At 46.5% G+C, this 68658-nt stretch overlaps 3 protein-coding genes across 3 annotated transcripts in view; 1 reads left to right on the top strand and 2 right to left on the bottom strand.

Moving 5' to 3' along the window:
- Window positions 1–3605, bottom strand: part of RAC3 (Rac family small GTPase 3) — a 21255-nt gene extending 17650 nt beyond the window's left edge. The window contains exon 1 of the mRNA XM_082272039.1: window positions 3465–3605. Within this exon, the coding sequence (XP_082128165.1) occupies window positions 3465–3499 (35 nt within the window). The 5' untranslated portion in view covers window positions 3500–3605. The remainder of the gene's footprint in view (window positions 1–3464) is intronic.
- A 7205-nt stretch (window positions 3606–10810) lies between these two features.
- LRRC45 (leucine rich repeat containing 45) lies at window positions 10811–46937 on the bottom strand. The gene is made up of 18 exons (XM_082271192.1): window positions 46850–46937; window positions 42928–43228; window positions 41634–41695; window positions 40367–40437; window positions 37274–37452; window positions 34722–34850; window positions 32884–32996; window positions 32751–32809; window positions 32581–32658; window positions 30126–30261; window positions 25784–25861; window positions 24226–24337; window positions 22896–22966; window positions 22721–22813; window positions 17441–17533; window positions 13868–14041; window positions 12376–12523; window positions 10811–11187 (listed from the first exon to the last, which is right to left on the bottom strand). Exons 2-18 carry the CDS (start codon window positions 43157–43159, stop codon window positions 10994–10996), a joined length of 2022 nt encoding a protein of 673 aa, XP_082127318.1. The 5' UTR covers window positions 43160–43228; window positions 46850–46937; the 3' UTR covers window positions 10811–10993.
- A 230-nt stretch (window positions 46938–47167) lies between these two features.
- Window positions 47168–60727, top strand: CENPX (centromere protein X). Its single transcript, XM_082273027.1, has 5 exons — window positions 47168–47243; window positions 50968–51019; window positions 58985–59038; window positions 60520–60608; window positions 60686–60727. Exons 1-5 carry the CDS (start codon window positions 47226–47228, stop codon window positions 60698–60700), a joined length of 228 nt encoding a protein of 75 aa, XP_082129153.1. The 5' UTR covers window positions 47168–47225; the 3' UTR covers window positions 60701–60727.
- The last annotated feature ends 7931 nt before the right edge of the window (window positions 60728–68658 follow it).

The raw sequence follows: 68658 nt of genomic DNA, 5'->3' as shown, positions 1-68658 counted from the left end.
ATCTGTGGATGAGCCCTTAAAGGGAGCTTTTCACTAATTCTACTAATTCAAACTGGAAGCAGCCTGCTAATGAAGATTAATACTTACTTTATATTATGCCATCCGATGACTCAAAGTGTGTCAGCTAGTGCGCCCCATATTGGGCGCTGTGGCTTCCCCCTGCCAAACCATGTGTGTTACGCAGCATGTCCCCTATTGGACGCTGTGGTTCTTGCCGCAAATTCCTATGTGTTGGAATTTTGAGTCCCATATTAGGTGCTGTGGTTCCTCCCACCAATCCCTATGTGTTGAACCGTGAGTCCCGTATTAGGTGCTGTGGTTCCTCCTGAAAATCCCTATGTGTTGAACAGCGTGTCCCCTATTAGGTGCTTTGGTTTCTCCCGCTCATCCCTATATGTTGAACAGGGTATCCCTTATCAGGTACTTTGGTTCCTCCCACTGACCCCTGTGTGTTGGACTGTGTATCACCCTATTGGATGCCGTGGTTCTTTCCGCAAATTCCTATGTGTTGGAATTTTGAGTCCCATATTAGGTGCTGTGGTTCCTCCCACCAATCCCTATGTGTTGAACCGTGAGTCCCGTATTAGGTGCTGTGTTTCCTCCTGAAAATCCCTATGTGTTGAACAGCGTGTCCCCTATTAGGTGCTTTGGTTTCTCCCGCTCATCCCTATATGTTGAACGGGGTATCCCCTATCAGGTGCTTTGGTTTCTCCCACTGACCCCTGTGTGTTGAACAGTGTGTGTCCCCTATTGGGTGGTTTGGTTCCTCCCGCCAACCCTGTGGGTTGGACTGTGTATCCCCCTATTGGGTGCTGTGGTTACCCTCCCTGACGGCGGTGTGTTGAACAGTGTGCCCCCTATTGGGCACTGCGGTTCTTCCTGCCAGCCCCTATGTGTTAAACAGTGTTCCCTATTAGATGCTTTGGTTCCTCCCGCCAACCCTGTATGTTGAACAGTGTGTTCCCTATCAGGTGCTTTGGTTCTTTCCACTAACCCCATATGTTGAACAGTGTGCCCGCTATTGGGCACTGTGGTTCTTCCTGCCAGCCCCTATGTGTCAAACAGTGTTCCCTATTAGATGCTTTGGTTCCTCCCGCCAACCCTGTGGGTTGGACTGTGTATCCCCCTATTGGGTGCTGTGGTTACCCTCCCTGACGGCAGTGTGTTGAACAGTGTGCCCCCTATTGGGCACTGTGGTTCTTCCTGCCAGCCCCTATGTGTTAAACAGTGTTCCCTATTAGATGCTTTGGTTCCTCCTGCCAACCCCGTGTGTTGAACAGTGTGTCCCCTATCAGGTGCTTTGGATCTTTCCAATAACCCCATGTGTTGAACAGTGTGCCCCCTATTGGGCGCTGTGGTTCCGCTCACTGACCCCCGTGCAATGATTGTGCCCTCTGGTGCAGAATGTCAGCAGAAAGAACCACAATGCCCAGCAGGGAGGACACACCTGGATTTATCTGGACATGGGCAGCACTTCCCTCGCTCTCCTCTGGAAAAGTCATATTCATCTTCTTCTTTTGCAGGTTGATTCCAGTATTATTTATAGTTAGCAACAAATTGGAGCATTAAGACTGAGACTCCCACTGAAAAAATAAAAAGGTAATGGAACTAGCCAATGGCGTGGGGGCATCTAGAATGGTCCCATTTCATCATTAATGTCCCCAATGTGGGATCCTGTCACCGAAATCTCCAAGCGGGCACTCCAAAATCACCAACTAAACTCAAATATGAACACCAGGAAGGGTCCCCTTTAATAAAGGTGAATGGCAGATGAGGAGATGCATACAATGGGTGTAGCGGTGTACACATCTATGGAGTAATGCATAAAATGGGCGTAGCTCACAGCACATCCATACAGTAATGCAAAAGATGGGTGCAATAGTAAAGCGGTGTGCAGCCATGCACGCAGCGGGCGTAGCGGTCTACAGCCATGCACGCAGCGGCCGTATCAGTGTACAGGGATGCTGCAGTGTAGAGTGATGCACACAGCGGGCGTAGTGGTGTACAGGGATGCACGCAGTGGTATGTAGGGATGCACGCAACGGGCATAGTGGTATGAAGGGATGGGCGCAGCGGTGTAGAGTGATGCACACAGCTGGCATAGTGGTGTACAGTGATGCATGCAGCAGGTGTAGCGGTGTACAGGGATGCATGCAGCATGTGTAGCGGTGTAAAGGGATGCATGCAGCGGTGTACAGATTTGCATGCAGCGGGTGTAGTGGTGTACAGAGATGCATGTAGCGGGTGTAGCAGTGTACAGGGATGTATGCAGCGGGTGTAGCGGTGTACGGGGATGCATGCAGTGGGTGTAGCGGTGTACGGGGATGCATGCAGCGGGTGTAGCTGTGTACAGGGATGCATGCAGCGGGTGTAGCGGTGTACAGGGATGCATGCAGCGGGTGTAGCGGTGTACAGGGATGCATGCAGCTGGTGTAGCAGTGTACGGGGATGCATGCAGCTGGTGTAGCGGTGATGCATGCAGCGGGTGTAGCGGTGTACGGGGATGCTTGCAGCGGGTGTAGCGGTGTACGGGGATGCATGCAGTGGGTGTAGCGGTGTACAAGGATGCATGCAGTGGGTGTAGCCGTGTACGGGGATGCATGCAGCGGGTGTAGCGGTGTAAGGGGATGCATGCAGTGGGTGTAGCGGTGTACGGGGACGCATGCAGTGGGTGTAGCGGTGTACGGGGATGCATGCAGTGGGTGTAGCGGTGTACGGGGATGCATGCAGCGGGTGTAGCGGTGTACAGGGGATGCATGCAGCGGGTGTAGCGGTGTACAGGGGATGCATGCAGCGGGTGTAGCGGTGTACAGGGGATGCATGCAGCTGGTGTAGCGGTGTACAGGGATGCATGCAGCGGGTGTAGTGGTGTACAGGGATGCATGCAGCGGGTGTAGCGGTGTACGGGGCTGCATGCAGTGGGTGTAGCGGTGTACAAGGATGCATGCAGCGGGTGTAGCGGTGTACAGAGATGCATGCAGTGGGTGTAGCGGTGTACAAGGATGCATGCAGCGGGTGTAGCGGTGTACAGAGATGCATGCAGCGGGTGTAGCGGTGTACAGAGATGCATGCAGCGGGTGTACAAGGATGCATGCAGCGGGTGTAGCGGTGTACAGAGATGCATGCAGCGGGTGTAGCGGTGTACGGGGCTGCATGCAGTGGGTGTAGCGGTGTACAAGGATGCATGCAGCGGGTGTAGCGGTGTACAGAGATGCATGCAGTGGGTGTAGCGGTGTACAGGGATGCAGATGCAGTCTATGGGGTAATGTACATGTGCAGTGTGGGGATGATGTCATGGATGGATGGATGGGAGGGAGGATGCTGATCACACATGATGGCACGGACATCAACGTACGAAGACAGCACCGAACGATACAGCCTCATCACCCCCCCCGGGCTCCGCCTCTGCATCACCATGGACCCCCCCAGGGCCCCCACGCCCGGCTCCATCCCGGCCCACTCACCCATCTCCCACCACCACACATTTGATGGCCTGCATGGCACAGACGGGACCGGAGGCGGCGGACAGCGGAGAGACCGGACTCAGCCGGGAGAGCAGACAGGAGGAGGGGAGAGGACTGACACTGCGGAGGGGGCGGGGACAGGGGAGGGGCCGAGAGATGGAGGGCACGTGATGGCCGGGTCACATGGCAGGGTGGAGAAATACATCACATCTGTACGAGAGGGGTGCATTCTCTATGTTCTCCCGGAGCTCTCCGTGCATCCCTCTCCCGGCACTCTCCGTGCACCCCTCTCCCGGCACTCTCCGTGCACCCCTCTCCCGGCACTCTCCGTGCACCCCTCTCCCGGCGCTCTCCATGCACCCCTCTCCCGGCGCTCTCCGTGCACCCCCCCTCTCCCGGCGCTCTCCGTGCACCCCTCTCCCGGCACTCTCCCTGCACCCCTCTCCCGGCGCTCTCCGTGCACCCCTCTCCCGGCGCTCTCCGTGCACCCCTCTCCCGGAGCTCTCCGTGCACCCCCCCTCTCCCGGAGCTCTCCGTGCACCCCTCTCCTGGCACTCTCCGTGCACCCCTCTCCCGGAGCTCTCCGTGCACCCCCCCTCTCCCGGCACTCTCCGTGCACCCCCCCTCTCCCGGCAATCTCCCTGCACCCCTCTCCCGGCACTCTCCGTGCACCCCTCTCCCGGCACTCTCCGTGCACCCCTCTCCCGGCAATCTCCGTGCACCCCTCTCCCGGCGCTCTCCATGCACCCCTCTCCCGGAGCTCTCCGTGCACCCCCCCTCTCCCGGAGCTCTCCGTGCACCCCTCTCCCGGCGCTCTCCGTGCACCCCTCTCCCGGAGCTCTCCGTGCACCCCTCTCCCGGCACTCTCCCTGCACCCCTCTCCCGGCACTCTCCCTGCACCCCTCTCCCGGCAATCTCCGTGCACCCCTCTCCCGGCGCTCTCCGTGCACCCCCCCTCTCCTGGAGCTCTCCGTGCACCCCTCTCCCGGAGCTCTCCGTGCACCCCTCTCCCGGCACTCTCCCTGCACCCCTCTCCCGGCACTCTCCGTGCACCCCCCCTCTCCCGGCAATCTCCCTGCACCCCTCTCCCGGCGCTCTCCGTGCACCCCTCTCCCGGCGCTCTCCGTGCACCCCCCCCCTCTCCCGGCGCTCTCCGTGCACCCCTCTCCCGGAGCTCTCCGTGCACCCCCCCTCTCCCGGAGCTCTCCGTGCACCCCTCTCCTGGCACTCTCCGTGCACCCCTCTCCCGGAGCTCTCCGTGCACCCCCCCTCTCCCGGCACTCTCCGTGCACCCCCCCTCTCCCGGCAATCTCCCTGCACCCCTCTCCCGGCACTCTCCGTGCACCCCTCTCCCGGCACTCTCCGTGCACCCCTCTCCCGGCAATCTCCGTGCACCCCTCTCCCGGCGCTCTCCATGCACCCCTCTCCCGGAGCTCTCCGTGCACCCCCCCTCTCCCGGAGCTCTCCGTGCACCCCTCTCCCGGCGCTCTCCGTGCACCCCTCTCCCGGAGCTCTCCGTGCACCCCTCTCCCGGCACTCTCCCTGCACCCCTCTCCCGGCACTCTCCCTGCACCCCTCTCCCGGCAATCTCCGTGCACCCCTCTCCCGGCGCTCTCCGTGCACCCCCCCTCTCCTGGAGCTCTCCGTGCACCCCTCTCCCGGAGCTCTCCGTGCACCCCTCTCCCGGCACTCTCCCTGCACCCCTCTCCCGGCGCTCTCCGTGCACCCCCCCCCTCTCCCGGCGCTCTCCGTGCACCCCCCCTCTCCCGGCTCTCTCCGTGCACCCCTCTCCCGGCACTCTCCGTGCACCCCCCTCTCCCGGCACTCTCCGTGCACCCCCCTCTCCCGGCACTCTCCGTGCACCCCTCTCCTGGAACTCATCCGTGCACCCCTCTCCTGGAACTCTCCATGCACCCCTCTCCCGGCACTCTCTATGCTGCGAGATGGATACATAGAGAGTACTAGGAGAGGGGGAAAAAGAGTGCTGGGAGACTTTAACATGCCTCCGGACCCTGGGGTGGACAGCCTGTCTTTTGACAGGGGTCCCCCTTCTGAGTTGGTGTCTTGTGATGAGACCTACAGTCCTATTGATGTCTGGAGGTGAAAAATCTGACCTCTAGAGAATACACTTTGCCACCTCCAAGACTTTTTCTCGCATAGATTTGGCCTATGCGGGGGTCCTCTCCAGGGTCCAAAGAGCTAAGATTCTGCCTAGAGGGATCTCAGTTCAAGCCCTGGTTTTGGTGCAGATTTCCCTTTCTCAGAACATGCATGACCAGCTCTGATGATATTCTAGATTTTGGATCGCAGATCCTGAGGTAGATAGTAGGGATGCACCGAATAATCGGCGGCCGAACATTATTCGGCCGAAAATAGAAAAAATAGCACTTTCGGTGTTCGGCCGAATAAGTCAAAAGGCCGAATAATTTTGTGCCGAATAATAGGGCTGAACGATAGTCGATATGATATTGACTATCGTTCTGTGGCCGTAGGCGATATTCATATCGCCGAGGTCACGATATTTACAGGGGGAAGGGACTCGGAGGAGGACAGGAGGACTCACAGACTTCCGTGTTAGGCAGGGGAAGCCGGGACACTTCAGCGGTGAGCATACATTACATTACTCACTCGTGCACGGCAGCCCGCCCCACACATTCAGTGAGTCTTACTCTCCTCCCTAGTTTTTTCAATGGCACATTCAGGAAGCCAATCACGCCGTGATTAGCTGCACAGCGAACCAATCACGCGTGCCTGCACACCTGATTGGTTCCGCTGTGCCGCTACTCACGGCGTGATTGGCTTCCTGAATGTGCCATTGAAAAAACTAGGGAGGAGAGTAAGACTCACTGAATGTGTGGGGCGGGCTGCAGTGCACGAGTGAGTAATGTATGTATGCGGCTGTGCTCCTTTCCAGGCTCCTACTAGTCCACCTCCAGCCTCCTACTACCACCACTATGAGAGACTGTCTGTCACTGTATAATCTGATCGAGTCCACACTGACACTGACTGACTGTCACTGAGTAATTGATGTTACCACATTAACCCTGACCTGCCCAGTGCCCTGTATCTGCAATTAAAATTTACAAGGCTGCCTGCATGCTTCCTGATTTCCATTCCCAGCATCCTTCCCAATCCCTACAGTGTCACTAACATTAACCCTATGGTACAAGGCTGCAGTGTGCACTGAATCCCATTCCCTACAGTAACATTTAGGGAGAGAGAGAGACATGAGAGGACAAGAGAGAGACATGAGAGGACGAGAGAGAGTGAGAGGACAAGGGAGAGGACAAAAAATTGGCAAAATAAATGGAAAAAATGCAAAACACCGCGTTCGGCCTTCGGCCAAACATTTTATTATTCGGCTTCGGCCAAGAATTTAATTTCGGTGCATCCCTAGTAGATAGTGCTTTTCAACTACAGCTGCTCACGTATTGGGGTAATAACCCTGGCATGGCTACAGAAGCAATCGTATGGGATGCCTTTAAGGCATTGAGTAGAGGTCAGTACCAAGCTTTAATCGGCCAAATTCATTGAAAATTGAAAGCTGACCTAAGTATGGCCGAGGGGGAGGCTTCTAGTTTGGAGCAGCAATGTTTATGAAGCGGGACACATCAAGAGTTAGCTACACCCTGAACAAACTATCCATGTACCTTGCAAAAGTTGTGCCAGTGTTGACGAACGAATATAGAGCCAGAGTAGACTCCCCTATAACCCTAAAAGAGGTCCAAATGGCTATCTCTTCTCTTCAAACTGGGAAAACCGCAGGACCAGACGGCTTTCCCGTGGAGTTCCATAAGAACTATGCGGACGATCTAGCACCCCGCTTTCACACTATGCTTGTGAACTCATTGCGGGAGGGGACTCTCCCTCCGACAATGTCTGAGGCAGTGATAGTTGTTGTGCCCAAAGTGGGAGATGCCCACTTTCCTCTGGATAGTTTGCCTTGGCTATTGAAACCTTGGTGATTCTCTTGTGCTATGACCCTAGGGTGAATGGAATCCCAGTAGGGCCTCTGCATTATAAACTCTCTCTTTATGCTCTCTTTATACCTCTATCCTTCAGCACTTGGCTTTCAACTGCCAAGCCGTCAAAGCCAGCAACTGTAAAGCAGGATGGAATATTGGCTCTTGGGACAGCAGATCCTCCCAGAGAAGTAGTCTCTAAGGGGCATCGGCGACCAGCCGCACCAGGTCAGCATACCAAGACTGGCAAGGCCAATCCGGGGCCACTAGAATGACCAGAATTTCTTCTGCCTAGCTCCTGTGCAAGAGTCTCGGCAGAAGCTTGGAGGGAAGGCATAAGTCAGACGATACTGACCCCAGGGGGCCACCAACGCGTCTGTGGCATCTGCAAGTGGATTCCTTGACTGTGCGACAAACCTGTGCACCTTCCTGTTGAGCTGAGATGCCACCTCAGGGATGCCCCACCGGAGACACAGCTGATGAAACACCTATGGATGAAGGGGCCACTCCCCTTGGTCCAACGCCTGCCGACTGAGATAATCCGCCTGCCAATTTTCCACCCCTGGAATGTGTACAGCGGAGAGGACCGGAACAAAATGTTCTGCTCGCCGAAGAATTCCGGCTACCTCCAGAGCTTCCAATACACTTCTTGTTCCACCCTAGGGATTGACATAAGCCACGGCCGTGGCGTCGTCCAAGTGGCTTCGCACCGGACACCCTTGAAGGCGATCAGTCCAGTGATTCAGGCACAGCCTGATCACTCGAAATGCCAGGACATTGATCAGGAGTCTGGACTCTTCCACTGTCCAAACTCCCTGAGCGGAGTTCCGACCCCGGACACCTCCCCACCCAGACAGACTGGCATTCATGATGACCACTGTCCAATACAGGGGGGGGAGATTTAGCCTGGCGAAGAGCTGGAGAGCGAAGACACCAGATCAGAGACCTTTTTATTTTTCCTTTTTTTTACCTTTTTGTTTTTCGACCTTTTTACTACCCCGCCACCCAAAAGCCACCTCCAACCGGGACACAAAGGACTCCGGAACCACCGTCAGTGCATCAATGGATGGTTGGGCCCCGCTGGCTCCGAGAGGGGGGGTCAGGTGGGGAAATGTGCCCCAAAGACTCCATGAGGAATAAGGGTAACCCACAAAAGTGCAAGAAACACTGCTAAGGGACAACTCCACCATGCTGGTAACACCACCCAGTTGTCAGCCACAGAGCAACCCCCCCCCCCCCCCCGATCCTGCAGCAGAGAGAGGGAGAGGACTGCACCTGACTCACCACCCCACCAAGCAGTTACCAGCAGCACCAGGATCAAAGCACTCCATGTGCAGCATCCAGGAAGGAAAGAGGCCCATGAGTCAGCACCAGTGAATAAGGAGGGGCTCCCACAGCTAAAATGGATGCCCACAAGGCTCCTCGGTAATGCCCGCCATTCAATTTAATGCCAGACTAATGCAAAATGACTGCCACAGCTACACAAACCTGGCCGCCATCATATATAGAAAATAGGCTACAACAAAATAGGGGCACCACGAGGCTCCCAGGGACTCAGGTAAGACACAGTAAGAAGGCGGGGGACCGTGGCAGAAGCCCTCACCAGGTACAGCCCCCACAGCCGATCGTCTGGTTGCCAGCAGCGTACCCCCCTCGCCCCCATCGGCAGTACAACATCCTGCCCCAGGAGGTAGCCAGACCACCTTACAATCCCAGTATAGGAAGGGGGGGGATAGATCACCCACAGGATCATCAGACTCCAGGGGGGGGGGGGGGCTAATGGGAAGGAGGGGAACCCGGGGGTCCAACTGTCCCAGGGAGGGGTCCATGTCCACCCCAAAACCCTCCAGAGGGAGAGGGGGCATAGCTACTCACCATACTAGGAACCAGGCGGGCACCGTTCCAGACAGAACCTCCTCGCCATCTAAATGGGGGAGGGGGGGGGGGCTGTCAGCCAGGAAAAACGCTGCGACACAGGCCGAGACCCAGACGTATGGAACCTCACAAGGAGTTTAACTCACGTGGCCAGCCCCCGTCCAGTGGGACTATGGTGCAGTCTGCGCGCTTGCTGGCCAGACTGGGGTTTCCACTGGATCTAGATTATCCAGCCCATTGCCCAGTCCGGCAGTCGATTGTAGATCTCACAGGAAAAAACCAGGAGACAAAAATAAAATCTATCTAAAAAGAAAAGATTGCCAGGACTAGAGATATCAGCAAGGAACTAGGTCCTTACTTCTGACTAGGCAGCAAAAAAACTCAGTACCTATAGCAGAGAGGGGGAGTGTACCTCCTGGGACTGCCCATAGGCGTAGTCAAGTTCTTTTTCTGCCTAGTGTCCTTCTCCTGTAGGGGGCAGTATAACCCAATGGTCAAGAAGATCAGGAGCTGTGTCCGTCAATGAACGAAAGAGAAATTGACATTTTGGAACTTACCCCGAGGACTGCGTGGGCTCTTATATTACAAATATGATTTCAGCTAGAGACGGTTTCATCCAGTTGAAGTTCCTTCACAGGGTCTACTATAACCCCTCAGCGGTTAGTGGCTATTTACCCTCAGGTTAGTTCCATCAGCACCCGTTGTCTCTCCTCTACTGGAACCTTCTTTCTAATGGTGTGGCAGTGCCCAGCTATCTGTTCGTACTGGGAATTGGTGATTGATGCTTTGAATGAGCTTTGTAACTGGTCTCTGCAGCTTGATCCACGCATGGTGTTACTGGGCATTCTGGAAGACTTTGAAGCCTCTAGATATATGAAGTTATTCCTATGTTTTGCACTTTAACACAGGGAGCTTCTTCTCAGATGGAAGCAGCCCACTTCGCCTATGCTGGGCGGTAAACGCAGTCTTGCTATTTTACAAATTAACCTATGAAAGTAGACATTGTCCCAAGAAGTCTGACAAAGTATGGCCCACCTGGATTGATGCTCATGGTCCAGCTGAACCTACTGATGGGTAAACTCTTCTTTGAGGATAGGGCTTAGAAATGGCTTGAGTTCTTTCTCCTTCCACCATTTTTTCTTCTCTACTCGTTCATCCCGCTCTCTCTCTCCCCCTTTAACCTGTTCTTTTCTCTCCCCCTCCCCCCGCATGTTTATGCTTTATCCTAGGGTGGTTGGGTGATCTTTAAGTCTATGGAGAAGAAATTGTGTGATTAGGTACAACCGTTATCCTTCTCAATGCCTTCTGGGAATGTTACTATGATTTATTGTGTACTTTACTCTTAACTCTTATGTGTTAGATCTGGATTGTGCAAACCTTTATGTGATCCTGTATTTGATGTGTGAGTCAATTTATAAACCTTTATCAGTTAAACAAATCAACCCCTACATCCTATTGAAAACCATATACAAATAACATTTTATTTAAAATTACTGTGCTGTAAAAAATATACATATAAAACACATACAAATAATTACAAAGTCATTAAAAACATATAAAAAACACAGAATAAAAAATAAATTACTATGAAAATGACTTATTGAAAATGGCATAATATTATTGCCTTAAAGGACAGGATTGTCTGCGCCCAGGGCTGGCACTGGATAGCTGTAGAAAGATGGAGGATTAGGTTCATGTTCTTCCACCAGGTGAGCCAAGCGGAGTACTGATGTAGTTCAGGACTGCACTTTGTAGGAGGCTCGCTCTCTGTGCCTCTTGATCTCTCATCCTCAGGATCTCAGCATCTTTCAGCCTCAGCTTCTCCATCAGAGAGGAGATCTCACTTTCTTTATCCAGTAATGTCTCGCGGTGGGTATTGGCCTGTGCTGGAAAGGAGTGACAAAGCCAGACTCAGCATAAGCTGTTCATTCCTATGTCAAACTACATTGCTTAAAAAAATTAAAGGAACACCTTTTAATCTGAGTATAGCATCAAGTTGAGTAAACTCCTGGGATATTGATATGGTCAGTTAAGTAACAGAGGGGGTGGATAATCAGTTTCAGCTGCTTTGGTATTAATAAAATTAATAACAGGTGCACTAGATGGGCAACAATGAGACGACCTCGAAAACAGGAATGGTTTTACAGGTGGAGGCCACTCACTTTTTTTTTCCCTACTCATCTTTTCTGACTGTTTTATACTAGTTTTTCATTTGGCTAGGGTCAGTGTCCTTACTGGTAGCATGAGACGATACCTGGACCCTATAGAGGTTGCACAGGTAGTCCAACTCCTCCAGGATGGCACATCAATACGTGCCATTGCCAGAAGGTTTTCTGTGTCTCCCCGCTCTCAAGAACATGGAGGAGATTCCAGGAGACAGGCAGTTACCCTAGGATAGCTGGACAGGGCCGTAGAAGATCCTTAACCCATCAGCAGGACCGGTATCTGCTCCTTTGTGCAAGGAGGAACAGGATGAGCACTGCCAGAGCCCTACAAAATGACCTCCAGCAGGACACTGGTGTGAATGTCTCTGACCAAACAATCAGAATCAGATTTCATGAGGGTAGGGGTAAACTACCATATACTCATTCACATAGGGGGTGGCCAGGATCTGGAGGTCCCATGCCTGCAGACCCCCACAACCACTGTCCAGGGTTGTCCGGAAGAGGCCCTTGTCTCCATCAACATGGGGACAATGTGCTTTGGGCCTTAGTTTGAGGCTGGTGGGCTGAGTTGGCCTCTGGTTTTTTGGTAAATCCTGGATGTCTCAAAAGATCTTCCTGTGACTATTCACCATCTCTGTTCTTGTTCTCCTGGAGGTTTCGGGTGTGCCTACCCTTGTGTGTTTCAGCTCCTGTCACTTTCTCCATAATGCAAAAAATCCATCAGGAATAGTGAGAATCCCTAACAATGGGTGTGCAGATGGGGGAGCCTAGTATAGAGATCCCAACAGAGTTCCCAAAAGACAGGCAAGACTGTCAGGGGGTTTATCTCTTTAGGTTCTACCAAGCACCAAAATACCAATTTCGGGTAAACTGACCCTTTAATCTGCCTTTATATATACACAGTAGTACCTTTCTGTTGTCTCTCCATTGCAGATATCTTTTCTTTAAGACCTTCCTGGGTGGCAAGCTCAGCCTCCAGGTGTCCAATCTGTTCCTGTAACTCCACTCGAACCTTTGTGACTTCGGTGAGCCTCTCTTGATCTTTCTTAGAAATTTCCTGCAGGTACATTATACGGGTTATTCAATGATTTCAGATCACCAAAAAAATTCTCAATTGCATACAATGAAAACCTAAACCTACACTTGCTGCTGCAAAGTGTACTAGCAATAAACTCCCCTTAAGCTGACACTTTGTACAATCTTCTTAGGCTAAGCTCACATCTAGGCGTTGCTTTTTTTTTTTACAGGCGTTTTTGTGCACCCGTTTTTAGGTTGACAAGTGACCCTTGAAAAAAAAAAAACGCATGTAATCTGCCAAAAAAGAAGCTCATGTACTTTTCTGAGCCACACGCATTTTGCTTCAGGCAACAGAACACTCAGATGTGAAGAGGGGACATTGAAATGAATGGGATTTGTCTTGTTGGGTATTTTTAGAGCTGAGGTTTAGAGCAGAAAAATCGCCCAAAAATGCCTAGATGTGAACGAAGCCTTGCAATCTGACAACAACTGTGCTGGGTAAAGGTCCCAACTGACTGGATACAAATTGAGCTGAAAGCCTAAGGCCCCTTTCACACAGGCGGAACGTTCAGATCCACCTGTACGTTTTTTTAGCGGATCTGAACGGTCACCCCATGCATGTCTATGGAGCATTGGATGTCAGCGGAGACATGTCCGCTGACATCGGATCCTATGCGTCAAATCTGGATTGATGGAAACCCTATTTTCCATCTGTCCAGCGGATTGGATGGGATCGGATGAGAACGGACCAACGGTCCATTCCCATCCGATTCCCCCATAGAGATGCATGGGGCCCTGACAGCTCTCTCTCCGCACACAGCACGGAGAACAGCTGTCATCCTCCTGCTCAGTGAGGGATCGGTGGATCGATCCCCCGCTGAGATAAACTGACGGACGGACGGACTGTGTGAAAGAGCCCTAAAGAGAAAATGGGGTTGATTTATTAAAACTGTAGAGTGCAAAATATGGTGCAGCTGTGCATGGTAACCAATAAAGCTTTGAACATCAGCTTATTTAACCACTTGACCTTCGGAAGATTTACCCCACCCCCCATTCCGGACCAGGCCATTTTTTGCGATACAGCACTGCGTTACCATTACTGACAATTGCGTGGTTGTGTGATGATGTACCCAAATAAAATTAATGTCCTGCCCCCCCCATAGAGCTTTATTTTGGTGGTATTTGATCACCTCCTAAGGTTTTTATTTTTTGCGCTATAAACAAAAAAAGAGACCGATAAATTTGGAAAGAAAAAAAAAAACAATACTTTGTACTGAATGTTTAATTTTGACCATACATAGACTTTAAGTGCACTGTGTCACTATCAATGCATTTCTATCATGTGCTATGAAAAGCTAAATGAGTGATTCAAAGTTCTCAGTACCTGTTGCAATCCATCGATGCGTCTTTTCAGACCTTCGATCTCTAAGCTGAGCTGGTTGTTCTGGGCCTGCAGCTCCCCTGCCAGCTGCTTCTGCTGCAGGACCTGGGCCTGAGCCTGGTCCCGGGACTGGGTTAGGGTTCGGATCTTGTCCTGCAGGACGGCGGAGTGCTGCTGCTGCTCAGAGGGAATAAGACAACAGTTACAAATGATACTTGGTATTGATGTCCTTATCAATGTCATAGGAAATTTAAAAGGCCAAATGCTTGAAAGAATTAAAAATAAAAATGGACATTTCAGACCTGAGAAGATATGAGTAAATTATAAAGTCAAATAAAGAGGAATTTGAATAGCTTGGTGGTGTGTGGGGAAAGAGGTCCTCCATACAGCAAGTCTCCATCTTATAAAATTCAAGTGTCAAGTGTTTTCCCAAGTATGGGGGCTCCCCGGCCACACAGGAAAATGTTTAGAAGGTTTCTACTCGAGGGAAGTAGGTTAGTGGTTTTAAAAAAATGATCATCTCATAGATCCAGTGGTAATACCTCTATGCTGTACTGCTGGCCACATCCACTAGGAGTTCAGCTTTAAAGCGGTAGTATCCCGCTTTTTGACACTTTTACCTACAGGTAAGCCTATAATAAGGCTTACCTGTAGGTACAAATAATATCTCCTAAACCCGCATGGTTTAGGAGATATTTACAGTGCATGCAGCCGCTCGCGTGAGCGGCGCATGCGCTCTGAAGGTCCGGGGGGACCTTCAATTAATTTGCCGGGAGCTTGCCGGAAAAATCATCGCGGCTTCGGCCAATCACCGCGCCGGAGCCGTCTCTTCCGGCCAATCACCGCGCCGGAGCCGTCTCTTCCGGCCAATCACCGCGCCAGAGCCGCCGAACCCGGAAGAGACGGCGAGGGATCATGGCAGCGCCCGCAGCGATGTCCGGGGGTCCGTGTCGGGGCTTCGTTCTAATGTAAGTTACACATAATGGGCTAGTATGCGATGCAGGTTTTTTTTTATTTTTTTTTTATTTTTTAGGGTTTACAAACGCTTTAACAATTTAGTTTATTCCATATAGTTACATAGTTAGGTTGAAAAAAAAAAAGACACAAGTCCATCTGGCTCCACCAATAAAAAACAGTAAAGAAATCCCAACAATACAATCCCATATACACAATCCTATACCCACAGTTGATCCAGAGGAAGGCGAAAAACCCCAGCAAAGCATGATCCAATTTGCTACAGCAGGGGAAAAAATTCCTTCCTGATCCCCCGAGAGGCAATCGGATATTCCCCGGATCAACATTACCTATAAATATTATTGCCCACTTATATTATGTACACCCAGGAAAGAATCCAGGCCTTTTTTAAAGCAATCTAGTGAGCTGTCCAGAACCACCTCTGGAGGGAGTCTATTCCACATTTTCACAGCTCTTACAGTGAAGAAACCTTTTAGTATTTGGAGGCAAAATCTGTTTTCCTCTAGACGTAAAGAGCGCCCCCTTGTCGTCGGTGTTGACCTTAAAGTGAATAACTCAACACCAAGTTCACTATATGGACCCCTTATGTATTTATACATGTTGATCATATCCCCCCTTATGTATTTATACATGTTGATCATATCCCCCCTTATGTATTTATACATGTTGATCATATCCCCCCTTCTATCTTCTCAAGAGAGAATAAATTCAGTTCCTCTAATCTTTCCTCATAGCTGAGCTCCTCCATGCCTCTTATCGGGTTGGTTGCCCTTCTCTGCACTTTCTCCAGTTCCCTGATATCCTTTTTGAGAACTGGTGCCCAAAATTAAACTGCATATTCCAGATGAGGTCTTACTAATGATTTGTACAGGGGCAAAATTATATCACTCTTTCTGGAGTCCATGCCTCGGTTAATACAAGAAATAACTTTGCCGTATGTTAAAGTCCAAGTTTGCATGGGTTGGTGTGGAATGACCCCTGTCTCCCTCACAATATATCTTCAGGCTTCTTTACTTTCCATCTCTAGGAGCTGCAAATGGGATCCCGGACAACTTCCCACCTGATCTATGCACAGACCTTAATAAACCCATCAAAAGTAACTAACCTACAGTATATCACACAGTACAGCCTATTCATTTTCTTATATCCTACAACCTTGACTTCAGAAAAGTACCATCCACATCTACATCAAACCTACCCAGGCCCATAATTTACAGACAAAAAACCCATATCTCCTGCTGCTTATCGCCCTATGAGGGTGGAAGAGTCCTGATTGTATGTATTCCAGAAAAAGTTTAGTGGTGTTCAGCACCCTACTCCTGCGCTCAGAACCTGGTCCTCAGGCTGCCTCAATCCTGGAACTTGTACTCATACTTGGCATCCATTATGGCTAGGCTTTGCTGCCCCCTACGACCAGGGCGGTCGACCAAACACTGTAAATACAAAACAAAGAAAGGGCGCACCAGCCTAGCGAAACGCGTCAGCCCTCTGCTTTCATGAGATATCGGACTTCTGTAATGATGCTGCTTTATGGAATCGATATGCTTGATTTTCACGCATGTTTGTGAGTAGCTGATTTTTATCTTTTTAATATCAATAAACTCGCTGAGGATAATGCGCTAGGCTGGCGCGCCCTTTCTTTGTTTTGTATTTACAGTGGAAGAGTCCTGAACCTGGTGTCTCTGTATCTTGGAGATGCATTTTATTTTACTTGGCGTTTTTTTGAGCTGTAACCAACCTTGCTCGATCTTCATGAAAGCAGAAACTGATAGGCCACTTCTCAATGAAAGTAATATGGTTCATGGGGTGGACTAGACAGGTGCAGTTGATTTAGTTCTGAATTGCAATCCTGACAAATTTTTCGTTAATCGGAAATTTGGATATTTCTGAATTACGATAGCAACATATTTAAATGAATTTGAAATAACAAAACCAAATTCAAACTGAATTTGAAAACGAGAAAAAAATTAGATAGAATAGAAAATAAAGGAATAGAATGGAAAAAAATAGAGTAAAAAAGAATAGAATAGAAAATAAAATCATAAAATAGAAAATAAAGGAATATAATAGAAAAATAAAAAGAATATAACCATCTTTCAAATTTTGAATAGAAAAAAATAGAATAGAAATTGAAACAAATAACCATCTTCTGAAAATTGAATATCAAAAAGAATACATTTTAAATAGAATAGAATACTGTAGATTAGATTAGAATAGAAAAAAACTATAGAATAGAAAGAATATAACCATCCTGCGAAATTCGAGTTTCAAAAAGAATAAATTTGAGTTTGAAATGAAAAGAAAAAAATAGAAAATAAAAGAATAAAAAAAAAACAATCGAATAGAGTAAAATAAAATATAACAGTCTCCCAAAAACTCAAATTGAAAAAATTTGAATGCCGATTTGAATTTTCGGAATTTGGTCGAATTTAATTAAATTTGGTTGAATCAAAAACAAATAAACAAAACAAAATGAATTCCATAACGAATTTAACAAAACTAAATTATCTAAATAACGTATGGAAACAAAATTAAACAGATTTTTTTCGTTCTGCACATGTCTAGGGTGGACTGGCTTTTCCTATTAGGAATAACTTTTACCTCTTCCTGCTGAGCCGCACTCCGCGCCTTCTGGATCTCTTCTTCCGCCTGAGCGCGCTCATTTGCCAGCGTTAACTTCATCCTGTTCAGTTCCTGTAGAGAGAGATAACTGAAATATTTGCCAGGCCAGGCTTTGTACGGTATTGGCTCCAAGGAAGATATGGATGATATACGGTATATAGTGTCACAGCTTTATATATACCATTTAAACAATAGAGACTCCATTTACTACCAAAATTTTGACCAATCAAGGTGTGACAGCTAGATGTGTTCTCAGTATTGTTAAAGCTAAGGCATGGGCTTCAGAAACCTCCACCTCTACACAAATCCAAGCAGATATACCTTTTTTTTTTTTTTTACAAGATTCTTCTGGCTGGTCTGATGATGCCCCCTGTAGGCACTCTTTACTGCAGTACAAAATGTCGCCTACATGATGACATGTGAACGACATTCTGATCTGGTGATGCAGCCCCAGGGCGAAGGTCTATGAAAGCCTAGGCCAGTGATGACGAACCTTGGCACCCCAGATATTTTGGAACTACATTTCCCATGATGCTCATGCACTCTGCAGTGTAGTTGAGCATTATGGGAAATGTAGTTCAAAAACATCTGGGGTGCCAAGGTTCGTCATCACTGGCCTAAGCTTTAAAGGAAGATTGGTGTCATCTAGTGGTGGGAAAAAACGACTGCAGAGGGCGGCTTTAAACTGTTGCAGCTAAAACTTGCTTTTTATGTCCCACAAGCGAAGATTTCTTTAACCGCTTGCCGACCGCCGCAAGTAGATTTACTGCGGCGGTCAGCCCCGGCCAGGCAGAGTGATGTTAATTAACGTCACTAGCCTGGGAGGGTCTGGGGAGCAAGCGCGCGCCCACGGACCCCCCCGCGCGTGTGACCGGCGGACCCGATGTCCGTCGGTCACTCGGCGATCGTCGGGGGAGAGGGAGAAAGTCAGGTGGCTTGTGTAAACAAGCCACCTGTCATTCTCCTCGGTGTAAAAACACTGATCAGACGGATCTACTATGTAGGACCGTTGATCAGTGTCCTTACACCTCAAGCCACAGCCAATCACAGTAGAAACCACGCCCCTAGGGACACACACAGCCCCTCCCTCCCAAATAAAGTTAACCCCTTCACTGCCAGTGTATTTTTACAGTAACAGTGCATATGTATAGCACTGATTACTGTAGAAATGTCACTGGTAACCCCAAAAGTGTCAAAAATGTCAGTCAAGGGTCCGATCTGTCCGCCGCAATGTCGCAGTACCGCAAAAAAAAAATCGCAGATCGCCGCCATTACGCGTTAAAAAAAAAAAAACTACAAAAATGACAAAAATCTTTCCCTTTGTTAGTAAACGCGATAACTTTTGCGCAAACCAATAAAAATACGCTTTTTGCGATTTTTTTTACCAAAACATAGGTAGGATAAAACAAATTGGCCGAAAATGTTAAAAAATTTAGATTTTTACATTTTTTTTTGGGGAATTTCATATAAAAAAATGTGAAAAATATTGTTATTTTTGCAAAATTTACGCTCTTTTTTTGTTTATAGCGCAAAAAGTAAAAATCGCACAGGTGATCAAATACCACCAAAAGAAAGCTCTGTTTGTGGTAAAAAAAGGACGTCAAATTCGTTTAGGTACAGCGTTGCACGACTGCGCAATTGTCCGTTAAAGTCACGCAGTGCTGAATCGCAAAATACCCCCTGGTCGTTTAGCAGCAAAATCCTCCGGTGGTAAAGTGGTTAACCACTTCCATACTTTGTCCCCGCCTGCCACCTGTCACAAAGCGGCTGAACTGCCATTCTGATTGTCATTACGATGCAGGGAATCGCCGGCTGCAAAAGATATCTGAATGATGCCTATAGCTGCACCCAACATTCAGATAGGCCCACTCAAGTCCAGGACGTTATATGACGTCCTTGGGCAGGAAGTGGTTAATGTGTTAAGTTCAGTTCTTGACAAAATATAGCCTCTAAAAATTCTATTAAATCTTTTTTGCTATAGAACTGGTGATCCTACTATCAAACTATCTACTACTATCAAACTGCCCACGCCAAGCATGAAAGCAGATCCATGCTGGCGTGGTCAGTTTTCATCCTTGGGATCACTGCTAGGGGACACAAGCATGCCTTGCCTCTGCGGTGTGCCTGTATCTCCTCCAGTCAGTTTTGTGGCAATGCCCCGGCCACTCAGCCCTGCTGTGTTGGGGCTGCAGGGGGTACGAGCGTGGACCCACTGTGTGTGATGTCACACCATGCCCACTTGCTGAGGGAGGGAGCACACAAAGCAGGCTGTGCAATTATGTGATTTATAGTAAATGCAAGCAATGTGCTGTTGTATTCCTGGGTTTAAATCTACTGGGTTTGCAAATACTTTAAAGTTTTACTAAACCCACAACAGTAAAATCAGTCTGTATATGCAGTAAAGCATGCTTGTTCTACTCACTGTGGAACCTAAGGGGTTAATCCTCTACATTATCTAATAAGGCTGTTTGATACTCTCTTCTCTGATCCTCCCCTTCTTCCACTGTCCCCAATCCATCTCATGATAGAACAGAGACTTTGGGGGCATTCTGCACATGCTCAGTTTGGTGTGTATTGCTAGAGAGTTTTTTTTTTTTTTCTTGGGAGGGTGCATGTGATCAGCACAGGGCCAACCAGCACTGTCCAGATAGAGGGTCAGGGGTCCTGTAGCCTCATAGGACAGTCAGGGGACAATGAAAACTCCTCCTACAAGCTTTAACCAGACACTGATAGGAGTCACAAGATTGCCATATACCGATAATGAGAAAAAGTATTTAGCAGTTTATATTTGTTAGAATGATTGCATTTCTGTGTTCTGTGTACTGTGGGGAGACCAGATAAAGTTTTTCTAAACCCAGGAGCTTGCATTCACTTTAACTGTGCTGAGCTGCAATTTTCTTTCTACAGCTTTTGTTAATTTTGGATAGAGTAGTGAATGGCTGCAACATCTGCATTCTTCTTTTGCGGTCTGTGTCAAATCAAAGAGATTTACTATCACTTTTGCAAGTCTCATATACCATGCAATCCCTATTACCGTATTTTTCGCTCCATAAGACGCACCTAGGTTTTAGAGTAGGAAAACAAGAAAAAAAAAAAATATTCGGACCCAAATTATATATATATATATATATATATATATAAATACATACATATACACACACACACCATATACAGTAACAGCAATAAGGGTACTTGCAAGGGATTTGCTTGTAGGCTGTGGCTGATGAGCCCGGGAGGAAGCATGCGGCTGCAGTACACAGAGGAAAGCCGCTGCTTCATGTGTACGGCTCCTCCATTCACAGGCGGAGTGCATCTGATATCACTCCACCTGTGAGCCGGACCTATACAGGAAGTAGCGGCTCCGTGCAAGTAAGTGACAGCTGAGCCGGTGTAACGTTAAAAAACCATACCCCGTGAAAATTTCATACCCACGTCACTTCCTGTCATAAACGTAATGGAACAGCTGAGGAGCTTAGCATTGCGCATGCTCGGAGGGTAGGGAACTTTCACGGTAGTGTGTTGTAACGTTACACCGCCTCAGCTGTTGCCGCGGTTACATTAAAACATCTCGGCAGCAACATGTATCATCTCGGCTCCTATCCCTGTCACTTTCCTGATCTCGGCTACTAAATGTAAAAGCGGCAGGTCTATGAAAATATAAATCACAGAGATCTCGGCTCCGTGATTTATATTTTCATAGACCCACCGCCGCTTTTACATTTAGCAGCCGAGATCAGGGAAGTCACAGGGGTAGGAGGAGATGATTTCATGTTGCAGCCGAGATGTTTTAATGTAACCGCCGCAACAGCTGAGGCGGTGTAACGTTACAACACACTACCGTGAAAGTTCCCTACCCTCCGAGCATGCGCAATGCTAAGCTCCTCAGCTGTTCAATGACGTATCTGGAGCTGTGAGCATGCACACTAGTAAGCTCCTCAGCTGTTCAATGACGTATCCGGAGCTGTGAGCATGCACACTAGTAAGCTCCTCAGCTGTTCAATGACGTATCCGGAGCTGTGAGCATGCACACTAGTAAGCTCCTCAGCTGTTCAATGACGTAGCCGGAGCTGTGAGCATGCACACTAGTAAGCTCCTCAGCTGTTCAATGACGTAGCCGGAGCTGTGAGCATGCGCACTAGTAAGCTCCTCAGCTGTTCAATGACGTAGCCGGAGCTGTGAGCATGCGCACTAGTAAGCTCCTCAGCTGTTCAATGACGTATCCGGAGCTGTGAGCATGCACACTAGCAAGCTCCTCAGCTGTTCAATGACGTATCCGGAGCTGTGAGCATGCACACTAGTAAGCTCCTCAGCTGTTCAATGACGTATCCGGAGCTGTGAGCATGCACACTAGTAAGCTCCTCAGCTGTTCAATGACGTAGCCGGAGCTGTGAGCATGCGCACTAGTAAGCTCCTCAGCTGTTCAATGACGTATCCGGAGCTGTGAGCATGCACACTAGTAAGCTCCTCAGCTGTTCAATGACGTATCCGGAGCTGTGAGCATGCACACTAGTAAGCTCCTCAGCTGTTCAATGACGTATCCGGAGCTGTGAGCATGCACATTAGTAAGCTCCTCAGCTGTTCAATGACGTATCCGGAGCTGTGAGCATGCACACTAGTAAGCTCCTCAGCTGTTCAATGACGTATCCGGAGCTGTGAGCATGCACACTAGTAAGCTCCTCAGCTGTTCAATGACGTATCCGGAGCTGTGAGCATGCACACTAGTAAGCTCCTCAGCTGTTCAATGACGTATCCGGAGCTGTGAGCATGCACACTAGTAAGCTCCTCAGCTGTTCAATGACGTATCCGGAGCTGTGAGCATGCCCACTAGTAAGCTCCTCAGCTGTTCAATGACGTAGGTGCAACGGAAGTGACGAGGGTAGGGAATTTTCACGGGTTTGGTTTTTTCACGGAACACCGGGACTCAGGAGACACTGTACGGAGACTCAGTATTTGCTCCATAAGATGCACGGACATTTCCCCCCCTTTTTTTGGGGGGGCGGAGTGTGTCTTATGGAGTGAAAAATACGGTATATATGGAAAGAAATCAATGAGATGTCAAACAAGTGAACCCGTCCTGACAAATAGTTTCCAGCTTATTTAGTTCTTCAAAGAGCGATCTACAAAGTACTATGACTCATAATAGCCAACCACCAATTATATTTCACCGACTCTAGTAGGATTGTATGCTAAAGTTTTCTGCGTCTTGCATGCTGCTATTTCCCCTTACAGGGCTATGTTGAATATTCCAGCAAATCTCACCTCCTCGAGCGCTATTTTTGTGGCTTCAATCCGCTGAACCCTTTCTTGCGCTGCTCTTTCGTTGTCCTCCAGGTGGCGGGTCATGTGCTCCATCTGTAATCACATAAGAGTTAGACTCGCTCTTTGATGTTACTGGGGCATCCAGCTGAAGCACAAACCATCTACAAAGGCTTACTTCTTTCTGCCGCAGAACATTGGCATCATCCTGGGCCTGTCGGAATCTCTTCTTTTCTGCTTCCAAACGTTCTGAGAAGAAAGGGAAAAAAAAAAAAAAAACTCTTTTAGGTTTACCAACAAATGTGTAGTGCCAAAGCCCATCTGACTGGATACAAATTAATTCCCAATTTCTCTTTAGATTTTATCTAACTGCATTGTTTTATTTATTTATTTAATACAGGCATTTATATAGCGCTCCCAATTTACACAACGCCACACATACTGTACATTCACATCAGTCCCGGGTTTTTAAGGAGCTTCCAATCTAAGGTCCCTATCACACACACAGACCCAATGAGACAGGACCCAATTAACTTACAAGTATGTCTTTTGAGTGTGGGAGGAAACACGGACAACAGACAAACTCCATGAAGATAGGTCATGGAGTCTGTGGGTTTTTTTCCTCCATGTACTCATGGTGTCTTGGTTAGGACAGTACCATCTTAAGAGCATTAAAAGGGCCCCGGGCAATGCAGTGCAGTGGGGCCCTGCCTACACAATCACCCACGAGAATAAAAATGCAAATTATCGATAAGGCGATATTTATTGGTACAGCAGTGCCAGGCTAATGACAGCTTCCAAGTTCGGCGGTCCGATGAACACACACACACGGACGGGAGTCAGACTTGACTGTCCTGTGTGTGTCTGTTCCCGTGGAGGTGGACAGGCATTCCTGCAGTTGTGGGCTCCCCCCATGGCCCAAGTGGCCTGACAGCAGTGCAGGGCCGACAGGTGCTTGCCACCTGCTAAGTTCGGCGGCGGGATCCACACGGGAATCAGGACGAATGCTTGGGTTGCTGGGTAGGTGGGGCCCCCTGGGCAAGTGGGCCCCGGGCAACTTCCCAGCGTGCCCATTCGGTAAGATGGCCCTTGGTTGGGATTCAAACCAAGAGAGCCTGTGCTGCACGGCGGAAGTGCTAACAACTAAGTCATTGTGCTGAAAAATCAAGGAAGTTGTGTTAAATGATGTGACAACAATTGATAAAGTAAATCATCATTAATAAATGAACATCTATAATGTGATAATAATGTGAAAAAAAGTCCATATTAATGTGCATGAAAATATTGACAATGTTCCAATTGTGAATAGGCCGCTATGCAGTCATGCACTTCTTCAGTGCCCAATTCAAAAGCCCCCCAAAAAAACAAATGCGGTCAGTCACCACATCAACAAAGAACCAGCAAGTAACTATATATTATACATATATATATATATATATATATATATATATATATTTATATATATATATTTTTTTTTTTTCTCGCCGTTAAATACAACCAGCACCTACCTTCTGCCTGAATTGCTCGAAGCTTGAGCTCTGCGCTTGTGTTGGTCAGTTCCTGCTTTAGCTCGAAAAGCTGTTCCCGCTGTGCTAAGCATTTCCTCTCCAGCTCCTCCACCTGTGGGGTCATACAATGGACAATCATCATTAGGATCACTATAAGGTACACCGGCAAGGAGAGACCATGTAGGCTGCCCCCGCCGTTTGAGAATGTCGAATTCCTAGCTAATGCTTTGGCTTTAATGCCTTTCCAAATCAATGCATCGGCTACCAGCTTTTAATAAAACCTATTTACATCTAAATGTCTAAACGATTCATCCTTTTCTTCCAGGTTAACTGATAGTCAGCATCATTCAAACCACTTCTTCTGACCCCAGCTGCCATGAATCTGTTGGACAGTACACTGATGATCTCATTTCTCTGTCACTTTGCTTTTTCTTCCTATCAGCATTTTCTTGTAGGTATATAAACTGATTTGTTCCCTGTGCTGCTTCTCCCTCCCTCTCTCTGAGCTCTGCTGTACAGGGACTGCAGAGGGATTACTTACACTGCTTGTCTTAAAATAAATATACATTTTATAATGCAGTAATTGTAATGATTTGTGGTTTTCATATTTGCCTGGAGTCCAACTTTAAAACATATTCACCGATGCCAGCTCCAATAATTATCTTTAGAAAGGTTCCTTTCAATGCACAAAACCAAAAAATCCCTAATATTTAAACCAACAAATTTACACTATATTCAACCAGTTGAAATTTTTTTAAATCAGGGGCGTAACTATGCAAGTGCAACCAGGCCCCATGCTCCAGGGGGCCTGTGTGCCCCCCCTGTACACCTGGATAGGAGGGGCGGCGGGGGCAACATGTAGAGAAATCACTGTCCTCCTTTTTCCTCCTGTAGCTGCAGTAAAATGGAGGAGATTGGTTCCTCTGTATGCTGCCCCCGCCACTCCTCCTATCCAGTTCACTTGTGTTCTGCTGTCTCTGGACCCCTGTGTGCTCCTCTGATTCTCCCCCCCCTCTCCACTGTGCTCCCTTCCTTCTCCTGCAGGCTGCTGCAGGGGATGTGTCACAATAGAGAACCAGGAAGGGGGTCAGTAAATATGTAATTTACCAGCTCCTTCCTTTTCAGACAGACAGAGTCATAGTCAGTGACATTGTAAAAAAAATAAATTGATAAAAAATAATACAATTAAAATACCAAAAAATAAAAACTACTGACACCAGTGGGTGAACTTCCAGGATCGCAAAGGTTACACTTGCAACCGGGCCCTGGCATTCCACCACCGTGGGGAGGCCCCAAGATGGCAGGAAGGGGGACCACTGCAGAACTTGTGAAAGGGTCCTGCTGCAGGACCGTAATAAAGGGCCCTGCAGCGAGAGTAAAGGGCCCCAGGATCAGTGGGAAGAGCCCCAGGCTTGAAGGGAAGGGCCCCAGCCAGGGGTCCGGGGGGCCCTTCATGGTTTCTTGCACCGGGGCCCTGAAGGTTCTAGTTATGCCTCTGTTTTAAATGCTAAAATCTCCTTTGCAATCTGCTGTCATACAGCGTAGATTTGAGGCTTACCTTGCTGCGGTAGACGAGGTTTTTCTCATTGGCAGCTGCCAGTTCCTGCCTGAGTCTCAGCTCACGGGTTGCAAAGTCCTTAAAAGAAAATGGAAGAGAAACATTGTACACCATTATTGACGTTTGATCCAACCTTCTACTGATTAGAGTTGTCTTCTGTTTTATGGAATCTCTTCCCTCTTTGATTGTAAGATGAAACAACAAAGGTGAGTATCAAACAATTCCAGCCTTACAGTATTTATCTTCAAATACCCAAATGGTAATTTAAAGCGGAACTTTACCCACAACAACTTGATAAAAAATAAGGTTCTTTAGGAATAAGTACATACTGTCCACAATAACAAATATGCTATCAACAATAATGTGGGCTGTAAATTGCCTCCAGCATTGCTCCTGTTTCTTTTTGCTGGAGGCTGCCATTTTGTTGAAGTCCAGAGCCCCTAAACAGCAGTAAATCATAAAGCAGAACTAAACACAACGATTTAACAGTTTCAATAAACAGTTTTCCTATCAAACCATCAAATGACTGGTGTCATAACTGTCCACCATGGTATTTGCAGATTAAACAAAAGCAGCTTCCTTAGCTGTAAAAAACTAGTAGGGTTTAATCCTGCTTTAAGGCTGTCAGCAGATCGGCCTCTACAAACTCTGCAGTGCCTAAAAATGGGAGAGCAACTGAGCATGCGCAGAGCAGGGTGAGACAGTGGGTTACTTAATTTTAAACAGTATAGACACTTTAAATTTTTTACATATCTATACCTGCAAAAGGGGCCAACCTGAAGTCCTCTAGCAGGACTTAATTTTCTGACTAAAGTTCCACTTTACCTGATTTGAGGATTGGGAGGAAGTGTGTAACTCCCATCTGAAATACGTAAAACCAAAAGTGGTGCGCTATTCCAGTGTACTAATCAGACAATAAACCTCGAAGCAGATAAAGCATAAAATATAAGAAAAATAAATAAATATATATAAAATGTAACTGTGGTATAAAAAAAGTCTTCTATTTCTGCAAGAATGTGAAAAAAAAGGGGGTAGAGATAGTAGAGATCAGCCAATATATCGAGGGCCGATCTGCACTTTCCCCGATATATCGCAATTGGCTACCAAGGTGACCGATATTGCCCATATGTGGGGAAAGATCTTGTACCGGAGTGAAGCATCACCCTGGTACCGGCGTCCATAGCCGACGGCCGGCTGTCTTGTAATGACAACCGATGCAGCTGAGAAGCCGCTCGGCTGTCATTACAAGGAGCGGGAAGGGACGTCCCCCCTCCCGCCGCCTTCCGGTGGGACGGGAGACCTGGGCAACCAGCCTGTAAGACCCGATCAAAGCCGCATTTGGTTCTGATCGGGTCTCCATGCAAAAACCCAGAAGTAATGCAACCGGCCCTTTGAGGACAAACATAATGCTGACGCGGCCCAAAATGAAATTGAGTTTGACACCCCTGCCTTTTTTTTTTTTTTTTTTAAATACCTCCCAAACAGTGACCCACCGACCTTTATATATCAGCTAATCCTGGTTTATACCGTTAAATAACAGTTAGGCAATCCTAAAAATCTTACTTTATATAATTTTTGCAGAGCGCCGCCATCTTTGTCCGGGTTACACGAGTCCGCAGTGGGGAAATGTCTGCCCTGCTTCCTGCTTCTGGTGGGAGGAGGCCGGTGAATCCAGCGCGAAATCTCGCGCATGCCCAGTACTATACGATCGGCATAGTACTGGGTTTCCATAGGGACGGTAGCTCCACCTAACATTGCGTCATTTCCTGTTTGGAAATAACGCAATGAGAGGAGCGGCCGGCCGCCTACGTCGTTGCCCATTGCATCCTGGGAGCGACGAGTAAGAGCTCCCAGGACGCATTGCGGGACAGGAAGTGACGGCGCGGGCCGAGCAAGGAGGAAGTGGAAGTAAAGGTGAGTATATTATCTTCTGAGATAAGGTAGGTACAAAAAAAAAAAAACCCGGGAATATCCAATTCTTTTACAGGGGACAATAAGGAAGCGGATGCCATAAAATCTAAAGTAAAGATTTTGTGGCCGGAACTCCGCTTTAAGTGATTTTAAAACGTAAGTTAACCTTTATTTAAGAAAAAATACTCTATGCAGTCCACAAACATTATTTTATTTTATTTTATTATTTTAATCATTTTAAATTAATCTGATTTTAAAAATCTTAATTTATGCTCCTCCCACACCTGTAGGCCATCTGTGCATGAAGTGAAATCTTATGATATTTTTCACCCTGTCCTCTTCTCTAGGAAGGATCAGCCATTAGGATGCCCTCTATTGGTACAGGAAGGAGCACCATCCTTCTGAGCACTTTATATGCAGAACACTATCTCATCTCGCCGACAGCACTCCCTTCTGTACTTCTAGGGTAATGGTGGCAAACCTTGGCACCCCACATGCTTTGGTACTACATTTCCCATGATGCTCATGAACTCTGCAGTGTAGTTGAGCATCATGGGAAATGTAGTTCCAAAACATCTGGATTGCAAAGCTTCGCCATCACTGTTCTAGGGGGTTCGCATCCTGACGGCTGGTCTGTCTTAGAGAGAGGACAGGACGGAGCTGTGAAAAATATCAATAGTGTTTGGGGCAGGCTTCAATGCATGCATGAACAGTCTACAGTATGGGAGAAACATACACTGATATTTTTAAAATTGGATTATTTTAAAGCCCAACCCCCCATGCAGTAGCAGCTCATTTTGTCTAGGGGGTAAGCAGAAAGCATATACTCACCCGATCCTTTAATCTCCCAGAAAACGGCGCTCCCCCCAGTCCAGCGGTGGACTGTTCCAGGTCTGTGAAGCGTGATCTGGGTGGAATGACAGCAGGAACAGTCCACTATTCAAGACCACTGGAGCGCGGGGGTGCCAAACTGGTCTTGTGCTGAGAGGATCAGGTAAGTATATTTTTATTCTCCTCTCCCCTAGAAAAAATAAGCCATTAACCTGTGCAGTGCAAACACAACCCCATTGCATGGGAAAAAAATGTTTTGCCCAGAGTTGGGCTTTAAATTATGAATTAGTGTTCATAACTGCGTACAACATTTTTTTTTTTTTTTAAGGCAAACTAACCCTTTAAGGCAGGGGTGTCAACCTCAATTTAATCGAGGGCCGGATCAGCATTATTATTGCCCTCAAAAGGGCCGGTAAGGCTAGATGTCCAGAGCATCCCCTACCCTTACATAAGATGTCAAGAGCCTCCCCACCATCAGAAATTGAGTCCTCCACCCTCCCTAACATCACAGTGCACCACCTTATCTTGTGCTGCTGCTGGGAAGAAGCTGTAGGCATTGCTGAAAAGCAAAAAGTACAGGGTCTGGAGGAGGACCAGAAGTAGGCTGGAGCTCTCCTGCAGCTGCAGGAGAGGTGCAAGGGCCACATGAAAAGGCCCGCGGGCCTTGTGTTTGACACCTGTGCTTTAAGGTGTCAATAGAATTTAGATAAGAGTATTTGAATTTGGCTTTTTTTTTTTACTGGATTGGGTGATGATCCAATGTAATTGGGCAATCACATGGAAGAGCCAAATTAGAGAACCAAACAATTAAAGGAGAAGTATAGCCAAAGCTTTTTTTTCTGTACTTCTCCTATGGATCACAGGAGTGCAGTTTGCAGTTTGGGCTAAAGCCTCCTGTGGGCTGATGTCACAGAGACCATCCATGCTCTGAAAAGATCCCAATCATATGGTCGGGATCCACCCAGGATCCTGGCTCAGCCTCTCAGCGAGCCAGTGGGAGACTGAGCCAGCTGCTCCCGCCCCCCCCCCATACTAATAGCTTTATCTCATATTATATTCATAGTTTATCAGACACACACAGAACATTGCTTGTGAGAGGGCAGGCGCACAGGTACAGGGAGAGTCACCAACTTTATGTCATCTGATATTTAAAGTTATTTATACTATCTTTTAATAGGATTACAGGACCAGAATTAAGCAAAGTAATAATATATTGGGGTTGATTTACTAAAAGCAAATAGACTGTGCACTTTGCAAAGTGCAGTTGCTCCAAAGCTTAGTAAATGGGGAAAACCTTTACCTTGCAAAAAATACCCAATCAGGTGCAGGGAAAATAAAGAAAAGCAGCATTTTTGTTTGCACCTGATTGGATGATAGAAGTCAGCAGAGTTTCCCATCCTTTACTAAGCTCTGGCAAATAGACTTTGCAAAGTGCACAGTCTATTTGCCTTTAGTAAATCAGCCCAATTTTGTCCCTAAATCATGCATTATATTTAGTGCAAAGATCTGGAAAATACAGTACATCTCTCCCCCCATAAACACAGACTTGGTACAATACCCCTCTGCCAATGATAGGGTCAGTACATAATTCCCCATATACCTCCTTCTCCTTTCGCAGCTCTTTAGCAAGTTGTTCCCGTAAGTTGGCACTGTCACGCTTTGTCTGAGTGAGGATCAGCTCCAGGTCTTGTGCTTTCTGTTGTGAAAGAGCCAGAGCAGCGTCAGACATGTGTAACCTGGAAGAATGAAGAATACATGCATGGTGTTCAATCAAGGGGCAGAAAAGGGCATTGGGTATGCATTTTTATCTTCTGGCAAGCACCCGCCCAGTAGGAATGGGTACACCAACTTCAGGACATGGTGGGTAAATTTTTGTTCAAATGCATGGACTCAAATGTGAAAAACACAAACAGGAGACAGGAGGGTGCAAACGTTCCCTCCTGCGTGTGTTTTTTGCAGTTATCAGTCAAAATGTCCCTAACTGAGGAGTTTAGGAAAGTGCTTAGATAGCGCTGGTATGTAGGTTTATTTTACTGGTATTATTATCTTAAGATATTAATGTTGGTGTAAATGTACTGGTTCCTGGGCAGGCGACTTCTACACTCCAGAGGATCTCCACAGTCTCCCTGGCATGTTGTGTGATTTAAAAAGAGTTTAAATTGAAACGCCAAACCACTGCTAAGAGGTCCAGGTACAAGTTTATCCCATTACAGGTCAGGGGTACAAATCAAAAAGTAACCAACAGGTTTCTGAGGTCTAAGTGCCCCCTTCATCAGGGCTAGAAAGAACACAAGAAGATTTTCATATCAATCCGATATAATATCCCCTCCATAGGGATCGGTTTTAATTATGAACCCATGGAGGGGATATTATATCGATATCAGATCGATATGAAAATCTTCTTGTGTTCTTTCTAGCTCTGATGAAGGGGGCACTTAGATCCCTGCGACACGTTGGCTACTTTTGAAAACTGTACCCCTGACCTTTAATGGAATAAAGTTGTATCTGGACCTCTTAGCAGTGGTGGGTCTCTTCAATTTCAACTCTTTTTACATCATACCTATCTGAGGAGGGCAGCATCAGTGGAACATTCCTATTTTTGTATTGTGCTACCATTTGGATAGATATACCTCTGGAGCACTGGAGAGAGTGTGTGTCATGTTATCACATGGACTCATATTTATTAGAGTCCAGAGGATCTCCACAGTCTCCTTGGCTTGTAGTGTGATTTAAAAAGAGTTGAAATTGAAATGCAAAACCACTGCTAAGTGGTCCAGGTAAAAGTTTATTACATTACAGGTCAGGGGTACAAATCAAAAAGAAGCCAACAAGTTTCGGGGGTCTAAGTGCCCTCTTCATCAGGGCTAGAAAGAACACAAGAAGATTTTCATATCAATCTATAATATCCCCTCCACAGGGATTTGTTTTATTTATGACCTCCGTAGAGGGGATATTATATCGATATCAGATTGCTATGAAAATCTTCTTGTGTTCTTTCTAGCCCTGATGAAGAGGACACTTAGATCCCCGAGACACGTTGGCTAGTTTTTAAACTGTACCCCTGACCTTTAATGGAATAAAGTTTTATCTGGACCTCTTAGCAGTATTGGGACACTTCAATTTCAACTCTTTTTACATCATATCTATCTGAGGAGAGCAGCATCAGTGGAACATTCCAATTTTTGTATTGTGGGGTAAGAGGAAAAAAGCAGCACCACCTCAGTGCAGGTTAAAAAGTAATTTATTACATAAAAACAATGTAGTAACTCACACAGAGGAGATAGTTGGTCAGCAATAGTAGATGGTTCATCTGCAACACTGTGGGGATGTTAGGGAGGTGAACTTTAGCAGCCGCTGGTCCTGGCTAAGCCGGTGGAGTCCGACACTTCCTGTGTCTGTGGCGGCGTTCCAGTATCCTAGCGTCACATCCCGTAGTGACAGGGGGGGTGCTCCCGTTCTGAGCATGCGTGATCCTTCCTCAGGTGATCAGTGTTGCAGATGAACCATCTACTATTGCTGACCAACTATCTCCTCTGTGTGAGTAACTACATTGTTTTTGTGTAATAAATTACTTTTTAACCTACACTTAGGTGGCGCTGCTATTTTCCTCCTACCCCACTTGTCTGTTACAGAGTCCATCTAGCTCTGTTTGAAGCCTTCAGCCACCTCCTCTATCCACCCATCTCCATACACTCTAGTGTTTGAACCATCCTGCATACCACCCTACAAAGACTGATTAGGGCCACAGCCATGCATTTTTGGCATGTACCAATTGTACTTGACATTTTCATTAGCGCTGGTCCAACGTTGAATATACTATTTTTGTATTGTGCTACCATTGGATAGATATACCTCTGGAGCACTGGAGAGTGTGCGTCATATTATCGCATGGACTCACATTTATTAGAGCCCATTCAAACGTATGTGTTGTGCAACGCCTGGTTTGGTTACCAAGGACCATAATGGCCTTTTGAAAATTAAATAAACAGTACCACCAAAGCCCATTTTGTAATTTTCCAGTAAGGGGCTCCTATACAACACAAAGTGATCCTTACTTGGTTGTCAGTGAATTTACAACAGATTTCCTATCCTCTAGCGTTTCCTGGAGTTTACCAATTTGTAAGGTTGTCGTCCTGGTTAAAAAGGAAAAAAAAAAAAAAAGCATAAGAAAAAAAAAGTAATGAAAATAATCTTCTAGTACTAGATTTTCTTCTCCAAAACCAACCTGTTGGTACGACTAATCTCCTCCTTATGCCTGTCGATGGTTCCCATCATGTCCAGAAACTGTATAGAGAAGTCAGTTACAGATTATAGAGAAAAGGCCTCAAACCCCGGACTACAGAGAGGCCATCACTTACCTGCTTGTTCTTCTCCTGTTTCAGATTTTGGACTTCCTTTGTCAGAATCTGCCTTTGGTCCACATGATCCTTCCTCACTGTCTGCCTGTCCTGGTTGTGATCGACACCTTGCTCTGCAACACAAAAATACAAAGGGTAACCTATTTCTTAGAGTAACCAATAGTGGACAATCAAAGTTGAAGTAGATATTAGGGTTGTCTATAGGCATGTGTCCCCTGTTGTTCGCCATGGGGATAATATGCTGCATGGTTTGTATTTGTTTGATTACATTTTCTCTAGAAACATTTTGAACTTGTGGGAAAAAAAGTAAGGACCCTTTCACACGGGCGCACTGCCCGACAGAGTCCGTTCTGTTCAGTGGGGGGCCGATCCCTGCTGAGCAGGTGGATGACGGCTCCGTCTCCGCTCTGTGTGCAGAGACGGAGCTGTCAGATCCCCGCTGTCCTCTATGGGGGATCAGATGAGAGCGGACCGCCTGTCCATTCTCATCCGATCCCATCTGATCCTCCAGACGGATGGAAAATAGGGTTTCCATGCGCCTGGATTTCACGGACAGGATCGGATCGGATCGGATAGCAGCGGAGATGTCTCCGCTGACATCCGTTGCCCCATAGGGATGCATGGAGGATCCGATCAGGTCCACCTAAAAAAACTGACAGGCGGATCGGATCGCCCGTGTGAAAGGACCCTAAATGTAAACTCTTAAGCTTCATGTACACAGGATGTTTAAAAAGCTCTCTTTCTCTCTCCGCTGCATTTGGCATTTCAAATGCCACTAAACTACCGACCTGAACGCGACTTTTTGCTTTCAGAAAAACACTTCTAACCTCAACTGCTTCTAAACGACTATAAACGCCGGAGTGTACATGTACCCATAGGATAACATTGAGTTGAATTCAGGGGCTGCTTAAAAAAAAAAAAAAAAAAAAAAAAAAAAAACGCCCAAATGCTCATAAACGTCCGTTTACTAGCTGCAGTGTACATGAGGCCTTACTCATTGACACGTAGTATGTTAAAGCACTGTGTATTTCCATTTTCTTTGTAATAAATGCCTATTTTCATCTTTTTTTGCACCCCACTGCGACTGATCTTGGACAGCCTCATCTCATTTCCTGATGACAACAGTGGACCGGGTTTACATAATGTGTGTTGAATTGGCTACACCGAAAGCCCCTGTGACAGAGTGAAAATGGAGGAAAGCAACAGAAAGACAGGGACAGAGTGTTTTCATCCTATAAAGGTAAGTACTGAAAGAGAATAAAAGGACAGAGGGCGCCACCGTCTAAGTGTATTTTATTAGAGCATTGGAATAAATACCAGTATGTAGTCACATGCAATAGGGAAAAAACAGGCACATGGTCCTGCAATGTATAGAATTCACCTCCAAAATGTCCTAAAGGCATATGCAGAGTTTGCCAGGGAAGCGGCTAAGTGAAGCAGAGTAAGCTTTGCAAAGGCTTGAAAAAGGGGGTGTTCCTATGCTCTGAAACTTGTAGCTATCCCCCGCCCCTCCCCTGGACATCTGACATCATCCTGCTTCTGGTTTTTTAGCTCTGCTGTGTATTTCACGCTGGTTCCTTCGGCGCTCACACACCCAGCCGCTTCCTGCAACATTACTCAGCCAACCCACGGTTGCAGGAAAGAAAATCAAATCATCTATTGCTTTCTTAATAGTGCCTATCCTGCATTATCTACATAGCCAATTAGAGAGAGGAGACAGGCTTAGGATCAGCCAGTAACCTGAGGGAGGTAAAAACTAGGCATTAGTACCAGGGAGCAAATTATATTAGACCCTTTTGGTTTCCATAGATATAAAAGACTTGGAAAGCGTCACCCACCAATAGCCTTTAAGATGTCACTAGGGATATTGTTGCCAGACAACTCCATCTTCCTAATGCTCCTATTGTTCTGTAAACAGTTAAGAATGGTTCTGCCTCCAAGGAGTCCAATATTATTCCACCGCAAGTCTGTAAGAAAAACAGCACAATCATGAATTCATTCATTGCCATGTATGAACATCTTCCAAAAGACCTGAGACTATATTGCTTTAGGGGCACTTAAAGCTGAACTAAACTGTATCTAAGCAACACAATCTGAAAACACTATTTAATTAATTTCTATTATTCAACGCAAACTCAGCTATCCATGTCTCCATACTTTATTTTGTTGTACAGTTACTACCCTAGCATTTCTAGTTGTGGCCATCTTAGGTAAGGGCAGATGATTCATGCAGCATTTACTTCCTGGAATCCACTTGCCCTTAGTTCAAGTATGTAGGCAGGAGGGTATAATTAGCTGAGAAAGCCCCCTCCTCCTCTCCTGAAGACTCATTGGATGTATGACATTATTTTGGCCTAGGTCAGAAACCAGGAAACAGGGGGGTGGGGGAAGCAGTCCCCGTCGGGAGAACACAGTAATTATTGCTAACTGCTATAAACAGCCGCTAGCAATAATTGCATGTAAAATTTGACAGGCTGGTTGTACTCAAGTTGATCAAATGATCAACTTGGGTACATTCAACCTGCCCATACATTGTCTGAATCTCGGCCGAGCCGAGATTCAATCCCTCTATGGCCAGCTTTAGATTGAACATGTTGTCTGCTTTTTCCCAAGGGTTGCAGCTGGACACTTTCGTCCACTGAACACCTGAATAAAAACAGCTGTGTGACAGGGGCGTAACTACAGGGGTTGCAATTGCAACCGGGCCCTGTGCGGCTCCCCTGTACACCTGGATAGGAGGGGCGGCGGGGGCAGCATGTAGAGAAATCACTGTCCTCCTTTTTCCTCCTGTAGCTGCAGGAGAAAAATGGAGGAGATTGGTTCCTCTGTATGCTGCCCCCGGCACTCCTCCTATCCAGTTCACTTGTGTTCTGCTGTCTCTGGGCCCCTGTGTGCTCCCCTGGTCCCCCCCCCCCTACTGTGCTCCCTTCCCTCTCCTGCCGGCTGCTGCAGGGGATGTGTCACAATAGAGAACCAGGAAGGGGTCGGTAAATATGTAATTTACCAGCTCCTTCCTTTTCTGAATGGACAGAGTCATAGTCAGTGACATTGTAAAAAAATAAAATGATAAAAAAATAATACAATTAAAATACCAAAAAATAAAACTACTGACACCAGTGGGAAGACTTCCAGGATCGCAAAGGTCACACTTGCGACCGGGCCCTGGCATTCCACCACCGTGGGGGGGTCCCAAGATGGCAGGAAGGGGGCCCACTGCAGAACTTGTGAAAGGATCCCGCTGCAGGACCGTGATAAAGGGCCCCACAACGAGAGTAAGAGGGCCCCAGGATCAGTGGGAAGAGCCCCAGGCTTGAAGGGAAGGCCCCCGGCCAGGGGTCCGGGGGGGGGCCTTCATGGTTTCTTGCACGGGGACCGGAAGGTTCTAGTTACGCCTCTGAGCGGCAGGTAGACGGCACTGATGGGGTGGCACTGATGGGGAGGCGCTGATAATCAGTGCCCTGATTATCTGTGTACATGTCCCCTGTCAGGATTGCCGGTTACCGGTGTTCTGCCGAAAACTCCAACTTGCCAAAATCTCCAACCACATAAGTGACTCTACAGCAGCAATAATTGTAGATTTGGAGATTTTTCCGGGGGGCCCTTCACGGTTTCTTGCACCGGGGCCCTGAAGGTTCTAGTTACGCCTCTGATGTGTGATATCTGACTAACGGATGTTCCAGGACTGGCTCATGCCTAAGGCTCCATTCACATTTGTACGACTCCAAAGTTGCACTGACTTTGGAGTGCAACTTTGACACAACTTTGGATGGGTGCAATTTGGATAGGACTTTGGCTTTGACTAGTGACAATGGACAACTGTTGCACACACGTTGCATTGAATAACATTCAGGTACGACTTTCATTCAACTTCTGAGGGTTACCATTGAACATGAACTACTTTGAATTTTCTGCAACTTTAGGTCACGCATATATGAATGGGTATCATTGGAAAACATGGGGAACGACTTGTCATACAACTTTGATGTCCAAAGTTGCATGACAAGTGTAAATGGAGCCCAAGATTATCTGTGGCAAGGAAGCTCCTGCTGCCCATAGCAACTAAAGATGAGCTTTGGCATCCACACTTTGATTCCGGTTAGCTGCAGGGCGAGTCGCTCCCACCTCCGCAGCACAGGTAAACAAAGGACCGGGACGCCCTTATATGGAAACATGCCCATAGTCAGTCAATGTCCATCCTGCAGTTGATTGAAATAAAAAAAGCACCATTTTAAAGTTCATATAGAGATAGGTCCCAGAAAGACCAAACTCATCCTACTGTACTTTTATTCTTCAATACCATACTGGAAGAAGACTGAGTCTGGTTGCTAAAGACTTTTGCTTCAGAAACCTTTAGCCATGAGGTTCAGTATGACCTCCTCCAGGTTATTACCCAATTCTTGGAGTGTAAAGTTGCGCTTCAAGGCCATAGACAGTTCTTCTCCTCCTTTGTGATTGATCTGGTTGTTGCGAAGATCCAGCTTCTGCAGAGTCTGGTTGCAGCTGAGTCCATCACAGAACATAGAGAATCCTTCTTCCCACATTCCCAGGTTGTTCCACTCCAGAATCAGGCTAAGAGAAACCCAATAAAATCCATCAACCATCTGTGCGTTACCATGTTATGGGAACAACAGTATCAATTAGTGAGGGCATCAAATAGTTGCTTAGTTGGCCATAGATGTGATATGACAAGTAAAGGCTAAGTTCATCTTTTGGGGAAAAAATAATAAATGAACAAATATCTGCAGGAAAAAAAAAAAAGTGCATTTAATATTTTTTCACACATGGGCATGGAAAGCATTACACCCATGATCAGTATATCGCAGGTGCAATGTCAGGCTCCTGCAGACTCTCAGTATCGCTATCTGCCCATACCTCCTGTACAGGCAGTTACTGGAGAGCAGGAAGATCAATGAACTACGAGAGCGCTCACCAGCACCCTCACAATTCATTGAGAACTACAAGCCATCGCCGCGGTGGAAGAGGGTACTTGTAGTCTATTCTATTCACTCACAGATTGCTGTGAATGAATGACGTGGATGTGTGTTTAAATTGTGACAGCGGGTGTGGGGAGAAGATTCCCCACCTGCTGTCAGATGGGGAGGACCGTAGGGTCGTGGTTGGGGAAACTGCTGGAGGATGTTACACCCTAAATATGCGCTGCATAAACTGTCGGCGCTATATAAATACTATATAATAATAATAATAAATATGGGTGTAACATGCTCCCAAAGGTGAACTTATCCTTTAACAGAAGAATTTTCCTGAGGCCAAGTCAGACAACCATCTCAGGGGAATGAAAAAAGCAGATGTCTGGGAGGAAAAACTGAGTGGACAGGTTAAAGCGAGTTACTCAACCAGCGTTCTGTGGGACCTTAGAGTTACACTTGGGGTGCCTAGGGGGTCATTTAGCAGTGTCAGTTTTTTTCACTGACCACCAACACAAGGGCTTAAATCTACACACTGACCAATAAAGTTAGGGTACACCATCATTAGGAAACCCGCCCCGAGAAATGGCATGCAGCCATCACTGCACTACATGTAGACAGAAAGCAACTCGACGCATTTCAGCTTGTTTATACCTTCGTTGCCCTCTGAAGAGTGATCCTCAGTGGCATTTTACAGGTGGCTGGAAGGTGTCATGTCACCTCCTCGTTGCCTGTTTTAACCCCATAAAGCAGTGGGTGGGCAACTGTGGTTCTCCAGTTGTTGCAGAGCTACAAGTTCCACCTTGTCTCTGCCTCTGGGAGTAATGGTCAGTCTTCCAATCATGTCTCTGCCTCTGGGAGTCATGTTTGTAACTGTCAGTCTTGTAATGTCTCATGGGACATGTAGTTCCTCAATAGCTGCAGTTGTCAATAACTGCCATAAAGCTAGGTTTTCCTTGCGCCCCATTCACACCACAATGCTGGTGTGATGTGCGGTTCAGGAAAATTCAGACATTCATTTTTCCTCATTGCATCAGATGGTAATGCAGGTCACTGCACCAAAACAGGCAGCAGTGTGGATACTTGAATGGAGTGTAACTTTGTACACTGTCAATAAAGGGGGAATAAAAATAAAAAAACACTGCCCACCCCTTTACCACCTGTCAAACTGGACTAAAGCAGTTTGGCATGCGACTAATGTGACTAGGCCCTTTTTCTATAGCAATACCATCCACAGAAGGTATTTGGATAACAGATTTAAAGGCCATCTCCGGGCAAAACATTTTTTCCCCCATGCAGTGGGGCTGTGCTCATTTTGTTTAGGGGTTAACACAGGGGTTATACTCACTTGATCCTTCAATCCTCTGGAAAAACGGCACTCTCCCATATCCAGCTGTGGACTGTTCGTGATGTTTTCATGTCCAGAGCCAGTGTATGGGCGTCATGACGTCAGGAACAGTCCACTGCACAAGACCGCTGGACCGCAGGGGCCGTAGCTGAAGGGACCGGCGCTGCGAAGGTTGGAGGATTAGGTGGGTATATCTTGGCTTTTCGAACCCCTAGACAAAAACAAGCAGTTAACCCATGCAGTACGGGCACAGCCCCGCTCCATGGGAAAACCTTTTTGTGCCTGGAGTGTAGCTTTAAATAAAGGTGGATCTGCTCGTACCCTTCAGCATCAGCGAATTTATCTTACAAACTTGTTTGCTGTGATTACACATTTGTGTTTTCCCGGCAGGCACTATCCAATTTGGATACCTGCAGTAGTGATCGACCAATATCGGTTTTTCGTTGCCGATACTGATATTTTGGCCATTGCATATCGGTATCGGCTGATATGGGCCGATATTTTTTCGTACATTTAAAAAAAAATTATTTTTTATTTTTATCACTTGACAGGTACTCTTGTGGAGGGATCTGGGGGTCTAAAAGACCCCAAATGCCTCCTCTGCACTTAAAAGCATTCAAAAACGCCAAGTTTGGCTGTTTTGAATGCTGTCATTTTTTTTAATCTGGCGCCGAGTACCCGGAAGTGATGTCATGACATCACTTCATTGCTTATATCTTTAATTTGTACGTATGTGAGTGATATACAATAACATTTGTAAACGGAATTATGCTATGTGACATCATTTTACCCTTACATGAGCAATATTTGGAATATCGGCAATATCGGCCAGTTCCGGGGTCGATACAGATATATCGGCAAAATTCAATATCGGCCCTCGATATATCGGCCTTGCTGATAATCGGTCGATCCCTAATCTGCAGCATGTTTTACTGATACTCTTAGAGGTGCCTCTGTCTTTTCTTGTATTTGCAGTATCATCTGACCCGAAAGGGACCAGATGGTGGCTGCTTTGGAGATTTATTATTGGGGAATATAGTCCCAGGACTGAATTACTATGCTCCCCCTCTATTTTTTGGGGTTTTGAATGTAAGGATAGAAAGAAATAAAACATGGGGGGGCTTGGAACTCTTACCCACTCAATCAAAAACAAAATTTGCTAGACTTAGCATTTAAAACCCTCGTGATCTATGGTATCATATTTACATACCTGGTGATTGAAGAATTTTGCCTCAAGAGCTTCCCAAGGGCTTCGGCACTATCACCGCGTAGATTGTTGCCCTGCAAACGCAAACACAGTTACTCTGAAAAAACTCAAAAAATGAATATTACATAAAACAGGTTCCATTTTTACACTCGTGACAGCCCAACAAATTGTTGTGATGTAAAAGTCTTGCCTACAGTCAAGCATGGTGGTGGGAGTGTCATGGTCTGGGGCTCCATGAGTGTTTCCGGCACTGGGGAGCTACAGTTTTTTGAGGGAACCATGAATGCCAACATGTACTGTGACATACTGAAGCAGAGCATGATCCCCTCCCTTCGGAGACAGGGCCGCAGGGCAGTATTCCAACATGGTAACAACCCCAAACACACCTCTAAGGCGACCACTGCTTTCTTAAAGAAGCTGAGGGTAAAGGCGATGGACTGGCCAAGCATGTCTCCAGACCTAAACCCTATTGAGCATCTGTGGGGCATCCTCAAACGGAAGGTGGAGGAGCGCAAGGTCTCCAACATCCACCAGCTCTCTGAACCTTATGGCGATGCATTATAACAGTTCAGGAGGCTGCTCACCAGCAACTGTTGGGACCCCCAGAGCAGTTTATTGAAAGGATGGGAGCACCACACCAGCTTGTATAGACCTTTTGAAAAATGTTACAATCCAAGTGGTTACATTATCTAGTTCTTAGCATGAATGAAGGGGGATTGCTGAGTCCCCAAAAGGCGTTGGCTGTTACAAAACAGAAATCTTTCAAAAGCTCTATGGTGTGGTGCTCCCATCCTTTCAAACGCCCAACAGATAAAGAATGGGGATTCAGAAGGGATACTCCTTCTAGGGCCAAGATGATGTTTCTTACAGATAAGTTGTTTCATTCTAATCAACCCTTGTCCACCAATAAAAGTGATCCTTTGTTTTATCAATGCAGGGCAAAGTAAAAGGTTTACTTAGCTTCCCTTATAAATTAGTATATACTTACCTTTCTACACTCTCATGCTGCTCCATTTAACCCCTAGGATCCAGGAAAAAAAGCTCTGCATTATCACCAAACCAACATGCCACAGTTTATGCAAGCTAATGGACTCCTTGACCCCAAGTGACAGCTCTGCTTCAATCAGAAGGCCCCTAGTGCTGTCACATGGGAGAGGAGAAGGAGAGGAGTAACTTCTATACACAAAATTGAAAACATTTCAGCTGGAAATTCACTTTGTATCTGTATTTTAAATGCAATTACAAATCAGATATGTAAACTCTCACTCACCTTCATATCCAAGAACTTCACCACGGAGTTTGATCGGAGGCCTTGTAAAATGAGCTTGGCACCTGTCCAGAGAAAGCAGAATTCGAATTACTGATTTACACAAATTTGTATATTAATCCCAAATGTTACTGCCGGTTCACACGGATCCCACTTGTCAGGCGACTTGGTCGCCTGACAAGTAGCTTCCAATGCTGTGCAATGGAACCGTTCTAATCAGAGCGACTCAAGTCGCTCCGACTTAGAAAAAGGTTCCTGCACTACTTTTTTGCAAAGTCGGAGCTACTTGCATTGACTTCTATTATGAGAAGTCGCTGCAAGCCACACTGAAGTCGCGCTGCACGGGCGACTTCATTAGTCGCCCGAAGTCGGGGCGACTTCGAGTTGGATTAGTGTGAACCGACTCTTAAGGATCCGTTAATAAACATCCTCCCTTTCCAAGCTACTAGCTAAAAGCTTTGCGTGGCTCTTGATCCAGGGTGTTATCATTACCTCTAAGTCCAACAAAGAACTAGGATCCAAACAGTGGTTTCTGATCATGTGATCACTATCACAATTAAGTCTTTAGTCAGCAGATGTCACTGCAGCCTAAAGATTGGAGGATACCTCTTTTTTTACTGCAATTTTCAGATACAGTTACAGTACTAAAAAAAAAAAAAAAAATCAAAATTAGACAACTATATTTTGGCCAGCCTATAATAAAAAAAAAATGTTTTTTTATTAAGCCTATATATCAAATAAAAGTCTTATGTGTCCTTTACATTAAAAACATTACATGGCAAATTAGGCAATGAGTTATTGACAAATCACCGATACATACCGTCACTGCGAAAGGATAAACTAAAACCTCTATAATTAGATTTGGATAGAGAGTTGAGGGGTTGGAACCCCTGTTAGGTTTTTATTGCTGTCTATGTCCCCACTCATGAGGTTCACTTTCTCTTTTTTTTGCTGGTGACTATTGTCACTGGTGCAGAAAATGATGGTAAATTCAAAACTCGCAGATTACACCAAAACAAGAGCTGATGGGAAATCTTCCAGTGAGGACACCCATTCCAGTGACCGCTGTTTAGGAAGAGATTTCCACTCACTTCCTGTTTCGTCTCCAGGATAGTACTTGTATCTCCATGTGAGAGGGAAATCTTGGCACTAAGACTCAGGCAGCAACATCAGACCTGAAAGGGGTTTCAATAATTTTGTATTTTTGTTGTATTTTATTTTTAAATACCTTTAGATATACAAGAGAAGACTGTTCCATGCAAAGACTGCTTTAGATTTTGGTAACAGTGGCACCTACCTTCCTCATTGAGCAGGCAGTCACTGAGTATGACGTGGGTAAAGGTCACATCATTCTCCAGAAGAAGACCCAGGACCTGACAGGACTCCAGCGAGAGGATCTGGGTTGATAAATCCAGCCGCATCCGTGCAGAGGCCTCCCTGTGTTCTTGCAGCTCCCGTAGCACTGCGTCCTGAGGCTCTGAGCCCTTCTCCTGGCATATCCGGATATACATCCTCCTCAGTTCATCCATCGTTGGGGTGTTGTGTGGGGCTTCACTGCAAGGCACTTAGTTAAGGGCAGTGGCAGGCGAGAGCAGAGCCTGCAAAAAAAAGAAAGAAAAGAAGAATTAAACATAACGACTTGTCAATGTCCAAGAGCAAGTATATAAAAGTCAAAAATGTTTATTTTTGCTGGCCAGAGTTACAGTTTAATGCAATGCATGTCAATGCATGCAACAGTGTGATACTGCGCTATGATCACAGAGTTTTTGTAATCCCTCTATGTCTATACAGTCATGCTAGGGTCAGAGCTAGAGTTATCCAATTAGTAACAATGTGCTGCTCCCTGCTCATTGAAGAGCTCTAGGTTTGAGTCAACAAGGGGCTTGTCAGACCATTATAGAGACCACTGTTTCCACATATAGAGATCCTTCTCTGCAGCATGCTGGCAGGGGACAGGTCTTTCTACTGGAGCTGTGACTGCTTTCTAAAGTAGACATACTGTAAGGCTCGGTTCACACTGGGGCAGCTTCAAAGTCGCCCAACTCGCCCACCATACAGCGCGCCTTCAGCATGGCTTGCAAAAGACTTCTTCAATATAAGTCAAGGCAAGCAACTGCAAAGACCTGCCAAGTAGTGCATGAACCTTTTTCTAAGTCGGAGCATCTTAAATCGCTCCGATTATAACGGTTCCATTGCACTGAATGAAGCGCGACTTGTCAGACAACTAAGTCGCCCCGGTGTAACCCAAGCCTTAGACATTGAACATTGTTTTGATGAACTTGGAAAGCATTTACCGGATTTAAACTGAATGTTCATTTGGGCCTTCAATCTCAATGGACAAAAATGCTTTGCATACATAAAATCTAAAGAGCTTTAAAGGGTCTCGCACACCAACCGTTTGTCTTTTTCTCTTGATTGTCATCTTTTGTGCATCTTTAAATAAAAAAGTAAAAAAAAATAAAAAGCTTTAAAGGGGAACTAGAATCTAACTGAATTTATTGACACTTAAGCCCCGTACACACGTACCGAATGTCGGCCGAACGATCGGCCGTCTTTTGTACGTTGCTGTCCTGTCGGTTTAAAAGTGCTAAAGACTGCACACGAATTTTGTCGGCCAACAACAGCCGACTGCAGAAGTGATGTCATGTGATGGTTAACTTTCCGTGTGTTTTTTCTTCTCTGAGCATGCCCAGTCTTGCTCATCTGCTGTTAGTCAGCCAAATTCTGTACTGACTGGCGAACAATCAGCCGTTCTGGTGACGGTCAACAAAAATTTTATAGCCTGCACACCCGATTCTGTTCGGCCGAAAAGTCGGAGTCGGTTGTCGGAAGCATCATACTAACAACCCGACAATCGGCTGATCGTTCGGCGGGCCGAATATTTACGGCCGACAATCGCTACGTGTGTACGGGCCTTAATTCTGGGGGTTATTATCACTGCCACTGATACCAACACTAGAAGTATTTATTGCAGTCACTGACGATGCTGGGGGTTAGGGATAGGCTCAGGCGTGTTCAGATCCTAGTCCAAACCCACCTGGGAAATCCCACCAGGAAGCTATCACTGCACACCACCAATCATAGGTAGCGAGACATTCATTGGCCCGCAGCTGCACATGCACACACTGCTCATGATTGGCGGTGTGCAGTGACGGCTTCCTGATGGGATTGCTCAGGTGGGTTGGGACTAGGATCCGAACACACCTGAGCCCATCTCTACTGGGGGTTATTACTGCAGTTATTGGCACCAATGCAGGGGATTATAGTAATCACTGACACCAATGCTGGGAGTTATTTTTGCACTTACTGTTACCAATGATGGAGGTTATTATTACATCCACTGGCACCAATGATGAGGGTTACTAATGCATTCACTGACACAATGCTGGGGATTATTATTGCAATCACTGACACCAAAGTCGAGGATTATTATTGCAATCATTGACACCAATGCTGGGGGTTATTACTGCATCTACTGACACCAATGCTGGAGATCAATATTACAATTCCTGACACCAGGGAAGTTATTACCAATGAAGGAAGTTATTACTTCTTCCACTGGCACCATTGCAATCACTGACACCAATGCTGGGATCATTATTGCAATCAGTGACATCATGCTGGGGATCATTACTGCAATCACTGATGCCAAAGCTGGGGATCATCACTGCAATCACTGACGCCAAAGCTGGGGATCAGCATTGCAATCACTGACGCCAAAGCTGGGGATCAGCATTGCAATCACTGACGCCAAAGCTGGGGATCAGCATTGCAATCACTGACGCCAAAGCTGGGGATCAGCATTGCAATCACTGACGCCCAATGTCTGAGATCAGCATTGCAATCACTAACACCAACGCTGAGGGTTATTACTGCATCCACTGACACCAACTCTGAAGGTTACTATTGCAATCACTGACACCAATACTGGAGGTTTCTATTGCAATCACTGACACCAATACTGGAGGTTTCTATTGCAATCACTGCTGGGGGTTATTACTGCATCCACTGACACCAACTCTGAGGGTTACTATTGCAATCACTGACACCAATACTGGAGGTTTCTATTGCAATCACTGACACCAATACTGGAGGTTACTATTGCAATCACTGCTGGAGGTTATTACTGCATCCACTGACACCAATACTGTGACCATTCCATTTCAGTGGCTGCTGTCTAAGAAGAGATTTCCATTCACTTCCTGTTTTGTCTCCAGGACGGCATAGTACTTCCCCTTGTATCCCCATGGGAGAGGGAAATCTTGGTATTAAAACAAAGGCAGCAAAAGAAAACCTGAAAAGTTTGCAATCACTGACACCAATGCTGGGGGTTATTATTGCAATCACTGACACCAACGCTGGGGGTTATTATTGCAATCACTGACACCAACGCTGGGGGTTATTATTGCTATAACTGACACCAACGCTGGGGGTTATTATTGCAAACACTGACACCAATGCTGGGGGTAATTATTGCAAACACTGACACCAATGCTGGGGGTAATTATTGCAAACACTGACACCAATGCTGGGGGTAATTATTGCAAACACTGACACCAACGCTGGGGGTAATTATGGCAAACACTGACACCAACGCTGGGGGTTATTATTGCAATCACTGACACCAATGCTGGGGGTTATTATTGCAATAACTGACACCAATGCTGGGGGTTATTATTGCAATCACTGACACCAATGCTGGGGGTAATTATTGCAAACACTGACACCAATGCTGGGGGTAATTATTGCAAACACTGACACCAATGCTGGGGGTTATTCGTGCAATCACTGACACCAATGCTGGGAGTAATTATTGCAAAACACTGACACCAACGCTGGGGGTTATTATTGCAATCACTGACACCAACGCTGGGGGTTATTATTGCAGTTACTGACACCAACGCTGGGGGTTATTATTGCAGTTACTGACACCAACGCTGGGGGTTATTATTGCACCCACTGATGATGGGGCTTATTTCACTTCCACTTTCCTTTCTGTGTGCATTGTTGCAATTGCAGAAATTGGGGCACCACCACCCCAAAAATGTGACAAGGCCAAGCTGACTCAACTTCACTCCCTAACAAAGTATCCCTGCACATGAATGTAAAGATTGGCAACTAAGAAGTATGACTCTACAGTCACCAATGTCATTATATATACACATCATAACTTTCATCTCAGGAATAAAAACTTAAATTAACTCTGTGGAGTCACTCACCTCTACCGGTCTTCTCTCCATGTACACACAACTTGTAACCAGGAAGACCTGTCACTGCAAAGCCGCTGGTAGAAAGTTAACATGTCTTCATTGAACACTAAATAGGCGCCATTTTTGTGTGGCCAATGTAACACGAATGAATGAACAGTGTCCTCTGGAAAAATGGCCACCCCCAGAGACTAGAGACTGTATGGAGTTTCGCGCTCTTGTGGTGGAAACTTGGTACGCATGCGCCTTTGTGTGTAGTAAAAGCCAGAGGCCCAGTCAGCCAATCAGAAAGCGAGAGGGGCGTGGTGTAGTTTGTGCGCGGCAGAAGCAATGGAGAGTGAAGAGCAGGCGGCGGCGGGGTTCCGCAAGGCGAGTGGCGGCTGTTACCATGGAGACGGGCGGTGGGGTGGGGAACCATGGGCCTGGTCTGGTATGTAACCCATAGCAACCGATCAGAAAGGAATGGTTTTAGCTAAGGGGTTGCTATGGGTTACAGCATATATAAATATGGGGATCTGGCACATTATGGGAGGAGCCATGCAGTGGTTAGCGACTGATTTGTCGCTGTGCGTTATTTCCAGGGGCGGGCGCAGAGTTTTATCGCGATAGTTGAACAGAGACGCGATATCACATTATTATAATAAGCAGCAATAAAAGATGATGGAGGTTCTAACCCTTCAGGACTGCACAGCACCCCTCTTCAAAGAAATGAGAGGAGGGGGAGGTGTTCTGTAGTCCGGTAGGGGAGAACTGGGCAGTGCAGACAATGTAGCCTCTTCTGCACTGAAATCCCAAACAATGTCAGTCCTGCTTTAAAGTTCTCCCCTGCAGGACTGCACAACACCTCCCCCTTTTGTAAATGAGAAGAGGGGGGAGGTGTTCTGTAGTTAATCCGGGGAAGAACCCAGCAGGGCTGACAGCATTTCCTCTGCTGCGCTGAAATTCCAAGCAGTGCCCTCAGCTCTGCTTGAGTTCTTCTCTGCAGGACTACACACCACCTCCTCCTCTTGGAGATGAGAAGAGGGAGGTGTTCTGTAGTCTAGCAGGAAAGAACTGGGCAGTGCTGACAGCATTTGAGCATTATCTGCACTGAAATCCCAAGTAATGTCAGTTCTCCCCCGAAGGACTAGACAACACCTCCTCTTGGAGATGAGAAGAGGGGGAAGGTGTTCTGTAGTCTAGCAGGAAAGAACCCAGCAGGGCTGACAGCATTTCCTCTGCTGCGCTGAAATACCAAGCAGTGCCCTCAGCTCTGCTTGAGTTCTTCTCTGCAGGACTACACACCACCTCCTCCTCTTGGAAATGAGAAGAGGAGGGAGGTGTTCTGTAGTCTAGCAGGAAAGAACTGGGCAGGGCTGACAGCATTATCTACATTGAAATCCCAAGTATTGTCAGTTCTCCCCCGAAGGACTAGACAACACCTCCTCCTCTTGGAGATGAGTAGAGGTGTTCTGTAGTCTAGAAGGAAAGACCTGGGCAGGGCTGACGGCACTATCTGCGCTGCACTGAAATCCCAAGTAATGTCAGTTCTCCCCCGCTGGACTACACAACACCTCCTCCTCTTTGATACGAGACGATGGGGAGGTGTTCTGTAGTCTAGCAGGAAAGAACTGGGCAGGGCTGACAGCATTATCTGCACTAAAATCCCAAGTAATGTCAGTTCTCCCCCGCAGGACTACACAACACCTCCTCTGAGATGAGAAGAGGGGGAAGGTGTTCTGTAGTCTAGCAGGAAAGAACTGGGTAGGGCTGACAGCATTGCCTCTGCTGCGCTGAAATACCAAGCATTGCCCTCAGCTCTGCTTGAGTTCTTCTCTGCAGGACTACACACCACCTCCTCCTCTTGGAGATGAGTAGAGGTGTTCTGTAGTCTAGCAGGAAAGACCTGGACAGGGCTGACGGCGCTATCTGCGCTGCACTGAAATCCCAAGTAATGTCAGTTCTCTCCCATAAGACAGCACAACACCTCCCCGTCATGGAGATAAGAAGGGGGGAGGTGTTCTGTAGTCTAGTGTGGGGGGGAAACTTGGTAGAACTGACAACACTGCTTCTGCTGCACTGAAATCCCTGCCCATTTCACCTTCTGCTGGACTACAAAACACCTCCAAACAGGTAGTTTTTTTTTTTGTACTTTCTGCTATATAACATTCCCCAAAAAAATGTAAAAATCAAAATTTTTTTACATTTTAGGTCAATTTGTTTTCTGCTACATATTTTTGGTAAAACAAAATCATAATAAGCCTATTTTGATTGGTTTGCGCAAAAGTTATCACATCTACTAACTACGGGAAAGTGTGTCATTTTTTTTATTGTTTCTTTTTCTTTTCTTTCTTTTACTAGTAATGGCGGTGATCTGCGATTTTTTTTTTTTTTTTTTTTTTTTTTTTTTTTTTTCTGCAGGACTGCGACATTGCGGCCAACAAATCGGACCCCTGACTGATATTTATTACACTTTTGGGGTTACCAGTGACATTACTACAGTAATCAGTGCTATAAATATGCACTGTTACTGTAAAAATGACACTGGCAGGGAAGGGGTTAACACTGTTGGTGATCAAGGGGTTAAATGTGAGCCTCATGCTTACTGACGTGTGTGGGGGGAGGGGTGGGTTGTGTGACACAGACAGAAATCGCAGGTTCAGCATAGCTGAATCCTGTGATCTCCTCCTGTCTGTCACTGAGAAGATCCGCCTGGTTATGTAAACAAAGCAGGCGGGTCTTCTTATAGATTCCCTGATGATTGGGGAAAGAAAGGCAGCAATCGCGCACGTGCGCCACCGAAATCACTTTCCCCTCCAGTGACGTAGGTCTACGTGGCTGGACCCAGGGGAGCCGCACATAATATTACTGTGGGCAGTCGGCAAGTGGTTAACGGACAATTGCGCGGTCGTGCAACACTGTACCCAAATAAAATTGATGTCCTTTTTTTACCACAAATAGAGATTTCTTTAGGTGGTATTTGATCACCTCTGCGATTTTTATACTGGGACTGCCACATTGTGGCGGACAGATCGGACCCTTAATGCCCCATACACACGTGCAGATTATCTGCAGACTTTTGTCTGCAGACATATAATATGAGGTCAAACCTAAACACTTTCAATTTGTATGCAATTCGGCAGGCCCTTGCACTACATAGAAAAGGTAAGTCTGCAGATAATCTGCACGTGTGTATGGGGCATTAACTGACACTAAGTGACACTAATGCAGAGATCAGTGCTAAAAAAAAAAAAGCACTGTCACTGTACTAACGACACTGGCAGGGAAGGAGTTAACATCAGGGGCAATCAAAGGGTTAAGTGTGTCCCTAGGGGGTGCTTTCTAACTGTGTGGGGGTTGCTCTGATTGGGGAAAGGCAGAGACTTATCAGGAACACAGGATCTCCATCTTGTCCCCTTGCAGAACGTTGATCCGCCTTGTGTGCATAGGTCATAATCAGATCACCATTCTGGCTCTCTGGGGATGATCGCAGGTGGCCGGCGGACATCGGATCCGCGGGATCGGTCGATTGACATACCCACTAGCCAATCACGGCACGATCTTGCTTCCAGGGGCGCAATGGCACCATCTAGAGGCTGTTGAAAGAAACGACAAAAAAAAAAATTATTTTAAGCAACAACAGAAAAAGGCTTAGGCATGAAGAGGTTAAACTGATCTGATCATCCCTTTGATCTCTGAAAGAAGAAGAACAATGTTTCTTTTTATCTCTCAGTGCTGAGTGGCTGTTTTTTTTTTTTTTTTCCTTTCTTTGATAGCTCTGAGCAAGAGAACTACTCTGCACTGTTACATGAATCGTGGCAATGCTGAAGTAAGATTGTAAGGGGGGGTTAAATCGAAATCGCAATTTATTATTTTTTTTTTTTTTACAATTAATCGTGCAGCTCTAGTTTTTAGCAGTTTTATATTTACTAAAATAATTACACTTTTGTGTTCTGTGGGAGACCAGATATAGCAAATGCAGGCTCCTGGGTTTAGTAACACTTTAAGCTTTGAACATTCTGGCCGTGAAACGGTTAAATTACCTTTTTGCAAACTGCTTTTTCTCAAAGGTTGTGTCTCTCTTTTTTTTTTTTTTTTTTTTTTTTTTAAACTCTAAATATCCTGACAAGCATTACCCATCCTTATTACAGGACCTTGTCTCCAAATTGCTGCATTTGTATGTGGAGGATGGCAAGACGAAAGGTAAGTGACAAGATTCAGACATAGATGGGGGAGATTTACTAAAACTGGAGAGTGCAAAATCTGGTGCAGCTCTGTATAGTAACCAATCAGCTTCCAGGTTTTTTGTCAAAGCTTAAATAAACAAGCTGAAGTTAGAAGCTGATTGGCTACTGGAGAGAGCACATGGAGGCAGATCACACAAAACCCAACGTGTGGGTGTTTATTGAGGACAGGGAGAACACAGAAGGGGTAACAAGACTCAGTACAACAAAATAGTCCACTGGGTAGAAATGCAACACCACACAGTCTACCTAGGGTACAGACCTGAGTATTGTGTATATACAGCACACAGGGCAGAGATCCGGGCACAGAGGGTTAAGTCCAGCACACAGGGCAGAGATCTGGCCAGAGAGGGTTAAGTCCAGCACAGAGGGTCCTGTCCAGCACATAGAGCAGAGATCCGGGCACAGAAGGGTTAAGTCCAGCACACAGGGCAGAGAGAGTTAAGTACAGCACACAGGGCAGAGATCTGGGCAGGGTATGTCACGGCACTTGCAAGTTGAGCACACAGGGATCGCAGAGATCCGGGCACAGAAGGGTTAAGTCCAGCACACAGGGCAGAGATCCGGGCACAGAAGGGTTAAGTACAGCACACAGGGCATAGATATGGGCAGAGAGGGTTAGGTACAGCACAGAGGGTAAGTCCAGCACACAGGGCAGAGAGTCCTGGGCAGAGAGGGTTAAATACAGCAAACAGGGCAGAGATCCAGGCAGAGAGGGTTAAGTCCAGCAGGCAGGGCACAGAGGGTTAAGTCCAGCACACAAAGCAGAGATCCAAGTAGGTTATGGCACGGCACTGGTAATTTGAGCATACAGGGCAGAGATCTGGGCACAGAAGGGTTAAGTACAGCACACAGGACAGAGATCCGGGCACAGAGGGTTAAGTCCAGCACACAGGGTAGAGAGTGCTGGTCAGAGAGGGTTAAGTACAGCACACAGGGCAGAGATCCGGGCAGGGTATGGCACGCCACTGGCAAGTCCAGCACACAGGGCAGAGATCCGGGCACAGAAGGGTTAAGTCCAGCACACAGGGCAGAGATCCGGGCACAGAAGGGTTAAGTCCAGCACACAGGGCAGAGATCCGGGCACAGAAGGGTTAAGTGCAGCACACAGGGCAGAGACTCCTGGGCACAGAGGGTTAAGTCCAGCGCACAGGGCAGAGATCCGGGCAGGGTATGGCACGGCACTGACAATTTTAGCACACAGGGACAGTTGGGAATTGACTTGTGGTCTGCACACGCACACATCTCTGGTTCTTCCTACCTTCTGGACTGAGTGGCGTTTATATATGAGCGCCATTTAGTTTAGTAATACTCTGCACCCAGGCTGAGTAATCATACCATCCCCCCCCCCCCCCCACCCAGGGCCGGCTTGATGACCACCAGTGCTAAGAAGTGGGTTGAAGTGCGCTGGCCGCCATTATTTAATTTAGGAGACTGAGGACATCTTGCGGTGAGAAAGGGACAGCTGAAGGTCCGTATTATGGCAGGAAAGAAGTACTAAGGTGCATCCGTCTCAGGGGGCGGGTCCATGACTGCATAGGCTCAGAAGAAGTGGGTAGAATCGCGCAGGCTGTCATTCAACCCAGGAGAGTGGGGACATCTTGTGGTGGTAAAGAAGTACTACAAGGTACAGCTGAAGGTGATTATTGTGGCAGGAAAGAAGTACTCAGGTACAACACAGGGGTTGGGGTCAATGATAGCCTGTGCTCAGAGGAAGTGGGTGGAATTATGCTGGCCATTATTCAACCCAGAAGACTGAGGACATCTTGTGGTGAGAAGGAAGTAGCCCTTAAGGGACAGCTGAATTATCAAGATTGGTGAAGCTCCAGGATCAGGATGACAATCTCAGGAACTCCTAAAAATGAATGCCCTTCTCCGGGATTACTGACTTATCCCATGTAGTACTTATGCCACAAATCCGAAATCCGGTAATGCCTTGCGAAGGTATTGAAGCTCGACCATTTCGCTGTCCTGCAGATCTGCTCCGGTGTTGCCCCGGCCCTTTCTGTGCTTGAGGATGCCCAAGCTCTGGTTGAGTGGGCTTTGATTCCGCTCGGTGGGGCAAGGCTTACAGCTTGGTAGGCTGTCTGAATAGCAAGCTTTATCCATCTGGCTATCGTACTTTTCAAGGTCTGTTTTTCCCTTGTTGACTCCTGCGTGGAGAACGAATAGTGTGGTCGTTTTTCGCTAATCCTTACTCCTCTCAAGGGAAGCTATTCGAATTTTCCTTACATCTAGCTTGTTGAAAGTATCCTTGCTATCCATTAAACTTGGAAGGGAGGAGATAACCACATCCGGTGTTCTGTGGAACGTTGAAGAGACATTAGGTGGAAAAGCTGGGTCTGGGGTGAGGATTATTTTATCCGTCTAAATCAGACCATAAGGTTCTATCATAGATGGAGCTTGTATTTCGCTGACACAAGCGCCACTGGGAGTACTGTTTTTAGTGTAAGGTATTTATCTGAGTATTCTTCCAATGGTTCAAAGGGTGCAGAGAGGAATCCTTTAGGTACCGTGGAGAGGTCCCATGTCGGGGTTCTGGTGACCTTCATAGGTCTGGCTCTTTTTAACGAGAGAAGGAATCTTCTTATGAGGGGGGTCTTCTGCCAGCCTAAAATCTAGGCAGGAAAACAGGGCCGCCACTTGGACCTTCAAGGTGTATGGGAAATGCTCTTGTCTGCTCCTTCCTGCAAGAAATCTAAGATTGTTGGAATAGTCCCCTTGTCGGGGACTCCTTTGCTCCTGTACCAGATGACAAACTTTTTTCTCACTTTCTTGTAGATGGCTCTGGTTATGGGTTTTCTGCTGGCTAAAATGGTGTCTATCACCTTGTTTGACAGACCCTTCCTTAACCTTTCAGGAACCAGGCCGAGAGCTTCATGACCTTGTGGTTCGGGTGCTTGATGTTAGGCGGTCTGGAAGCGTGAGATATGGCCAAACACTGAGGTTTTTCAATTGACTGAACCATGGTCTCTGGGGCCAATGGGGTGCAAGAAGTATCGCTATTGCCCTTTTGCCCTTTTCTTCCCTGGTCTTTTGTACTACCTTTTGGTATTAGGGCAGATGGAGGGACTGCATAACACAGCTGGTGTGCACAATTTTGGTTGATCGTGTCTACACCGAAGTTTCCATCTGTGGGGTCAGGGAGAAGAATTTTGGGAGTTTATGTTTGACGCAAACAGATCCACCTCAGGCACCCCCCAGGTTTGATTGGTCCACAAGAAGGACCAGAAGAAGTCTGCCAGCGTGTTGTTGGTTCACTTCAGATGGATTGGGGAGATGGATCTGATGTTTCTCTCGGCCCAAGACAGTGTCGTTTCTGTCAGTCTCATTAGACAAGTCAGTTTTGTTCCCCCTTGTCTGTTCAGGTATTCCACCATTGTGGTGTCTGATTGAACCTAAGTGGGGTCCCCCAGGGATCAGTCCTGGGACCAATCTTGTTCAATTTATTCATTAATAGCATTGAGGACGGGATCAGTAGCTCAATATCAGTTTTTGCGGATGACACAAAATTGGGCAGGGCAATAACTTCACAAAATAAGGCAGATATCTTACAGAATGACCTGAACCAAATAACAGAGTGGGCAACGACATGGCAAATGAGGTTTAATGTGGAGAAGTGTAAGGTTTTGCACTTGGGGGGCTAAAAGCATGAAAGCACAATACACTTTAGGGGGGAACCTTTGGGGGAATCAAAAATGGGGAAAGATCTGGGAGTCTTAGTGGAGGATAGACTAAGCAATAGCATGCAATGTCAAGCGGCAGCTGCCAAGTCCGGCAGAATATCAGCATGCATAAGGAAGGGGATGTATTCCAGAGATAAGACTATAATTCTTCCACTTTATAAAACTCTGATCCGAGCGCATCTGGAGTACTCTGTCCATTTCTGGTCGCCATTCCTCAGAAGGGATGTGTTGGAGCTGGAGAGAGTCCAGAGAAGGGCAACTAGAATGATAAGGGGATTGGAGGACCTTAATTATGAGGAGCGTTTACAATTGCTTTATTTATTCTCCCTGGAGAAGAGACGCCTGAGAGGGGACATGATAGCAATTTACAAATACCTCAATGGTGATCTCAGCATAGAAAAAAAAACGATTCAGTCGCAAGGATTGCATGAGGACATACAATGCGATTAGAGGAGAAGCCTTTTAACATCAGGCAACGTGGAGGGTTCTTTACTGTTAGGGCTACAAGATTGTGGAATTCTCTACCACAAGAAGTAGCTACTACGGGAAGTATGGCTACTTTCAAAAGACTCTTAGACGTACATCTCAAGGATCAGAACATTCAGGGCTATGTGAGATGATTACGGCCACACACACCTACACAGGTTGAACTGGATGGACTGTTGTCTTTATTCAACCACAACTATTATGTAACTATGTAACCAGGACATCTTTGTCCTGAATGGCCGGTTGAAATGCTCTTAGCGCCTCCTCTAGGGCTTTTAATTTCTCTCATATTTGAGGAGGCTTAGGACCAATGGGGGTTCCATTTTCCTTGTACGCAACGATCTGCCATATGCGCTCCCCATCCCAAAGTGCTAGCATCCGTAGTGATCCGCACTGGATCGGACTGCGTCCATCTGCGTCCCTTAAGTTAAATCAGTGGGTTGAGCCACCACTGGAGCGTTCTTTTGATTGAACAAGGAACCAAAATATTAAGTCTCTAGGGATAATGGGTTGCCATCCACCGGACCAGGATGTGATATTTTTTTTTTTTTTTTTTTTTTTAGAGGCTTCATATGGAGCTGTGCCCAGGCGATGGCCGGAATTGAGGACGTCATTAGTCCCAACACTGTCATGCCCCGTCTGATGGTCATTAATTTAGCCTCTATCTGAGATACTATCGCCTCCTTGATTTCCTCTGCCTTTTCCTCCGATAGGAAAATCTTTGTTGTTTTGGAATCTAGTATGTAGTCCATGTATATGACTCTCTGGCTTGGAGTTAATTGGGATTTTTCTTTGTTCACAATCCATCCTAGGCTTTGTAGGAAAGAGATGCTTTTGTGCAGATTGGCTTCCAGGCTGTCTTTTGATTCAGCGAAGAACTGTAGATCATCTAGATATGGCACCACGCCTATGGCTTACTGTCTTAGGTTTTTCAGGGCTTCTGCCATTATGTTTGAGAAAATCCTGGGTGCCCAAGAGATGCCGAAAGGTAGAGCTGTGTACTGCATATGTAGAGTGATAGACGAGCCTTGGACCGCAAATCTTTAAAGCAGTGTTCCAGCTGTGGAAAAAGGAAGAAAGAAAAGAAAAATCGAAAGATACATTGCGATCTTTATGTTCTACAGCAGGGGTGTCAAACTCAATTTGATTGCGGGCCGCATCATCATTATGGTTGCCCTCAAAGGGCCAGTTATATCTGTAGGATTAGATGTTCAGAGCACCTCCACGCCCCCTTACATCCTTACATGAGATGTCAAGAACCCCCCCCCCCCACCATCAGAAATCAAGAGTCGCCCACCCTTCCTTGCATCACAATGCACCCCTTTACCTTGTGCTGCTGCCAGGAAGAAGATGCGGGTGGATCTGGGAAGAAGAAAATGCAGGGTCTGGAGAAGAACCAGAAGAGAGGGCTGGAGTCGGCTTCCAGAGTGCTGAATGCTGAGGCCAGGTAAGGCAAAGGCAAGGTGGTGTATTGGCTGCACAAAGAGGTGCAGGATCTTTAGGAGGAGTTCTGCCCTCCTCTCTGCTGTGGACTGCTGAGAAGGGGGGAAGGCAAAGACTAGCCTTTCTGCAGTTGCACCTAGGAGTGCAGGATCTTGCAAAGGAGTTCTGTCCTCTCTGCTGCTGACTACAGATACAAGGTGAGGGCTGAGACGGGGGGGGGGGGGGGTGCCGCAGCTGCAGGAGAGGTGCGAGGTCTACATGAAATGGCCTAGGGAGCCGCATTCGGCCCGTGGGCCTTGTGTTTGACACCTGTGTTCTACAGTTTCTTTCTTTATAAAGGTATACTACAATCGACAAGTGCAATTTGTGGCTATATGTCCTAGTTGTGTGTTGAAGAAAGTGGTTTCAGAAAGATTAACTTGTTACCAAAGCGACGACTGCTGTTCTATGTCTTTTGCTCTGTACTTGAGTAGTTACATTACATAACCCAACCTTTTTCAACCAGTGTGCCTTCTGGGTTCTTCAGGGGTGCCTTGGCAAAATGGCTAAAAATGGCAACAAATTGCCACAGGTTTTTACTTTGTAGAATTACAACTCTGGGCACTGTGCTGGTCAAGCCACTAGCACCCTGACAACCCTGGGCACTGTGCAGGTTCAGCGACTGGCACCCTGACAACCCTTAGCACTGTGTGGGTCCAGCCACTGGCACCCTGACAACCCTTGGCACGGTGCGGGTCCAGCGAATGGCACCCCGACAACCCTTGGCACTGTGTAGGTCCAGCCACTGGCACCCTGACAACCCTTGGTACTGTGCGGGTCAAGCCACTGGCAACCCTGGGCACTGTGCGGGTCAAGCCACTGACACCCTGACAACCAGTGACATCACTGGTTGATAAGGAGAATGAGGGTGCTTGCACAGCATCCTTATTTACTCCTCCTCATGCCTTCTCCATCAGCACTGGGGTCAAATTAGCAAATAGAAGAGAAACTGAGGGAGAAGAGAAACCCCAGAACACTAGTCCATACCAATTTGCAATAGTGGAGGAATAAATCACTTCTAATGTTAGATTGCCCATCTGTATGGATGTTGCTGTTATGTAAAACTATTCGTTTTAGTTTTTATTTTTTATTTATTTTTTTACATTTTTAGAATAGGGTGCCTCGAGATTTGTGCAGAATTCTTAAGGGTGCCACAACTGAAAGAAGGTTGAGAAACACTGAGATAACCGCTTATCTGTATTTTGATATGTAATCCACCTCGTGGATATTATATACTGTTAGAAACTAAAGTTGGAATCTCTTGCAAAGAGAAATATAAAAGCAATTGGAATAACAGCAAAATGTAATCTCTTTTTACTTTTTTTTTTTTTTTTTGTATTGAGAAAACCTTTAATAAAAACATTGATACACAAAAAAAAAAAAAACACGTTTATCTCAATGCTACACCTGTCCCCTCACACACCGGCTCTGAGCTCGCGGACTCCCCGATCACATGACCACCGATTTCTCGGTCAGCTCTGAGTAGACTGTCAGTCACCATTCTCCACTCTACCCCTACAGTGTTCACTGGAACGCCAGGCCAGAGAGGGGGCGGGTGCAGCTGGCTTCGGCTCTCAGCAATGCGCTTGAACCAATCAAGTAGCTGGGTGAATCTCGGAAATATTGTCAGGATCCTTACAGAGACTGGATTGGTTCTGTGACGTCAGCCAACGGCGGACTTTAGACCGCTGTCGGCTGATTGTGGGTCAAAGACGAGCAAAAGTATTTGCCCACTTCTTTGTCCCACAAGAGATGTAGAGGCAAAAAAATCTTTGACCATATTTTATTTTTTTATGTTCAATCTAAATTTATTGAAAAATAATACAAAATATCAAAAGTCAAGACATAGGTCCCAACAATCTGGGGCGGGTAGAAAAAAAAAAGCAGTAGTTTAACAACAGACAAATAGGAATTATTGTACTACAGAATATACCGGAGAAATTTGCCCACCCACAAATATATGTGACATTTAGCCAATTTAATGTTTTAATCAATAAATGTCTTCTTTCTTCTTCTTTTTTTTTTTTTTTTTTATTTCTCTTCTTACTTCATCCCTTTTCTCTTCTTCCTTTATCTCTTCTTCTTTCTTTTATTTTTCTCTTCTTTCTGCTTTCTTTCGTTTTCCTCTTCTTCTTTCTTCTTTTTTTTTTTTTCTCCTTTTTTTTTCTTTTTTTTTTTTTCCTTCTTCTCCTTTTTTTTTTTTTTTTTTTCTCCTTTTTTATTTTTCTCTTCTTTTATTTTCTTTCTCCCCTTTTTTTTTTTTTCCCCAGTTGGTTCCGACGCCTTATTAGTAATGGCTGAGTTTCTGAAAATATTTGTCCATGGTAAGATGAACTTTAATCCATAGCATTTTTTTTTTTTTTTTTGTTAATAAAAAGTTGTTTAATCTCATGTCATTGGTAGCAATTTAAGGTGGGTAAGTGGGCGGGGCTGGCTCATATGGGATGATTGACAGCTGAAGACCCACCCACATCATGAAAACTAAGGCTGGCCATACACTATACAATTTTCTTATTCAATTTCCTTTAGATTTACCTTAAACTATGTAGTGCAAGGGCCTGCCTGACTGCATACAAATTAAAAGTGTTTAGGTTTGACCCTATATTACATGGTTTTGGTAAATCTAAAGGAAAGTTGAACAAGAAAATTGTATAGTGTATGGCCAGCCTAAGACTGGCACTTTTCTTGGCTGCAGTCATACAGGAGGATCTAAAATCCTCATTCCAGCCCCAGAAAAATGGTCTTCTCATGATTCCATTGAAAGCATTTTGTTATATCTATGCGATAAGTGTAAAAATATGTTCATCCTGCCAGCAATTTTATGATCTGACAATTTCCTATGCTTTCCGCCTCCACTGCACTCTTATCGACTACATTGTTTCCAGTTCACTTTGTGGACTACAGAACACCTTCCTCTCAATGTTAGAGAGGTAGAATATAAGCTTTTTTTTACAGCATGTTGGTTTTTGATAGAGGACAGGGGAGTTAGACCCTTTTCTATACAGTAAAACCTTGGATTGGGAGCATAATTAGTTCCGGTAACATGCTTGTAATCCAAAGCACTCGTATATCAAAGCAAATTTCCCAATAATAAATGATAGAAACTCTGATGATTCGTTCCACAACCATTTATTCATAAGTCCTTCAGTTTTATAGTCAATGATAAAAAAAAAAAAAAAAAAAAAAGGATTATAGCAATATGATAGGTTGTGTAACCATAAAATGTCCATCCACAAGGGGATTAGAAACAAAATCCAGCAGGAGCTACAGAGTATAAAAGAGAAGAGAGGGCGCCTCTAAGTGTAGCAATATGATTACATTTAATGAAGGATCAACATTTAGCAACTCGCATGGTTGATGATTAAAACTGGCACATTTAAGTATGCAGGAATCCAGGGTAAAGCTGTCCACATAGACCTTCCTCCACACCGCCCTGCTGGTATGCTGATGCCTTCCTCACCTCAACCTGATAGAGCACAGTCTGTGAGCCAGGCCTTCTCATCCACATCAGTACCTGACCTCACAAATGGGCTTCTGGAAGAATGGTCAAACATTCCCATAGACACACTCCTAAACCTTGTGGACAGTCTTCCATAGAAGAGTTGAAGCTGTTATAGCTGCAAAGGGTGGGCCAACTCAATATTGAACCCTACAGACTAAAATTGGGATGCCATTAAAGTTCATGTGTGTGTAAATGCAGGCATACACTATATTGTATGTTGGGCGGTCCTAAAGGGCTTAATGTGATGGTGCCTGGAAATGTAATAGTGAATAATCAGCTTTGTTGCATTTTCCATAACTGCAGAGGCAGCGGCTCGTGCGGCCCGTCAGGCCAAGTCAGAAGATTTGCAGGTGGTGGATATCGAGCATGTGGAGAAGATTCTTCCACAATTGGTGAGACATTACACAGAATCCATTGAGGTTTCAGACAATTTTGTAGCCAATATTTATTATTCTGTTCTCTTTTTTAGCTACTGGACTTCTAGATAAAAATTCTGGAGGAAAATATTCCACAGTCTGCTTCCACCAACCGTACAGAATGAATGTCTCTGCTGTCACCAAAGGGGTTCTCCGCCAGTTTAGTCTGGCTATAAATGTTTTAATTTCTATTGTTTTTGTATGCAAGCACACAATGGCAACAGTTACAGCTACAATAAAAGAAAAAAAACTGTAATAAAAAAGGAAAAACCGACTCCCTGGTTCTTTATAACTCCACATATATGTGAGAGCCGACTAAAGAAGATGGGGTTGATACTCAAAAAGGGTGCCTCTTGGCTACCATGGACATTCCTTGGAGGGGTTCTCCAACCAACCTTGGGTTTTCTGTTTTTGTTAAGATGATCTCTAAATTGCCTTTAAAATCTCTTAATTTAATAGGTCAAAGAAAGCACCAAATAAAAAAAATCATCTGAAGTTTTTATTATTCAACTGATTACAACAAGCAGGGCAAAAGAAAGCCAACATGTTTCGGGGGCTGCAGTGTCCCCCTTTATCAGGGCTGGAGAAAAAAATAACACACATTATTATTTTCAAGATGCCAGTGGACCAGGAACTCCGGCCATAATTCTCATCTCTGCTGAAGTGTCACTTCTTCTGCTGCAGGCCTCCTACTGCCCTTGTGTCAGGGACCAAGAACTGCAGCTCAATTTACTTTAACCGCTTTCTGCCCACGCTATAGCCGATATTGCTACAGCCCGGGTCTCCAGTTCTGGAAGGATGTCCCTAGACCAGTGTTTCCCAACTCCGGTCCTCAGGGCACACTAACAGGCCAGATTTTAAGTATTACCTTGGGGAGATGCAGACTACAATACTGCAATCACTGAGCAGCAAATGATATCACCTGTTTTCTTGCAAACCTGGCCTGTTAGTGTGCCCTGAGGACCGGAGTTGAAAAACACTGCCCTAGACGTCCTATGTGCCCCCTGGGGTGCACTCTGACCGCTGTGTGCTTTGGACACCGCTGATCACAGATCGGGGTAAAGGGCCAATCACAGTTGTCACAATGTAAACAGTGGTTTGCCAGTTATCTGCTCTCCTTACCAAAGGCAGCATGAAGAAAGAGCTAAATTGTGGTGGCACAGTGAGTACAGCATTTCCACTGATAATCCATGCAGCCTCATCAGTACCCCCATTCAGTGTCCATTAGTGCAGCCTCGTCAGTGCCCATCAGTAAAGAAGAAAAAAAATGGCATTTGGTTATACTGCCCCCTACAGGAGTAGGACACTAGCCAGGAAAAAGCTTGACTATGCCTATGGGAATTCCAAGGGGGTATACACCCACTCTCAGCTATTTGTTACAAGCAGCGTCAGAAGAAAGCCAACTCCACAGAGGGGTGGGTGCTGTGTCCGTCAATGAACATCGGAGAAATTAATTTTATGGTAAGTCAAAAATCCCATTTTCTTTTCGTTCATTGGCAGACACAGCTCCTGATTCTTCTTAACCATTGAGACATCCCAAAGCAGTAAATGGAAGAGCACAAAAAGCCGCACAACTGGTTGAAGATGCAAAAAGTTAAAATCCAAATTTATTTTGCAGGAAAAAAGATAAAATCATCCAAGATGAAACCAAAACAGTCGGAGACATGGGTTGGTTACGACTAAGCGGAAGACTCCGTGAAACGCGTCAACCGCCGTGCTCCCCTTTTCCCCCCCCATGTCTCCGACTGTTTTGGTTTCATCTTGGATGATTTTATCTTTTTTCCTGCAAAATAAATTTGGATTTTAACTTTTTGCATCTTCAACCAGTTGTGCGGCTTTTTGTGCTCTTCCATTTGCTGCTATCAGGACTGCGGATCCGTGCCTGCACCTGGGTTGGATGTGTTTGGAACTATCCCCTCACTTGAGCGGTTCTTTTCCCTCTTGACCGTTTGTTGCACATCCCAAAGCAGTGTCAAACATGAGAGGTGGGAAACCACAGAAAAAAATTCCCAAGGCTAAACATAGCCAACCAGGTAACATGGAGCTCAACTATAAACAACTGGAGCTCACCTGAAAAAAAAATACACCCTCAAAGAGGACCAGGTCCTCTAAACAGCAGCCAGCAAAAAGAAGCAAGTATGCTGCCCCCACCACTCCTCATATCCAGTTCACTTGTGTTCTGCTGTCTCGGAGCCCCTGTGTGCTCCCCTGGTCCCCCCCCCCCCCCCATAGTGCTTCCTTCCCTCTTCTGCCGGCTGCTGCAGGGGATGTGTCACAATAGAGAACCAGGAAGGGGTCGGTAAATATGTAATTTACCAGCTCCTTCCTTTTCTGAATGGACAGAGTTATAGTCAGTGACATCGTAAAAAAAATAAAATCATATGATAAAAATAATACAATTAAAATACCAAAAAATAAAAACTACTGACACCAGTGGGTGAACTTCCAGAATCGCAAAGGTCACACTTGCAACTGGGCCCTGGCATTCCACCCCCGTGGGGAGGCCTCAAGATGGCAGGGAGGGGGCCCACTTGTGAAAGGGTCCCGCAGCGGGACTGTAATAAAGGGCCCCGCAATGATCAGTGGGAAGAGCCCTAGGCTTGAAGAGAAGGGGTCCGGGGAGCCCTTCATGGTTTCTTGCACCGGGGCCCTGAAGGTTCTAGTTACGCCTCTGAGTGTCAGGGAAATTAAGTGGAGAGGTGGTGGTGTATAAGCCATAAGCATGTAAAGTAGGAGCCCTCCAGTACTGCTGACAGGAAGCAGGAGGCGCTGTTCTGCTGACAGGAAGTAGGAGGCGCTCTTCTGGTGGCAGGAGGCGCTGTTCTGCTGACAGGAAGCAGGAGGTGCTGTTCTGCTGACAGGAAGTAGGAGGCGCTCTTCTGGTGGCAGGAGGCGCTGTTCTGCTGACAGGAAGTAGGAGGCGCTCTTCTGGTGACAGGAAGCGCTGTTCTGGTGACAGGAAGCAGGAGGCGATGTTCTGCTGACAGGAAGCAGGAGGCGATGTTCTGGTGACAGGAAGCAGGAGGCTCTGTTCTGCTGACAGGAAGCAGGAGGCGCTGTTCTGGTGACAGGAAGCAGGAGGCGATGTTCTGGTGACAGGAAGCAGGAGGCGATGTTCTGCTGACAGGAAGCAGGAGGCGATGATCTGCTGACAGGAAGCAGGCGGCGCTGTTCTGCTGACAGGAAGCAGGAGGCGCTGTTCTGGTGACAGGAAGCAGGAGGCGATGTTCTGCTGACAGGAAGCAGGAGGCAATGTTCTGCTGACATGAAGCAGGAGGCGATGTTCTGCTGACAGGAAGCAGGAGGCGATGTTCTGCTGACAGGAAGTAGGAGGCGCTGTTCTGCTGACAGTAGACAGGAGGCGCTGTTCTGCAAAGGAGATCTGGCAGGAGGAAGTAATAACTGAGAAGGACAGCAGATATGGAGATGCAGCATGGTCACGGACAGCGTAAAGCTGAATGGATACAAGAAATTGGGACTCTTCTCTCCTATATTATTCAGGATGTGGGCAGTAAATATCCACGCATTCCCAGGACGATTTTGTAAAAGCCTTTCAAGGAAGAACTTTAATAAAAGGTGTTACAACACATTTTCTGCCACAAGTCCTAGAAGCTCTTAATTTGAGGAGCTGTCGGCCAACATCTAATACCTTGTCATAAGTTTTCCCAACTCTTCAGCAACACCACCCTGGAACTAGCAATAAACAGGCCATTACCATGTCTGTGCCTTTTTTCCGTCAGCTCATCATTGCCAAAATCAACATGGCTGGAGAAGAGTGCGCTGTCACCCATTAGACTGGCCTATTAACAGTCATACAAAGGTCTGTGCAGTTTGGTGAATGGTATTCTGCCAGGCACCTTCCCCTAACCTAAGCAATCTATACCAGAGAAGAGATAAGGGGAGATTCACTGCTATCTCTGTATTAACACAAACAGGGCAGTGAGCTAGCGATTGTTCTTTTGCTTTCTTACCAGTAGATGGCGATATTTATAAAGAAATAATTTGGCTTTCAAATGAATTTTACACAATTATTGTCTGCAAGGACAACTAACTGGCAGTGTTTTTATATACAGTATCTCACAAAAGTGAGTACACCCCCCCCCCCCCCACATTTTTGTAAATATTTTATGTGACAACACTGAAGAAATGACACTTTGCTACAATGTAAAGTAGTGAGTGTACAGCTTGTATAACAGTGTAAATTTGCTGTCCCCTCAAAATAACTTAACACACAGCCATTAATGTCTAAACTGCTGGCAACAAAAGTGAGTACACCCCTAAGTGAAAATGTCCAAATTGGGTCCAAAGTGTCAATACTTTGTGTAGCCACCATTATTTTCCAGCACTGCCTTAACCCTCTTGGGCATGGAGTTCACCAGAGCTTCACAGGTTGCCACTGGAGTCCTCTTCCACTCCTCCATGATGACATCACAGAGTGATTCTGATTTGTCAGCAATTGGTCATTGCAATGACCTGTTCCCGGAAGCCCTGCCGAAAAAGGACAGAGAAGAGTGGGGATTTCAAATCCCTGACCACTGCGTCAGCAGCATGGGCCCAGACAGCTCATCGCCCACAGAGGTAAGTTCAGCAGGGGTGGGGGGGGGGGGGTGTTAACATTTTAATTTTTTTTCCTGAAAAGAGGAACTAAGGCCGGCCATACACTATACAATTTTCCTGTTCAACTTTCCTTTAGATTTACCAAAACTATATAATATAAGGTCAAACCTAAACACTTTCAGTTTGTATGCAATCAGATAGGCCCTTCCACTACATAGTTGAAGGTAAATCTAAAGGAAATTGATTAAGAAAACTGTATAGTGTATGGCCAGCCTAACTCTTTAAAGTGTTTTCCAAATTCCCAGTCACTTAAGCCTCGTACACACTTTAAGACTATCCGACGAATGATAGTCTGTTTCTTTTTCATGCTAGACTCCATACCGAAATACAGGAGAGTACTTAACTTACGAAAATTCTCGTACGATAATAGAACTTCAGAAGTGATGTAATGTATTGTATTTTCAAGCAAAAACTGAAATTAAACGAAAATTGTGTGAGAAAAAACGTTGTTTGTCAATGACCAGGAGCTGTCTTCTGCTCCGGTGCATATGTGCGGCAACTCGGCCTTAGGCCCACATGCCCTGCCCCCGCATGAATGCATGCGGCCAGCGAGAGCAGGTTAAAATCTAGTCCGGTTGATTATTCTATGTATTGTCTAACCAGTAAAAACATTTAGTTTGAAGTAAATCTGTGCTTTTTTTTAAAGATGTATATTATTAGGGACCGACTGATATTGATTTTTCGTTGCCGGCACCCTGTGGTGGGTTGCTGGCTGGCTGGCACCCTTTGGTGGGTGGCTGGCTGGCACCCTGTGTGGTGGGTGGCTGTGGTGGGTGGCTGTGATGGCTGGCTGGCACCCTTTGGTAGGTGGCTGGCTGGCACCCTGTGTGGTGGGTGGCTGGCTGGTACAGGCCTGTGGGCTGCTGGCACCGGGCAGCTGTGAGTGGGTGTATGTATGTATGTGGCGGCTGTGTTAAACACGCTGTGCACTGTACGCTCACTGTCCCGAGACTCCCCAACTCCAGATGAGGCTGAGGGAGGCGGCCTAAGAAGGTAGAAGCTGTCCCAGTGCGCGGCGCAACATAGGCAATGACTTCATGACAATACCGGTAACCTCCGGGGCTGATTCCAATATGTCGGGGAAAGTGCATATCGGCCCACGATATATCGGCCTTGCCGATAATCGGATGATCCCCAATATATATGATACCCGTTTACCTGTAAAAGCATCCCTTTTAAAGGTATTCAAAAGCTCTGAGATTTCTGTTGGATGTCAACCTCTTGGATATGATGTCATTCAAGGGACATTCTATAGTATTCCCTTTTGCTCCTCTGCTTTCAGCTACATAAAATGTTATATGGGAGGGGGGGGGGGCAAAGGAGGAGCTGGGCCAGCACAGACAGTAATTAGACACTTCCCAGAAGAGGAAAGGGCTTTGACCTGCAGGGAGGGAAGGGGCTGTGATGAGAAATTAACTCTTTAGGGAGTAGTCACATTTTCAAGCAAGTGAATAGCGGACAGGGTGAGTACACATTGCACAAGAAAAAATGGCAACCACCCCAACCTATAACTGGCCTTTGGAGCAAGGTGCATGTTAGGGTGATGCACAAAAAAACATATCGGTCTATCCCTACTGCAAAGTTCCAGGTCCAACACCACTTGGCAGAGCCAGCAGTATGACTGCAAATGTGTCATTCTGGTCACCCCTGTAAGGGGGGGGGGGGGGCATTCTTCCCATTTACCACCAACACTGTAAGGAGCATTTTCCCAATGACCCCTGATGGACTAATCTTACCAGAGTTTCCCTGAGATCTGAAAATTATTTTAAGGATTCCTCTGGATTAAAGCGATTGAGAAAGGCTGCTTCAATGTATCAGTCCACCCACAATGATACATTGGGTAAAGATAGGAATCTTACGGCAGTTAGTCACTGCCTTCCTACATATCTTGGGTACTATAGGGACTAGATCTCCTTGCTATACTTCCAGCAAGGCAACGAACATGGACTTCAAAAGGAAACATTTGCAGTGGTGACCTCCATGCTTCTGTTATGATGGGGTTCCTTCTGGTAGGTCCAGGACTGTAGGGTCAGGTAGGAGTGTCCAGATCACAATACTAGCCAGACAGAATTACAAAATGCAGCCACCAAAATGCACCCAAGACCCACAAAAACAATCAACTCATAGTTCAGTTGAAATTTTTTTTTTAAATGAGAGTCCATCCATCAGATTACCAGTAGTAATGAGTGCGAGGTGGACTGATGGACTTCAGCGATGTCTGCATGGAAGACTGACTATGAAGCAGACAGGATGTGATCCTTCAAGGACAAACTTTCAGTCTTGACTGGAGCATGACTTGTTTGCCTCCTCACCCCTCTGCTGCCACATTTAGCACCTTTGGGGGGGGGACAGGTTTTGACAGGTACCCACTCCCACTTTCGGCTGACTTCACCGCGGCAACTAATGAAGCAGGCAGGATGTGATCCTTCAAGGGCAAACTTTCAGTCTTGACTGGAGCATGACTTGTTTGCCTCCTCACCCCTCTGCTGCCACATTTGGCACCTTTGGGGGGGAGAGGGGGGACAGGTTTTGACAGGTACCCGCTCACACTTCCCGCTGACTTCACCGTGGCAAACTCAGCCGGAAGTTCGGCCCCCCTCCTCCATTTACAGAGCAGGTGCGTAGTACGGAACCGGATGTGAAGCTGCCAGGCATCACTGCCAGTTTCCCTTACTCGAGATGCCAGCGGCAGCACCTGAGAGCTGATTGAAAAATCATCTCGGGTGAGTACACCGCTGGATTTGTGGACAGGTAAGTGTCCTAATATTAAAAGTCAGCAGCTACAGTGTCACGGGGTAATGTGGCAGAGCCTGGCGTAAGAGGATTGGCTTACCGGGTAACTGGCGTGGCACAGGTTCACCAGAGGCGCGGAGTCTAAGTGTTAGCCGGTTTACACCAGGGCCCCAGATGGTGGGGATGGATTTGGCTGCTTGCTAACACCAGGTCGCGGTCCCCCGGATTCCCTGGTGGAGCCAGGATCAGGTCCAGGACCAATAGCCGGTAGCGGATAAACAGATCAGGATCAGGCAGGAGAATAGTCAGGACAAGCCAAGGTCAAGGCGGGCAGCAGGTAATCAGAATCCAAAGACAAGCCAGGTCAGGTAAACAGGAACAGCAGAATACAAACAGGCACAGGAAACAGGAAAGCTGAAGATAACACAGCAACTTCCTGTAGTGACAGCTGTGTTTAAATAGGCCAATTTGGTAGCCTCAAGCTATACTGAGGTAGCCTCTAACTATTCCAAGGTAGCCTCTGACTATTCCAAGTAGCCTCGAACTACTGCAAGGTAGCCTTGAGCTATTGTAAGGTAGCCTCTAGCTATTCAAGGTGCCTCTTCGTACGCGCAAGCGCATAGGCATTCGCCGGTTGGCGGCGCCAGTGCGCCTGCGCAGGGTATTGATTCCCTGA

This window comes from Pelophylax lessonae (assembly GCF_965119305.1).
Source record: "Pelophylax lessonae genome assembly, chromosome: 11".
Taxonomy (NCBI): Eukaryota; Metazoa; Chordata; class Amphibia; order Anura; family Ranidae; genus Pelophylax; species Pelophylax lessonae.
Note: the sequence above shows the minus strand (reverse complement) of the source record. Positions and strands in the feature narration are given on the sequence as shown.

What these genes read in the sequence shown, in the direction of transcription:
- CENPX (XM_082273027.1), top strand. An exon ending in GGAGGATGGCAAGACGAAAG is followed by an intron (nt 51,020 to 58,984) that starts GTAAGTGACAAG and finishes TTTTTTCCCCAG; the next exon opens with TTGGTTCCGACGCCTTATTA. An exon ending in TCTGAAAATATTTGTCCATG is followed by an intron (nt 59,039 to 60,519) that starts GTAAGATGAACT and finishes CCATAACTGCAG; the next exon opens with AGGCAGCGGCTCGTGCGGCC.
- LRRC45 (XM_082271192.1), bottom strand. Translation starts at nt 43,159, where the DNA reads ATGGATGAACTGAGGAGGATGTATATCCGGATATGCCAGGAGAAGGGC. An exon ending in AGCTGCGAAAGGAGAAGGAG is followed by an intron (nt 25,862 to 30,125) that starts GTATATGGGGAA and finishes TTTTCTTTTAAG; the next exon opens with GACTTTGCAACCCGTGAGCT. An exon ending in GTGCGGCTCAGCAGGAAGAG is followed by an intron (nt 14,042 to 17,440) that starts GTAAAAGTTATT and finishes CCCTCTGAGCAG; the next exon opens with CAGCAGCACTCCGCCGTCCT.